General features: G+C 42.7%; 1 protein-coding gene across 4 annotated transcripts; it reads right to left on the bottom strand.

Moving 5' to 3' along the window:
• Positions 1 to 25004: 25004 nt before the first annotated feature.
• LOC115207211 (sodium- and chloride-dependent GABA transporter 1) lies at positions 25005 to 50762 on the bottom strand. 4 transcript variants are annotated; one of them, XR_003880939.1, is made up of 16 exons: positions 50345 to 50762; positions 48794 to 49178; positions 48370 to 48501; positions 47953 to 48053; positions 47456 to 47565; positions 47131 to 47263; positions 46511 to 46645; positions 45494 to 45597; positions 44445 to 44569; positions 41616 to 41728; positions 38866 to 38997; positions 35021 to 35123; positions 34576 to 34676; positions 31532 to 31699; positions 28149 to 28316; positions 25005 to 25212 (listed from the first exon to the last, which is right to left on the bottom strand). XR_003880939.1 is itself a non-coding variant. In XM_029774182.1 (15 exons), the coding sequence occupies exons 2-15, from the start codon at positions 49017 to 49019 to the stop codon at positions 28209 to 28211; spliced, it is 1791 nt and encodes a 596-aa protein (XP_029630042.1). In that variant the 5' UTR covers positions 49020 to 49178; positions 50345 to 50762; the 3' UTR covers positions 26436 to 28208. The 4 variants fall into 4 exon arrangements, 2 of the variants coding, with proteins under 2 accessions (XP_029630042.1, XP_029630044.1); XR_003880940.1 differs by having other exon boundaries at positions 25005 to 25197; XM_029774182.1 differs by lacking the exon at positions 25005 to 25212 and having other exon boundaries at positions 26436 to 28316.
• Positions 50763 to 72089: the final 21327 nt, after the last annotated feature.

The raw sequence follows: 72089 nt of genomic DNA, 5'->3' as shown, positions 1-72089 counted from the left end.
CACCCGTGATAAACCTGAGTGCACAATGGTAGATAGCATCCAGTGGTTTTAATGAGTTTGCCGAAGCATGCATATAGATAATATCACCATAATCTAAAACGGACATAAAAGTAGTCTGCACAATTTGTTTTCTATTTACAAAGGACAGACAAGCCCTGTTTCTATAAAGGAACCCTATCTTGAGTTTGAGCTTTTTTCCCAATTCAGTAACATGTTTTTTAAAAGAAAGCCTATCATCTAACCATACCCCTAAATATTTATATGCAGAGACCTGTTTGATTTGAGTACTATCCAAGCTAGTGATTACAAAAGTGTTTCTAACTGAGAGTTTAGACCTAGAAAAAAACATGACATTTGTTTTCTTAGCGTTTAAAACAAGTTTAAGCTGTAAAAGAGACCCCTGTAGTATCCTAAAATCAGACTCCAACTGCATTAAAGCTTGGTCCGCTGTTGGAGCAATAGAGTACATCACTGTGTCATCTGCATATAAATGGAATTTACAATATCTGACATCATCACCAATGTTGTTTATATAAAGTGAGAACAATAGTGGGCCAATTACTGAACCCTGAGGGACCCAAGTCTCAGACCCAAGTCTCAACTGCATGGGACTTCAAGTCTCAGAGCGAGTGACGTCACCGATTGAAATGCTATTAGCACGCACCACCGCTAACTAACTAGCCATTTCACATCGGTTACACTCACCCTCCCCCCTTTGACCTCCTCCTTTTTCCGCAGCAACCAATGATCCGGGTCAACAGCATCAATGTAACAGTGTAGGTTCCGTCCCTCTCTTCGCCCCAACCCGGACTCGAACCAGGGACCCTTGCACACATCAACAACTGACACCCCACGAAGCATCGTTACCCATCGCGCCACAAAAGCCGCGGCCCTTGCAGCACAAGGGGAAACCCTACTTCAAGTCTCAGAGCAAGTGACGTCACCGATTGAAATGCTATTAGCGCGCACCACCGCTAACTAACAAGCCATTTCACATCGGTTACACAAGCAATTATTATATTAGCAAACAATTATTGTGAATCATCCTACATTGTCCTTAACATCTTTTACTCCTTCCCAACAGTTGTGGGACACACACATACACCCACACACTCAACCCTTTCCCCCCACACAACCATAGGCTCACATTCTCAACAGTTGCACCATCCCAGAGCCCAACTGAAGAAAAGTCTTGATTTACAAATGCATATACAGTTGCAGCTGTATGAGAAGGCCTGCAAGACCGTGCAGAAAAAATGGGCAGAAATGGAAAGATTTTATTAACCATTACCACGTCATAGATGATGGAGGTCAAACCTTTTCCCTGAAACACCCACAACATGGTCCTCAGTATTGACCATATTCCCAAGCATCTCCATGCAGTCAGACTTTTGATTTTGTGCCACCAGGGCCACAATAATATACCCCCTCTCTGAATGTCCGAGTGTGACCCCCTCCCCATGGGTTACTGCAGCTAGTGTTGCCAGCATTCCCACTGCCTGGGTGGGGGCACCCCACCAGAATCCCCACCGGCTAGTTACAAGGTCGTCAAGGTTCTCATTAGCAGCTTTGAGAATTTCCTTGCATAGTATGCTCTCCCTTTAGGGGGCTTTGGCTTTGCAGGACCAACCCTGCCAAGCAGGCTCAGAATCCTGAGGGTGCTGCTCTAGGTCTCTGGCTGTATTTTAACTGCATACATACCGCTTACAGCAGACCCATAAAATAGTTAGGGACTTCTCTTTAGTATCTGGGTCATTCAGGTGGGTGTCTAGGGTATAGGGTTGTGGACCATTCGATCAATATAGGATCATAAATAAATAAATGACATACTGTATATCATTTATTTAAAAAAATGTACTTCCCCATGATAGGATAATAAATAAATAAATAAATAAGACCTAATTTATTATAAAGTATATCCATCATCTGAACAACATTGAAAGCTCTCTCATACCCCGGCTCTCAGCAATACATTGGTTCTGGGATATGCAACCATTTCATTACTCACTCAGTCAACTTTCCCAAACATAACAAATAAAATAAAAAGATAAACACACACCACACCATCCACACATACTGTGCCTTCTGTTTACTTAGTTTTTATCTTCACCATGTTGAATTAGTGCTTGTGTGTTCCAATTAGTTATATGTGAAGATATATACAAAGCTATTTTTTTTTATTGTATTGTTACAATCCATAACCGGGCTAGAATTGTGTTTCATTATTTTCCTCATCTATGAGAACTTTGTAATTTTTAAAATAACTTTGTAATTTTTAAAATAGTCTTTGTGTCTCTGAACTGGTTATCAATATATAGTTTATCAACGACGAGAGCTACTCGTTTCCCTTTTCATCTATTTTCCTTGAAAATTGGATACAGAACTTTACGCCGTTCTGCAATTTCCTTCGGGAACTGGTCATTCATGCCAATTTTGGTCCCAGTAAATCTTTTATCCAGGCTTTTAACCATTATTTTATCTTTAAATGAAGCAAATTTGGCAATGATTGGACGTTCATACCTCTGCCCTCTCTGTCCGAAGCGGTGTACATGTTTGAGTTGGATTTTGTCGATATCTTCGCATGGAATCTGAAGCGCTGTAAGGAGGAACTCTCTAACTACAGATTCAGGCACTTCTCCTTCTTTCTCTTGGATATCTGTAAGTACCAGATTCTCTCTCATGGATCTAGTCTGTATGTCAAGTAAGGCTTCTCTCAGAACGGTGTTCTCCTTTTTAAGTTCATTCACTTCGATTTCAATCTTATTGACTGTCATTTTTAGATTGTTTGTTTCCTTCTCCAATGTCGCAGCTTTTTTATCACTCGTCTCGAGGCTTGCCTTCATCTCTTTAATAACTTACTGACTAATTCAGTTTGTCATTTGTTGATTTTAACAGATCAGTTTTGACCTTTACCATTCCCGGTGGTGAAAATATGAAATTGTCTGTGTCTATAGAAGAGTCACGTTTTCGTTTTGAAATCGGTTGCCCTGTCTTACTCTCCGTCATGTTTGGGTGTTGCTTGTTTTCGTAATATTTGTTGATACATTTCTCTAGTCTTAATATTTATTTTGTGTTATTATCCAGATTAAAGGTTATCATCCACAAGATTGTGTAGTGCTAATATTTAGTCTAACTTGCCGATATTGAATATTACGTTTTTATCTTGAGGTGCTCTACATAACTACGTTCAGTCCGCCATTACCTGCCTCAGTCCCTTACTTCGGATGTCGGAGTGGGGGCTGTCCTGTCCCAGCGTTCAGCCCTGGACCTCGAGCTGCATCCCTGAGACTTATTCTCCCACCATGTTAATGCTACGTAGAGGAATTACAATGTGGGGAATCGTAAGCTTCTCGCTGTGAATATGGCATTGGAGGAGTGGAGGCAATCCCAATCCTCCAGTTTTACATGCCACAATGGCTCCCATCGGATCCTGGCCTTTGTGCGACAATGCCTTTGCTGTCCTAACATAGTCCCTGACCTCTCCACGTTTGGCACCACCTGCTCAAACTGTGTGCAAAATAAGAATCCTCGGCAAGCTCCGGCTGGTCTCCATCAACCACTTCCTATCCCTCACCATCCCTGGTCACATATATCCCTGGACTTCGTCACTGTTCTCCCCTGTCTGATGGCAACACCGTCATCCTTACAGTAGTGGACCAGTTTTCCAAGGCCAGCCATTTCATTCCTCTCCCCAAGCTACCCTCTGCCAAAGAGACAGCCCAGCTCATGATGCAGCACGTCTTCCGGATCCATGGACTCCCGGTGGAGTGGGGTCCTCAGTTCTCATCCCGGTTCTGGAAGGCGTTCTGCATGCTAGTTAGGTTGTTGGCCAGCCTGTCCTCCGGGTTCCACCCTCAGTCCAATGGCCAGTTGGAGCGAGCCAATCAGGACCTGTAGACAACTTCTCTGCCTCCACCAACCTCACCTACCTGGAGTCAGGAACTTGTGTGGATTGAGTGCGCCCACAACACCCTCCCCTGCACTGCCACTGGTCTCTCACCCTTTGAGTGTTCCCTGGGTTATCAGCCTCCGCTCTTCCAAGAGCAAGAGGAGAGGTCGGCATTCCCAGATGTTCATCCGCCGCTGTCGCCATACCTGGAAGAGAGCCCGGTCGGCTCCAGGTATCGACAACTGGCAGACCTCCATCAGACCCCGGCTCCCTGCTATCGTCTCTGGCAGAGAGTATGGCTGTCCACTCGGGATCTGCCCCTCCGGCGCAAACTTTCCCCCCGTTTTATCAGCCCTTCCCCATCTCCAAGACTCTTAGCCCCTCTTCTGTTCGTCTTCTGTTGCCCCGTACCCTCCGTATACATCCCACTTTTCATGTGTCTACTATTAAACCTACAGTTGAAGTCGGAAATTAACATACACTTAGGTTGGAGTCATTAAAACTCATTTTCAACCACTCCACACATTTCTTGTTAACAAACTATAGTTTTGGCAAGTCGGTTAGGATGTCTACTTTGTCCATGACACAAGTAATTTTTCCAACAATTGTTTACAGACAGATTATTTCACTTATAATTCACTGTATCACAATTCCAGTGGGTCAGACGTTGACATACACTAAGTTGACTGTGCCTTAAAACAGCTTGGAAAATTCCAGAAAATGATGTCATGGCTTTAGAAGCTTCTGATAGGCTAATAGACATTGTTTGAATCAATTGGAGGTGTACCTGTGGATGTATTTCAAGGCCTACCTTCAAACTCAGTGCCTCTTTGCTTGACATCATGGGAAAATCAAAAGAAATTAGCCAAAAATTGGTTCATCTGGTTCATCCTTGGGAGCAATTTCCAAACACCTGAAGGTACCACGTTCATCTGTACAAACAATAGTACACAAGTATAAACACCATGGGACCACACAGCCGTTATACCGCTCAGGAAGGAGACGCGTTCTGTCTCCTAGAGATGAATGTACTTTGGTGCAAAAAGTGCAAATCATTCCCAAAACAACAGCAAAGGACCTTGTGAAGATGCTGGAGGAAACAGGTACAAAAGTATCTATATCCACAGTAAAACGAGTCCTATATTGACATAACCTGAAAGGCCACTCAGCAAGGACGAAGCCACTGCTCCAAAACCGCCATAAAAAAGCCAGACAACAGTTTGCAACTGCACATGGGGACAAAGATCGTACTTTTTGGAGAAATGTCCTCTGGTCTGATGAAACCAAAATAGAAACGTTTGGCCATAATGACCATCATTATATTTGGAGGAAAAAGGGGAGGCTTGCAAGCCGAAGAACACCATCCCAACCGTGAAGCACGGGGGTGTTAGCATCATGTTGTGGGGGTGCTTTGCTGCAGGAGGGACTGGTGCACTTCACAAAAAGATGGCATCCTGAGGAATGAAAATTATGTGGATATATTGAAGCAACATCTCAAGACACCAGTCAGGAAGTTAAAGCTTGGTCGCAAATGGGTCTTCCAAATGGACAATGACCCCAAGCATACTTCCAAAGTTGTGGCAAAATGGCTTAAGGACAACAAAGTCAAGGTATTGGAGTGGTCGTCACAAAGCCCTGACCTCAATCCTATAGAAAATCTGTGGGCAGAACTGGAAAAGCGTGTGCGAGCAAGGAGGCCTACAAACCTGACTCAGTTACACCAGCTCTGTCAGGAGGAATGGGCCAAAATTCACCCAACTTATTGTGGGAAGCTTGTGGAAGGTTACCTGAAATGTTTGACCCAAGTTAAACAATTTAAAGGCAATGCTACCAAATGCTAATTGAGTGTATGTAAACTTCTGACCCACTGGGAATGTGATGAAAGAAATAAAAGCTGAAATACATAATTCTCTCTACTATTATTCTGACATTTCACATTATTAAAATAAAGTGGTGATCCTAACTGACATAAGACAGAAAAATTTTATTGGGATTAAATGTCAGGAATTGTGAAAAACGGAGTTATAATGTATTTGGCTAAGGTGTATGTAAACTTCCGACTTCAACTGTGTCTCAGAGCCCTTTGCCTCCTGTTGTTATTTTGAACTCTCTGCATCTGGGTCTTATCCTGAGCCGTGATAGTTCTCTCTTCTCCCTGTTCTCTGTGTTCTCTCTATTCTTTGTGTTCTCTCTGTTCTCTCTTCTCTCTGTGCTCTGTGTTCTGTGTTCTCTGTGTTCTCTCTGTTCTCTCTGTTCTCTGTGTTCTCTCTGTTCTCTCTGTTCTCTGTGTTCTCTCTGCTCTCTGTGTTCTCTGTGTTCTCTGTGTTCTCTCTGTTCTCTGTGTTCTCTCTGTTTTCTGTGTTCTCTCTGTTTTCTGTGTTCTCTGTGTTCTCTGTGTTCTCTCTGTTCTCTGTGTTCTCCCTGTTCTCTGTGTTCTCTCTGTTCTCTTTGTTCCGTGGCGGTGGAGATGAATAGGAGTCTTTAGCTCCTGATTGTAGAACATTAGTCAGTGCCACTAATCTTTCTTCTCCGCGTAATTGTCTAACGCGGCAGCCTGGACATTTCCCCTGTGGAAAAGGCTTACTGGGACGAGAGGGCTTTATGAATCTGGATATAGAAACTAGTCCTGTCCTGAAGGCTGGGAGCTTCAACCCTACTGTTTCTATGATTCATCAGTCATTGTTGTTGTTGCCTCTATTAATCATTTGTCAACTTGCCCACATTTTTGTTTCGCTTAGTTAAATTCTCTAGATTGTATACTTACTTCAATCTCACACAGGAAACAAAATCGCAGATGGACAATTTCTGGACCCATCATTGAATATCTTAATTAGTAGAACATCATTTAAAAAATGAAATGTAAATATTTTAAATGGTTTTCTTCCTCTCCTCTTCCTGTCTTTGTATGTACTGGTCATTCAAGTCCAGGACGTTCACATATGATCAGATGTTAATTATAATTTCCTCTCGAACTCCAACCCAGACAATTATTGGGCACAGCTTCATGTACATCATGTACTATAGGTTGGCCACTCAGGGCCCTTGTTAGTGGCATGGGGGGTCAAGTAATCTGGGAGCTTGTTAGCTTCACCAGGAAATGACATGACTTCCTGCCAGGCTGGCTACCTGATGATTGGCTACCTGCTGATGTCTCTCACCTGCACGATCAGCTACGCTCAGCCTAGAGCTCATATAACTACAAAGAGGTAGTGGTAGGACAGGTGACTAGCCCTCTACTTTGTGTTCTCTCTGTTCTCTTTGTTCTTTCTGTTCTCTGTGTTCCCTCTGTTCTCCCTGTTCCCCCTGTTCTCTCTGTTCTGTGTTCTCTGAATTTTGGTTTGCAATGTTTTTTAATATATTTTTAGTGATATTCTGATTATTATTTGTTTAATTAGATTTAGTTTCACGGCTAGTCTACAACCCAATAGTGTGGGTTACCTGTGTTACTTTTATTATTTTATAGAAAATGTATAGAAGATTCACAGATTTTGCACCAACCTATAGTCAGACCAGGACATGGAGGACAGCTGTCTGTATCTGTAGTGAGACCAGGACATGGAGGACAGCTGTCTGTATCTATAGTCAGACCAGGACATGGAGGACAGCTGTCTGTATCTATAGTCAGACCAGGACATGGAGGACAGCTGTCTGTATCTATAGTCAGACCAGGACATGAAGGACAGCTGTCTGTATCTATAGTCAGACCAGGACATGGAGGAGAGCTGTCTGTATCTATAGTGAGACCAGGACATGGAGGAGAGCTGTCTGTATCTATAGTGAGACCAGGACATGGAGGGGAGCTGTCTGTATCTGTAGTCAGACCAGAACATGGAGGACAGCTGTCTGTATCTATAGTCAGACCAGGACATGGAGGAGAGCTGTCTGTATCTATAGTAAGACCAGGACATGGAGGACAGCTGTCTGTATCTATAGTGAGACCAGGACATGGCCATGTAGTCAGACCAGGACATGGAGGAGAGCTGTCTGTATCTGTATTGAGGACACAACATCCAAGTGGGGGAGGTGAATATAGACTCATGTGAATGACTGTTCTGTGTTTAAGGCATTTATTACACTGAGTGAGTCATGGCTATTTCTGTTAAGCCTCTGTCACTAAGGGTCATTCTCTAACGTTCATGTCAGACCAAAGACATCACAGCATTATTCCTTTTATTAAGCTTAATTTACTCATATGATATTTAGATTAAAAAAAAAATTGAACAAGTAATATTCTGTCCTCACAATACTTAACTGCCATGAAATTGAATCATGCTGAAACAGGCACAGTAGGGGAAACTTGGTAGAGAAATTCATTGTTTGACACATTAACCTATTCAGATATGTAGCCTACAGTACAAATAAGCACTGCAGCAATTTCACAATGTAAGACCTTGGTGAAGCAAGGATTTATCCTGCAACAGGTCTTAAAACTGCAGCCAGGCTAGTGAGGGCACTCTGTCTTTAGGAACTAGCTTTTAAAACACATTCACTGGCTTCCAAGTCCTTCAAATAGTAAATAAACCCCAGCCAGCCAGAGAAAAAGAGATTGAGAGCCAGAGAAAGAGAGAGAGAGAGAGAGATAAAGAGAGCAAGGTAACGCGAGAGAGGGAGAGAGATATACCACTTCTACAATCTTTTTGGCTCTATTACAAAAAACAAACAGCATAAACATATACATGATCAAATACAAAACTTAGAATAAACTATTAAAGACTACCAGAACCCACTGGATTCTTCAATTACATTGAATGAACAACAGGACAAAATACAAACCCTCCAACCCAAAAAGGCCTGTGGTGTTGATGGTAGTATCCTCAATGAAATTATAAAATATACAGACAACAAATTCCAATTGGCTATACTTAAACTCTTTAACATCATCCTTAGCTCTGGCATCTTCCCCAATATTTGGAACCAAGTACTGATCACCACAATCCACAAAAGTTTGACCCCAAAAACTACCGTGGGATATGCGTCAACAGCAATCTTGGGGAAATCCTCTACATTATCACTAACAACAGACTTGTACATTTTCTCAGTGAAAACAATGTACTGAGCAAATATCAAATTGGCTTTTTACCAAATTACCATACGACAGACCACGTATTCACCCTGCACACCCTAATTGACAAACAAACAAACCAAAACAAAGCCAGTCTTCTCAAGCTTTGTTGATTTCTAAAAGCTTTTGAGTTAATTTGGCATGCGGGTCTGCTATACGAATTGATGGAAAGTGGTGTTGGGGGAAAAAGATACAACATTATCAAATCCATGTACACAAACAGCAAGTGTGCGGTTAAATTTGTCAAAAAACACACATTTCTTTCCACAGGGCCGGGGGGTGAGACAGGGATGCAGCTTAAGCCCCACGCTCTTCATCATATATATCAACGAATTGGCGAGGGCACTAGAAAAGTCTGCAGCACCCGGCCTCACCCTACTAGAATCTGAAGTCAAATGTCTTCTGTTTACTGATGATCTGGTGCTTTTGTCATCAACCAAGGAGGGCCTGCAGCAACACCTAGATATTTTGTACAGTAAATCTCAGTGAGACAAAAATAATGTTGCTCCAAAAAAAGGTCCAGTTGCCTGGACCACAAATACAAATTCCATCTAGACACCATTGCCCTAGAGCACACAAAAAAACTATACATACCTCGGCCTAAATATCAGCACCACAGGTAACTTCCACGAAGCTGTGTCTGAGAGACAAGGCAAGAAAGGACAAGAAAGGACTTGAAAGGACTTGACGCCATCAAAAGAAACATAACATTTGACATACCATTTAGGATCTGTCTAAAAATACTTGAATCAGTTATAGAACCCATTGCCCTCAATCCTAGTAGAATCTGAAACCTTCCATAACAAAGCCATCACCTACAGAGATGAACCTGGAGAAGAGTCCCCTAAACAATCTGGTTCTGGGGATATGTTCACAAACACAAACACACCCCACAGAGAACCCAGGACAGCAACACAATTAGACCCAAACAAATTATGAGGAAACAAAAAAAAAAATCTTGACACATTGGATAGAATCATCGAAAAAACAAAGCCAACTAGAATGCTATTTGGCCCTAAACAGAGAGTACACAGTGGCAGAACACCTGACCACTGTGACTGACCCAAACTTAAGGGGAGCTATACTGACTATGTACAGACTCAGTGAGCATAGCCTTGTTATTAAGAAAGGCCGCCGTAGGCAGACCTGGCTCTCAAGAGAAGACAGGCTATGTGCACACTGCCCACAAAATGAGGTGGAAACTGAGCTGCACTTCCTAACCTCCTGCCAAATGTATGACCATATAAGAGACACATATTTCCCTCAGATTACACAGATCCACAAAGAATTTGAAAACAAACCCAATTTTAATAAAGTCACTTATCTACTGGGTGAAATACCACCGTGTGCCATCACAGCATTAATATTTGTGACCTGTTGCCACAAGAAAAGGGCAACTAGTGAAGAACAAACACCATTGTAAATAAACCTATATTTATGTTTATTTATTTTCCCTTTTGTACTTTAACTATTTGCATATCGTTACAACTCTGTATAAAGAAATAATATGACATTTGAAATGTCTTTCTTCTTTTGGAATTTTTGTGAGTGTAATGTTTACTGTTAAAAACTTCTTAAGGCTAGGTGTGACAACTTCCGGTGAAACTGGAGGGCACGCAATTCAAATAAATAATCATACAAATTATGGATATTATTCATTTAGGTACATACAAGTGTCTTATATCGGATAAAAGCTTAAATTATTGTTAATCTAACTACACTGTTTGATTTACAGTAGGCTTTACAGCGAAATCGTGCCATGCGATTGTTTGAGGACGGCGCCCCACATCAAAATATTTTTCCACCGGCACAGGTTTCATAAATTCACCTTTAGTGATTAAATATTCACTTACTTTTTGAAAATTGTCCTCTGATTTGTCATCCAAAGGGTCACAGCTACAACATCTAGTGTCGTTTTGTTAGATAAAATCCTTCTTTATATCCCAAAAAGTAATTTTAGTTGACGCCATCGATTTGAGTAATCCACTCGTTCAACATGCAGAGAAAGGAATCCAAAAAGCTACCGCTAATCTTTGTGAAAACAAGTCAAAATAAGTTTCTATTGTCTCCTCAGATACCCTAAAATGTAATTAATTTCTCTACGCTTGGGGGCGCTATTTTCACGTCCGGATGAAAAATGTGCCCAAAGTAAACTACCTGCTACTCAGGCCCAGATGCTAGGATATGCATATATGGATTATTTTGAACCAAACCAACATTTGTTATTGAAGTAGAAGTCCTGGGAGTGCATTCTGACGAAGAACAACAAAGGTAATAACATTTTTCTTATAGTAAATCTGACTTTGGTGAGTGCTAAACTTGGTGGGTGTCTAAATAGCTAGCCGTGATGGCTGGGCTATCTACTGAGAATATTGCAAAATGTGCTTTCACCGAAAAGCTATTTTAAAATCGGACATGGCGAGTGCATAGAGGAGTTCTGTATCTATAATTCTTAAAATAATTGTTATGTTTTTTGTGAACGTTTATCGTGAGTAATTTAGTAAATTCACCGGAAGTTTGCGGGGGGTATGCTAGTTCTGAACGTCACATGCTAATGTAAAAAGCTGGTTTTTGATATAAATATGAACTTGATTGAACAAAACATGCATGTATTGTATAACATAATGTCCTAGGCGTGTCATCTGATGAAGATCATCAAAGGTTAGTGCTGCATTTAGCTGTGGTTTTGGTTTTTGTGACATATATGCTTGCTTTGAAAATGGCTGTGTAATTATTTTTGGCAGGGTACTCTCCTGACATAATCGAATGTTTTGCTTTCGCTGTAAAGCCTTTTTGAAATCGGACAGTGTGGTTAGATTAACGAGAGTCTTGTCTTTAAAATGGTTTAAAATAGTCATATGTTTGAGAAATTGAAGTAATAGCATTTCTAAGGTATTTGAATAACACGCCACAGGATTCCACTGGCTGGTACATAGTTGGGACGATTTCGTCCCACTTACCCTAGAGAGGTTAAAATCTATTTTTATGCGATTTTTCTCGTAAAAAAGCGATAATATTCTGACCGGGAAACCCTGTTTTCGTTCAAAGACGAAAAAATAAAAACATGGAGTCTTCTCGTGCACGCCCCCGCAGTCTCATTGTTCTCAGGTCGACCACTATCCAAATGCGCTATTGTTTTTCAGCCATGGCCTGCAAAGTCATCATTCAACGGTCTGGCGCCTTTTGAGAGCCTATGGGAGCGTTAGAAAATGTCACGTTACAGCAGAGATCCCCTGTTTTGGATAGAGATGATCAAGAAGGCCAAGAAATAGTCAGAGAGGGCGCTTCCTGTTTGGAATCTTCTCAGGTTTTGGCCTGCCAAATGAGTTCTGTTATACTCACAGACACCATTCAAACAGTTTTAGAAACTTTGGAGTGTTTTCTATCCAAAGCTAATAATTATATGCATATTCTAGTTTCTGGGCAGGAGTAATAATCAGATTAAATCGGGGACGTTTTTTATCCGGCCGTGAAAATACTGCCCCCTATCCATAACAAGTTAACATTTCTACAAACTTCAGAGTGTTTTCTTTCTAATGGTACCAATTATATGCATATCCTGGCTTCAGGGCTTGAGCAACAGGCATTTTACTTTGGGCACGTCAGTCAGGCGGAAATATAGAAAATGTGTATTGTATTGCCACTTTTGTTTAGTATGTGCTTCACTTGCTTTGGCAATGTTAACATGTGTTTCCCATGCTAATAAAGCCCTTACAATTAATTGCATTTATTTGAGAGAGAGAGAGAGAGAAAGAGAAAGATACATATATTTTTTTATTGTTTATTTCACTTTTGTTAATTATCTATTTCACTTGCTTTAGCAATGCAAATATGTTTTTCCAATGCCAATATAGCCCTTGAAATAAATTGAATTGAATTGAATTGAGAGAGAGAAAGAGAGAGAGAGAGACAGAGAAAGTAAGAGGGAGAAAGAGCCAGAGAGAGAGAGAGATAGAGAAAGAGAGAGGGAGAGACAGAGAAAGAGAGATGGAGAGAGAGACAAAGAGAGAGAGAGAGAGAGAGAGAGAGAGAGAGAGAGAGAGAAAGAAAGTAAGAGGGAGACAGAGACAGAGAGACAGAGAAAGTAAGAGGGGGAGAGGAAGAGCGTTGTGCGAGAGAGAGAGGGAGAGAGAGAGCCAGAGAGAGAGATAGAGAGAAAGTAAGTGGGAGAGAGAGAGAAAGTAAGTGGGAGAGAGAGCCAGAGAGAGAGAGCCAGAGAGAGAGCCAGAGAGAGTGTTCTGAGAGAGAGTGTTGTGAGAGAGAGAGAGAGAGAGGGAGAGAGAGCCAGAGAGAGTGTTGTGAGAGAGAGAGAGGGAGAGAGAGCCAGAGAGAGAGAGTGTTGTGAGAGAGAGAGAGGGAGAGAGAGCCAGGGAGAGAGAGTGTTGTGAGAGAGGGAGAGAGAGCCAGAGAGAGAGAGTGTTGTGAGAGAGGGAGAGAGAGCCAGAGAGAGAGAGTGTTGTGAGAGAGGGAGAGAGAGCCAGAGAGAGAGAGTGTTGTGAGAGAGAGAGAGGGAGAGAGAGCCAGAGAGAGTGTTGTGAGAGAGAGAGAGGGAGAGAGGGAGAGAGTGTTGTGAGAGAGAGAGAGGGAGAGAGGGAGAGAGAGCCAGAGAGAGTGTTGTGAGAGAGAGAGAGGGAGAGAGGGAGAGGGAGAGAGGGAGAGAGAGCCAGAGAGAGAGGGAGAGGGAGAGAGGGAGAGAGAGCCAGAGAGAGAGAGTGTTGTGAGAGTAAGTAGAGCCAGCAAGGAAAGTTTGTGTTTAATTCATCCTGTGTAATTAACATTCTAAGCAGCTCTATCCCAACACTCAGCCATGAGTCACTGTTTTCTCTTATTTTCTGGAAACACTGAGGGTTTACCATGAGAAAGGGAACAGGGGAACGTGCAGAGGGTTTACCATGAGAAAGGGGACAGGGGGACGTACAGAGGCATCAGACGGCTGAATACGGCACACTTCTTAAACTCGCCGAAAAAAGGTATATCTAGACCCTAAAATGGTTATTCAGCTGTCCCTGTGGGAGAATTCTTTGAAGAACACCTTTTGGGTTCCAGGTAGATCCATTTTGGTTCCAAGTAGAACCTTTTTTGGTTCCATGCAGAACCCCTTTCACAGAGGGGGAGTTCTCTCTCTCTCGCTCTCGCTCTCTCAATGTAATTCAATTTGCTTTATTGGCATGACGTAACAATGTACATATTACCAAATCTTACTTTGGAGATTAACATGAATAACATAATTAAAATAATAATAATCAATATTGTCAAAGGGACAATCACTAAACAACAATAATCAATGGTCAAAATAACCATACATTGAACAACAACAATAACCATAGAGGACATGTGCAGGTTGATTGGTCTGTCAGACACTGTCCCTCATCTTATGGCAGGCAGCAATGTAGTGCGCAGCCAACACACAGCTCTCTGCATCCTCCCCCAACAGGATGGGTAGTCTATCCTCATCAGAGAGGTCTTTGACATGTTTTACATTTTGTCAGGAAATGCAGCTCCGTCTCAGGTTCTGCTGTTGTGCAGTGGTTGCACATCCTTTCCTCTACAGGGAGCCAGGTTTTCCTGTATCTACCCTTCTCAATCTCAAGGCTGTGCTCACTGAGCCTGTACTTTGTCAAGGTTTTTCTAAGGTTTTGATCAGTAACCATGGTCAAATAGTTTGCCATGGTGTACTGTCGATATAGGGCCAGATAGCACTGCATTTTGCTTTGTGTTTGTGCTCAATGAGTTTCTCATTGAGTGCACACTGTCCCCCCCTACACATTTATATTACATATGTGGTGTTCGGGTCCAAGGGTAATAAAAGTGTGGAAAAGTTTGTGTGTAGGTGAAACAATAAAAAATGAAACAAAAATGTTTACTGCTTGACTTCACTCTGTCTTCCTCCTCCCTGGTCCTGCTGTTTCAACATAGCACCAGTAACCTGTCTGTCTTCCTGCCTGTCAGCCTGTCTCACGCTTTTCTCGCACTATTTACACTTTGTAATGTGTGAAACTACACAATGTCTTGCGGGAACCTGCACAATGTTATTACAATACATTATTTAGATACATTGTAAAAACAAATCTGTATTTTCCCCACACTCTACCCCAGCCAGGTAGAAAGGGACACAACAAATAAATATCTTTGAATGTGTGGCTCCTTACCACAATCAGTCAGTACGGCAAAAATAATCTCTGCTCAGAGGGCCATATAAAAAATAAAAAAATGGCGGAAAGAGAAGCTAGTGTGGAAGGACCGTCTTCCACTTCGGAATATGAAAAATGTTCAGAATATGAGGATCATGTCTTTGTTAATTTGGAGCCTGACAGTGACTTGGAAGAAGAGGATGAGATTGACCCTCAGCTCATCAGCAGCCTGAGATATGATGTCAAAAAATTGTGAAATTGAATGATCTTCTTGCCCAACAATTGAGCCTGGTGGGTTGAAATCCACGAGTGGCTGTCAAGGTGATAAGGATGCAACCAGGACTGCACTTATTTGGAGGGAAGGCACGTTTTTGGAGAGAGATGGAAGTAGATGGCCCAAACTCATTTACATGCATACTTTGGGGTTGTTTTCCCACCACGAACTGACGGGAAGGGTCAGGATGAACCAGGATAGGAGCATTGGTGAAGCGGTGTTTAAGGTCCCGGAACACCTAGTCACGTGAACGGGACCTTGGTAGAGGTGAGTGCAGACGGGGAGCCAGGGTGTTGTAAGACTGGGTAAAGTGCCGATTAACCTGTTGGGGATAGGGGGCAGTATTTGCACGGCCGGATAAAAAACGTACCCGATTTAATCTGGTTACTACTCCTGCCCAGTAACTAGAATATGCATATAATTATTGGCTTTGGATAGAAAACACCCTAAAGTTTCTAAAACTGTTTGAATGGTGTCTGTGAGTATAACAGAACTCATATGGCAGGCAAAAACCTGAGAAGATTCCAAACAGCAAGTACCCTCTCTGACCATTCCTTGGGCTTCTTGGCTCTGTTTATTGAACATTTAGGATCTTTGCTGTAACGTGACACTTCCTACGGCTCCCATAGGCTCTCAGAACCCGGGAAAAAGCTGAATGATGTAATTCCAGCCGCTGGCTGAAAAACTTTAGCGCGTTTGGATGGTGGTCGATCAGAGGGCCATCAGACTGAGGCTCGTGCACGAGGGGATCCCATGCTTTTACTTTCTCTCTCTCTGAACGTAAACACGCTTTGCCGGTCGGAATATTATCGCTTTTTTACGAGAAAAATGGCATAAAAATTTATTTTAAACAGCGGTTGACATGCTTCGAAGTACGGTAATGGAATATTTAGAATTCTTTTGTCAAAAACGCGTCGGGCGCGTAACCCTTATTTACCCTTTCGGATAGTGTCTTGAACGCAAGAACAAAACGCCGCTATTTGGATATAACAATGGATTATTTGGGACCAAACCAACATTTGTTATTGAAGTAGAAGTCCTGGGAGTGCATTCTGACGAAGAACAGCAAAGGTAATAACATTTTTCTTATAGTAAAACTGACTTTGGTGAGTGCTAAACTTGCTGGGTGTCTAAATAGCTAGCCCTGTGATGCCGGGCTATCTACTTAGAATATTGCAAAATGTGCTTTCACCGAAAAGCTATTTTAAAATCGGACATAGTGAGTGCATATAGCGAGCGCATATAGCGAGTGCATTCTGTATCTATAATTCTTAAAATAATTGTTATGTTTTTTGTGAACGTTTATCGAGTCAAGATCCGTGGGTAACTCCCAAGCAGCATGCTCATCCTTATTAACCTCCTCCGAAACGTTGTGCAGGGACATGTCGAACAGTGCTTCCTGGTTCCACGCACTCTCCGCTGCCAAAGTGCAGAAATCCACTGCATTGTTGGCCACTCTGCGGGCGGCCTTCTGGAGCTGGATTAGCTTCCGGGCAGTATCTCTACCGGAGAACGGGGCATCAAAAACCTTTCTCACCTCTACCACAAACCCCTCCAGACTCACGCACATGGCTGGCTGTTGTTCCCATATGACGGTAGCCCCGGTGAGAGCCCTCCCAGACATCAGCGTGATGAGGTTAGGTTACCTTGGAGTGATCCGAAGGGAAGGAGGGGGGCTGAGGCTCGAAAATGTGGGCACACTGAGCTAAAAACACCCGACAGGTGCTTGGCTCTCCATTGCGTCGTTCCGGGGGAGGTAAACGGGGCTCCCGGGAAGGTGGAGTGGCCAGTGTGGTGGTGCTGCTATCCTCCGAGAGTTTGAGGGGCGGTGGGGTTAACACCATGGAAGGCTGCCCCCCCATACAACCCACGGAATTGCTCCAGCAGCATGTCCAACGCCCCGTCATGGCGCTCAGAGAGCGTGTTGTACCCGGCAGCCATGGCCAATAGGAGAGCAGAGGAAAGATAGCAGTGTGCTCACTAGCTAGCCCCGTAGCCTGGAGCAGACTACCTCTGTTAGACTGAATCTGTCACTATGCTGGCGGATCCTGAGAGAATTTCTCTCTGCCTCCTGAAGGATCCTGAGAGGATCTCTCTCTGCCTCCTGAAGGATCCTGAGAGGATCTCTCTCTGCCTCCTGAAGGATCCTGAGATGATCTCTCTCTCTGCCTCCTGAAGGATCCTGAGAGGAGTGGATCTCTCTCTGCCTCCTGAAGGATCCTGAGTGGATCTCTCTCTGCCTCCTGATGGATCCTGAGAGGATCTCTCTCTGCCTCCTGATGGATCCTGAGAGGATCTCTCTCTGCCCCCTGAAGGATCCTGAGAGAATCTCGCTCTGCCTCCTGAAGGATCCTGAGAGGATCTCTCTCTGCCTCCTGAAGGATCCTGAGTGGAGAGGACCTCTCTCTGCTTGTGTCACCCACCACCACTGCTCTGCATGTCTTGGACCCAATCACAGCCTCATTTCAATGCTCTATATCCCTTCACAGCACCGAGAGATTTCAGACTGGTAGAGCGTTAATAAGTGCCATGAAGTAATTGGCATTAGAGATATGTGCGTTCTAGTGACCGAGAGTCATGCAATAGTGCAAACAAGGTTTCCTGTAACGTGACTTTTCCACGTAGCAGATCATTTTGCAACATTTTTTTTGTTGCTTTGACAAATTGTCATCTGATCTACAGATATTGATTACACAGTGATATTGATCACACTATTCTAGCTATAGCAAGATATTTACCATAGACCACAGCGTGAGGAGAGCCAATGCAAGCAGGTCGAAGTGAGGACACAATGCTGTGATGACAGAGACCATACTGGAAGGAGATTACACCCACAGGCTAGCACAGCACCACTAGGAAGGAATCACTGATTCTTTCTACATTATAATAACTAGGCCATGGCCACAAGAGTTCACATGCATATTTATCAGCTCTTACCCATTTACATAATCTACCTCCTGCCTTAACCTGTTACAGTACATAATCTACCTCCGGCACTAACCTGTTACAGTACATAATCTACCTCCTTCCACTAACCTGTTACAGTACATAATCTACCTCCGGCACTAACCTGTTACAGTACATTTTTTTACATTTACATTTTAGTCATTTAGCAGACGCTCTTATCCAGAGGGACTTACAGTAGTGAATGCATACATTTCATACAATTTCATACATTATTATTTTTTATTTATATATATTTTTTTCTGTGCTGGCCCCCCGTGGGAATCGAACCCACAACCCTGTTGTTGCAAACACCATGCTCTACCAACTGAGCTACAGGGAAGGCTGTACGTAATCTACCTCCTGCACTAACCTGTTACAGTACATAATCTACCTCCTGCACTAACCTGTTACAGTACATAATCTACCTCCTGCCTTAACCTGTTACAGTACATAATCTACCCCCTGCACTAACCTGTTAAAGTACATAATCTACCTCCTGCACTAACCTGTTACAGTACATTATCTACCTCCTGCACTAACCTGTTACAGTACATAATCTACCCCCTGCACTAACCTGTTAAAGTACATAATCTACCTCCTGCACTAACCTGTTACAGTACATAATCTACCCCCTGCACTAACCTGTTACAGTACATTATCTACCTCCTGCCTTAACCTGTTACAGTACATAATCTACCTCCTGCACTAACCTGTTACAGTACATAATCTACCTCCTGCACTAACCTGTTACAGTACATAATCTACCTCCTGCACTAACCTGTTACAGTACATAATCTACCTTCTTCCACTAACCTGTTAAAGTACATAATCTACCTCCTGCACTAACCTGTTACAGTACATAATCTACCCCCTGCACTAACCTGTTAAAGTACATAATCTACCTCCTGCCTTAACCTGTTACAGTACATAATCTACCCCCTGCACTAACCTGTTAAAGTACATAATCTACCTCCTGCCTTAACCTGTTACAGTACATAATCTACCTCCTGCACTAACCTGTTACAGCACATAATCTACCTCCTGCACTAACCTGTTACAGTACATAATCTACCTCCTGCACTAACCTGTTACAGTACATAACAGAGGAAATATTCAGGAATATAATTGGAGAAGGATCTGGGAACAAATGAATGTAAAATTCTAGCATTTAATTACATTTTCATGTCAAAATGGTTTGCGTTATTTTCCAATTCCACCCCTGGTGCACTAGAATGACTGACTAACTGACTGACTGGTGGAAGGAAGGAAAGCCACCGTTCACAACTCTCATCACGGTAGTTTCAGTAGATCATTTGGTCACTTTTCACGGCTGTTCCTGAAGAGTGGGACATAACGTTTAAGTGTATTAACCTTTGTGTGGTATTCGGATCTGTGGGACCTATTTTCAATGTTTACTAAAAGAACAATTATACAATGAATTATATTTTCAAACTGAGACTCATTGGCCTTGACTCATTTTCTGTGAAGAACATGAAGAATAACACATTTTCATTCAGTGCACATTGTGCACCCCCCTACACATTAATATTACATATGTGGTGTTCTGGTCCACTGGGCCCCCCTACACATTAATATTACATATGTGGTGTTCTGGTCCACTGGGCCCCCCTACACATTAATATTACATATGTGGTGTTCTGGTCCACTGGGCCCCCTACACATTAATATTACATATGTGGTGTTCTGGTCCACTGGGCCCCCCCTACACATTTATATTACATATGTGGTGTTCTGGTCCACTGGACCCCCCTACACATTTATAGGGGTAATAAAAGTGTGGAAAAGTGTGTGTAGGTTAAAAAAAGTAAAAAATAAAACAAAGATTTGCTGTGTGCGTTCACTCTGTCCTCCTCCTCCCTGGTCCTGCTGTTTCAACATAGCACCAACAACCTGTCTGTCTCCCTACCTGTCAGCCTGTCTTCCTGCCTGTCAGCCTGTCTCCCTGCCTGTCTGTCTTCCTGCCTGTCAGTCTGTCTCCCTGCCTGTCTGTCTTCCTGCCTGTCAGTCTGTCTTCCTGCCTGTCTGTCTGTCTTCCTGCCTGTCAGTCTGTCTCCCTGCCTATCTGTCGCCCTGCCTGTCTGTCTCCCTGCCTGTCAGTCTGTCTCCCTGCCTGTCTGTCTTCCTATCTGTCAGCCTGTCTCCCTGCCTGTCTGTCTCCCTGCCTGTCAGTCTGTCTCCCTGCCTGTCTGTCTTCCTGCCTGTCAGTCTGTCTCCCTGTCTGTCTGTCTCCCTGCCTGTCAGTCTGTCTCCCTGCCTGTCTGTCTTCCTGCCTGTCAGTCTGTCTCCCTGTCTGTCTGTCTTCCTGCCTGTCAGCCTGTCTCATGCTTTTCTCGCACTATTTGCCCTTTGTAGTGTGTGAAACTACACAATGTCTTGCGGGAACCTGCACAATGTTATTGAAATAGAATATATTTTTTTACAATGTATCGAAATAATGTATTGTACTCTACCCCAGCCTGGTGCAAATTGGGGGAGGGACACAACAAATAAATAGCTTGCATGTGTGGCTCCTTACCACAATCAGTCAGTATGGCAAAAATAATCTCTTCTCAGAGGGCCATAGAAATAATATTTGCTGAGAGAGAAGCTGGTGTGGAAGGAGCGTCTTCCACTTCAGAAGATGAAAACGGATGGCACTGTGATAGACTGCATCCAATTTGTTGAGTAGAGTGTTGGAGGCTATTTTGTAAATGACATCGCCGAAGTCGAGGTAGGCTGGTCAGTTTTACGATGGTATGTTTGGCAGCATGAGTGAAGGATGCTTTGTTGCGAAATAGGAAGCCGATTCTAGATTTAATTTGGGATTGGAGATGTTTAATGTGAGTCTGGAAGGAGAGTTTACAGTCTAACCAGACACCTAGGTATTTGTAGTTGTCCACATATTCTAAGTCAGAGCCGTCCAGAGTAGTAATGATGGACGGGCGGGCAGGTGAGGGCAGCGATCGGTTGAAGAGCATGCATTTAGTTTTACTTGCATTTAAGAGCAGTTGTAGGCCTCGGAAGGAGAGTTGTATGGGATTGAAGCTCGTCTGGAGGTTAGTTAACACAGTGTCCAAAGAAGGGCCAGAGGTATACAGAATGGTGTCGTCTGCGTAGAAGTGGATCAAAGAATCACCAGCAGCAAGAACGACATCATTTATGTATCCAGAGAAGAAAGTCGGCCAAAGATTTGAACCCTGTGGCACCCCCATAGAGACTGCCAGAGGTCCGGAAAACAGGCCCTCCGATTTGACACACTGAACTCTATCAGAGAAGTAGTTGGTGAACCAGGCGAGGCAATCATTTGAGAAACCAAGGCTGTTGAATCTGCCAATAAGAATGTTGTGATTGACAGAGTCGAAAGCCTTGGCCAGGTCGATGAATACGGCTGCACAGTAATGTCTCTTATCGATGGCGGTTATGATATCGTTTAGGACCTTGTGTTGATGAGGGTTGATGAGCAGCTTATGCCATTTAGGGGCCGCTGACCCTTCAGGCAGTACATACCGTCTAAACCCACAAAATATGGAATCAAGATCTGGGCTGTCTGTGATGCTGCTTCATCATATGCGTGGAACTTGCAAGTGTATATTGGGAAGCCAGATGGAGGAGTCCCTGAGAAGAACCAAGGGATGAGGGTTGTCCTGGACGTGACACAGGGACTCCATGGCCACAACATCACTTGCGATAACTTTTTTGCTTCGTAAAAGGTGGGACAGGAGCTCCTAAAGAGGAAGCGGACGATGGTAGGAACAGTATGAAAAAACAAGAGCTCCACACTCAGCTGTTGAATACACAGAACAGGCCTATCAATTCCTATAAGTTTGTGTTCATGGCCGACACATCCCTAGTGTCGTACGTACCAAAGAAAGGCAAAGATGTGATACTCATGAGTACGCTTGCATAGAGATGGGAGAATCTGTGGCCAGGAACATCAAATACCAGAAATCATAATGGATTACAATGCAACAAAAGGAGTGGTGGACAATTTAGACAAGCTGGTGACTGGCTACAGCTGCAAAAGAAGAACCCTACGCTGGCCACTTGTGATATTCTTCAACATCTTGGACATCTCGGTGTACAACGCGTTTATCATCTGGATGGTGTTGAACCCAGATTGGAACAGAGGGAAGCTCCAGAGGAGACTGCTCTTTCTCGAGGAGCTGGGCAAGGCGTTGGTAAGACCTCAAATCCAGAGGAGGAAACATATCCCAAGGACCCCAGCTTCTGCAGCCATCATGAGGAGGATTCAGGAGGAGGATGCTGTTTCCCCATCCGCCCCGACCCACAGAACCAACAACTCCAATACAGGAAGGAAGTGTGAGTGAGGGAGATGTTAATAAAATTCCTGAACTAAAGTATTTTTATCGTTCTAGATTGTGGAAGCGCTGCAATGTGTGCAGACCCAAGAAGAACAGGAAGACACGGTACCCATGCATCAAGTGCAAGAAATATTTGCAACACACACATGGTAAAACTCTGTCCCTCATGTGGTGTGCCTTAATTTGTGTTCAATGGTGCTGATTTGTCATTTCCATGAAATACTGTATGTAAAATGTGTCCTTCCAATATGTTCAGTTCAAAGCAATAAACATCAATAGTGATGAAAACCTTGTTTCATTTATATTTGTTGAAGATTAACATGATTTATTCCACCCATGTCCTGATTATCATGGATTTTTGTTTACAAAAATCTCTTTTTTTTTCTTTTTTTTTTTAATAATAGCGCTTTTATTGATAAATGTGATCTAGTAGGTAAATGGAAAATATTTAAAAAAGGTATGCTGTCTCTATTGCTTGTAATTGATATAAGTCAACATCTAAGTATTAAGTATTTTTTATGTAAATTGTTATGGCTGTATTGTTTTAAAAACCTAATAATGTTGTGGGTCCATCAGACCCGTGAACATTGGCTGAATAACAAAGACATGAACACCACATAGGGATTAAATAATCAGACATGAAAACAAGTCTTTACAATATGTGTCCATGTCCCCTGTTTTTTTTTTCTTTTTCTGTTTTTTTTCGCCTTTATTTAACCAGGTAGGCAAGTTGAGAACAAGTTAAATGTTAAATGTAGCGATCCTTTATAATGATTTAATGATTTAAGAACGATTTCATTATTCAAAGTAAAAGGTACTACAATGTGAAACACCCAATCACACCACAATAAATCAGAAGTATAATCTTTATTCAAAGATTCACACTGTAGAGGAATGCCATTGTCCATCCACCGTAAATCAGTGTTTTATTCTGCAACGGATTTACTACACTGTCCTCGAGTCTCAGAGTCATGTTATAATCATTTTACTGATATATATATATATATATATATATATATATATATATATATATATATACTCAATCTCTGTAATACAATATATAATGCTATTTTAATTAGATACATTTACTAAAATCGCTAATCTAAAAACCAAAAGATAATATTCGTCCCCCCCAAACTATAGATATGATGAGAAACAGACGCTATAATCTATAGTTCTTTATTTACTTCTGCAGATAACATATATGGCAATCATGCTTTTTCATATAACACCATCTAAAGACATTTATTATATATATATTTTTTTTTTACATAGACTATTTTACATTAGGCCCATGAAACTGTTAGAAATATACAAAACAAGATTCTTTTGACTAGACAAGTGTGTATATATATTATTTAATTATTATACTATTATCATTATTGCAATTTATTATTTTACATATCAGAAATATACTGTATGTGCTTTAGTTTCTGAGATAATCATAATCAAAACAGATTTTTTTTTGTTCAACATGTAGACATACAGATCAGGTCATACGGACAATTCACAGAGGCCACAGTTACACGTTTAACACCGTAGAGTTTTACAACATCATTTAAGACAGAAAACTGCAGTATGGTAACTTTATACAAAATGAATGGGAACCCTCATTCATTGCACATTTTAGTTATAATAATCTTTGCGGAGACTAAAATGACTCATTTAAACCAGATCCTTGTCATTTGTAGCTGCCATGGAAACAAACAAGTTTTATCCTTATAGAAATACAACTTTGATCATTTTGTGGAATTAATATATAATCAAACTAAATATATTTAGACATATACTGTATATATTCATCTATTTCTATATATATATATATATATATATTGCCAAACAACTTGATAATTCATATGTTTCGTCTTTCAATTTAAAAAAAAACAAGGTATATTTTCAGTAATAATATTGGCCTGTTGTTGGTTTCTGGTCAAGTTAGGCTGTAGTCCATCTTTAAGGTTTCTCTCTCAGATCATGACATTGGAAACCTGTACAGTCATAACAACAGACTATAGCCATTAACAGAGCCATATATTTAAACAGTTCCCATTTTCAATAATTGTTCTAATTCTACACATTCATTTAGATAGCATTATTTAAATATTACCCATGTAATGTTAATGGGGTTCTAAAATGGCTGTTGTAGAATGTTGTAGTGTTAATGGGGTTCTAACATGGCTGTTATAGAATGTTGTAGTGTTAATGGGGTTCTAACATGGCTGTTATAGAATGTTGTAGTGTCATGTTAATGGTGTTCTAACATGGCTGTTATAGAATGTTGTAGTGTTAATGGGGTTCTAACATGGCTGTTATAGAATGTTGTAGTGTTAATGGGGTTCTAACATGGCTGCTATAGAATGTTGTAGTGTTAATGGGGTTCTAACATGGCTGTTATAGAATGTTGTAGTGTCATGTTAATGCATCATAATGCAGAAACCTCATCTCTCTAAATACATGGCTCTGGCTAGAATGAATGACTAACTGACTGACTGGTGGAAGGAAGGAAAGTCTTCGTTCACAACTCTCATCACGGTAGTTTCAGTAGATCATTTGGTCACTTTTCACGGCTGTTCCTGAGGAGTTGGACACTAAATGTGGTAAACATGATTGCAGTAAAACAATATATCTGGGTTATTAAGAGTTGTTAGACAATCACTGCTCAAATGCTGCTTCTGTGATAATAATGCTTATTGTACCCTGTTCTCTGCAGCGACGGGATGTGAGGGATGTTCTCAGTTTCGGTTTGTAAATCTAGGCCGTGTCACATGTCATTTGTGTTTGTGCTAATCCCCTTTTCACATGCGTATGATTTTGGTCCGTCTCGCTCTTACATACAAAACATCCTACAGAGGATTCTAAAAACAAGTTATTGACACATACAAAGTTATTGTTCTTTAGAAAACAAAGATACAATTATAACAGTCTCTCGTATACGTAACGGTAATCCGTGTTTTTTTTTTGTAACAGGTACTTCAGTCATGTCATGCCAGATGGTTTGAGATCCATACTGGCCTTGTGCTTTTCAAAGGTTAATATACATGTATGTGATAATATTATACAAAGATATGAGCATTTGCCTTTCCAGTTGCACTTTCCCATAATGGTCATTGTTTATAATTGGTCAATATTCAATTCCACTATTGCAATTTTCATATTGAATTAATTTGCCGACTTAATACATTGTTTTTTTTTCTGTATTTCTTTCGTACGGATTATAATGTATATCTCTCCTTTTTATAAATAAGGTGCCATAGGAACATATGAGGACACTGAGGTCCGAACCTCAATAATTATTTCAAATTAGATTTTTATTAGTTTAATTTAGTTAATTTTTTAAACTTTTGTTTTGGGGTCTCAAATTACGGTTGAGAATTAGAATAGTTGAATACACAAAAGTGACATTTTTTTTAACTTGGTTGTGTATGAGCAGTTTCTCTCTTGTTATGTGTCACTAACCATACTTCCATCCAAGTAAAGCCTTACCATGTAAAAAAATTATAAAAAATCATGACAGGTGTGATGGAAACAGGAAGTTTCAGTACAATTTCTATACATGCCGATAGATAATTTCTTCGTTCGACACGGTGGGATGTTTTTTGTGTCTGTAAAAAAAATGTGTTTTTGTGAGAAATGGTGGTGGTGGTAATTACTTTGATGCACAAATATTTATATAATAACCATCATATTGAAGTAAATTTGGAGTCACACGATGATATGGTGTCTGGTCCTCCCACTACGACTCGGGGGGAAAGCATGCAGTTCATTAGGCTGAATATTAAATAAATGATGATGAACTTCACAGGGGGGTGGGGGGGGGGGGGGGGTAAAAGAGCACGGTGATGGTCTTGGTGCTCTTTTCCAATAAATATGGAAGGTCTTATTCCGTTGACATGATGATCGATGCTGGACTGTTGTTTGACAAATAAAAATATTCTCGCTCTTATCCATAATAATCTCATTATGTAGACTAGCCTAGCTGCATCTGTGAGCTGTTGGTATATGTATTTAACACAGCCATTTCTTTTTTTTTTGTGACAAAACTATTGGTAGAGTTGAAAATGCAACAGAAACATTAGTTTTTTTTTGTTTATTCGTTACATGAAAACTTGAGTGAAAAAAAGTACATTTTAAGTACACTATTCTATCACGTGCTGATTTTTCATCCGTAACAAGTCCATTTGGTGGAAACACCACTGGTGTGATAATGTGCATATTTTCTTTATGTGGATTCTAGAGTATTCGCATGAAAATCTGTCACCAATTGGATGGAAACCTAGCTAGTGACAGTCAATCAATTAGCCCAATTCAGTTAAACATTTTTAGATTGGTTAATTTGTCTAGTTAGTCTAACCAGTTATCTAAACTTGTAGTAATCATGATTGAATTACCGACAGGGCATGCAGGGCACATTCCCAGGGGCCCTGACCTCCAGGGGCCTTGACCTCCAGGGGCCTGACCTCCAGGTGCCCTGACCTCCAGTGGCCTTGACCTCCAGGGGGCCTGACCTCCAGGGGCCTTGACCTCCAGGGGGCCTGACCTCCAGGGGCCCTGACCTCCAGGGGCCTTGACCTCCAGGGGGCCCCAATTTATTTTATTTGCTCACTCGCTCAGATATCATATTAACATGGCAAAATGTGTAGAATTGCAGGAAATTAGCTTTAAAACCGTAAAAATGTCTCTCCACCGCATGGCAAAATGTGTAGAATTGCAGGTTATTAATTAGCTGTAAAAACTGCAAAAAATATATATTATGTAAAACGAACTTATTTGTTGACCTTTGTTAATATAATCATTTTTTTTTGCTGTCAGATACCTCTGTACGTATTCAATTATATATTTTTTTAATCCTGGTGCTGAGTTAATGTGAGTTAATGTGTCGCGGCTAATTGTATAGCTAACAGGCTATGTGTTTGTAGATCCACTGAGGTGAATGAAGATACAATAGCCAATGTGATAACAGCTGAAGTCATTCCTTATAGCCCCCCCCCCCCCCCTTCCTGACAGACTAAAACTCAGACCCTGCCTACGGCTCTCTTTACAATAACTTCATTTTTTTATAGATTAATTAAGTCAATATCTTGAATTAGCACGTTAGTGTTGAATCACATTGGGCCTCCAAATTTAAATTATAATTCAATTTATAGTAACTTCCTAGGTAACAATCTTAGAAAGACTAACATGTTTGCATATGAAATACAAAACTATCACAATAACAGCTGTTTGACTTTCTTATTTCTGTTGACAAACAAATTAAAATAAAAAAATAAAATAAAAAAATAAATGAAAAATAAATGAAAAGTAAATTGTAATCAGGTTGGTCACGTTTCCCCTGGAGGTAGGTAATTAGATATCAGACATGGAAGTTCTTAACTATGTCCCAAATGGCACCCTATTCCCTATGTAGTGCACTACTTTTAACCAGGGCCTATATTGGGTAGTAGTCCATATGGGCCCTGGTCAAAAGTAGTGCACTATATATAGAATAGGGTTCCATTTGGGATGCAAACCCTTGGTTGTGCTTCACCTTGATTACGTTGTTTTCTGCAAAGAGTTGGCCTCGGAGACAGGCTGAATAGAACAGGGTTTAGATGTAAGCCTCTTCAGTGGTCACTGCTACTGGTGTCTGCTCAGGGCCGTTCTCCTGGCGTTCTCCTTTCACCATCACCGGGGGTTGGATCATTATCCGCAGACGCTGCAATGTGGAGAGAAGAACGATACATTCAAAATATGTCACACCACTGTGCTGACATCTTCAGGCTGTAAAGTTACAACATTACCATGCTATATGCAGATGCTGTAAGGAAAATTATATGTCATACGCATCTTTATGCTTTCACATTGCTGGTAATACATTGTATCATGCACTAGAGAGCTAGCTGGCTCAGTGTCTGTAAGATCAAGTCTTTCCGCCTGGTGCTTGGCACACACTAACCAAGGAACTGATTGCTACAATTTAAGCAATCAAGACCGCACTGACTGACACAAAGGGGCAGACAGCTGCTCATCTCGTTGCCAGTGACGACCGCAGTGCTCCATCCTTGACAACACCAGAACTAGCAATTACTGTTCCTTTCACTGCAAGCTGCAGCTCAACAGACGTAGCGGCATGGGACCGACCAGCCTCACACTCCTTTCTGTGACCTTCTCAACAGACGTAGCGGCATGGGACCGACCAGCCTCACACTCCTTTCTGTGACCTTCTCAACAGACGTAGCGGCATGGGACCGACCAGCCTCACACTCCTTTCTGTGACCTTCTCAACAGACGTAGCGGCATGGGGCCGACCAGCCTCACACTCCTTTCTGTGACCTTCTCAACAGACGTAGCGGCATGGGACCGACCAGCCTCACACTCCTTTCTGTGACCTTCTCAACAGACGTAGCGGCATGGGACCGACCAGCCTCACATTCCTTTCTGTGACCTTCTCAACAGACGTAGCGGCATGGGACCGACCAGCCTCACACTCCTTTCTCTGATCTTCTCAACAGACGTAGCGGCATGGGACCGACCAGCCTCACACTCCTTTCTGTGACCTTCTCAACAGACGTAGCGGCATGGGACCGACCAGCCTCACACTCCTTTCTGTGACCTTCTCAACAGACGTAGCGGCATGGGACCGACCAGCCTCACACTCCTTTCTGTGACCTTCTCAACAGACGTAGCGGCATGGGACCGACCAGCCTCACACTCCTTTCTGTGACCTTCTCAACAGACGTAGCGGCATGGGACCGACCAGCCTCACACTCCTGTCTGTGAACTTCTCAACTGAACGTCTTACATAAATTGACTGAAAACCTGCAGTTCTCTTTCTCTCATTAGATCACATACCTAAACTACAGCCTACTGTAGCCTATTAAAACTAATTTACGTTAGCAATGATCAATTTCAACTTATTATTCTCTCTCTCTCTCTCTCTGTCTCTGTCCATGTCCAAGTCTATGTAGGTCCATGACTAATGTCTTACAACAAAATACATTATCGACGACATTTGCTGTCCTCTAACTTTTCTATCAGAATTTCTGAGACCACCAACGATTATTTATGCGGATTAATATAAAAACAGTAAATCGCCAAGAGCAATATTCCAAACTAATTTTTGGATTAGGTGCCATCCCATCTATTTAAAAAATTGTAGAAAACCCCAGCAGCCTGTGACAAACTCTCTGCTGCAGGCAGATCTCTTTCTGAGACACACACTATGGTTATCTTGGGAATGAAATGGGAGTTGTTCGACATAAAATGGTCGGCTTTAAGGTCGACTCTGTATACACAGTATGTGAGGAGAGCCCTTGAAATGCCAGGATAGTCGATTTGATTCCCGGGACCACCCATAAGTAAAACATTTAGGCACGCATGACTGTAAGTCACGTTGGATAAAATTGTCTGCTAAATAGGATAGACATATACAGTCCTTCAGGAAGAATTCACAACCCTTAAAATTTTAACACATTTTGTTGTGTTACAGGCTGAATTTAAAATTGATTAAATTTAGATTTTGTTTCACTGGCTTACACACAATACCCCATAATGTCAAAGCGAAATTGTTTTTAGACATATTTACAAAATTTATAAAATATGAAAAGCTGGAATGTCTTGAGTCAATATGTATTCAGTCACATAATAAGTTACATGGACTCACTCTGTGTGCAATAATAGTGTTTAACATAGTTTATGATTTCTGAATGACTACCTCATCTCTGTACCCCACACATACAATTATCTGTAAGGTCCTTCAGTCGACCAGTGAATTTCAAACACAGATTCAACCACAAAAACCATGGAGGTTTACAAATGTTTCGCAAAGAAAGCCACCTATTGGTAGATGGGTACAAATAAAAAAAGCAGACATTGAATTTCCCTTTGAGCATGGTGAAGTTGTTCATTACACTTTGGATGGTGTATCAATACACCCAGTCAATACAAAGATACAGTCATCCTTCCTAACTCAGTTGCCGGAGAGGACGGAAACCGCTCAGGGATTTCACTATGAGGCCAATGGTGACTTTCAAACAGTTACAGAGTTTAATGGCTGTGATAGGAGAAAACAGAGGATGGATCAACAACATTGTAGTTAATGCACAATACTAACCTAAATGACAGAGTGAAAAGAAGGAAGCCTGTACAGAATACAAATACTACAAAACATGCATCCTGTTTGCAACAAGGCACTAAATACTGCTGCAAAACATGTGGCAAAGAAATTAACTTTATGTCCTGAATACAAAGTGTTATGTTTGGAGCAGTACATTACTGGCTGCATCACGTTATGGGTATGCTTGTCATCGAAAAAGAAACGGAGCTAACCACAGGCAAAATCCTAGTGAAAAACCTAGTTCAGTCCGCTTTCGGACAGACACTGGGAGACAAATTCACCTTTCAGCTGGACAATAATCTAAAACACAAGGCCAAATACACACTTGAGTTGCTTAATAAGAAGACAAAATTGAATGTTCCTGAGTGGCCTAGTTACAGTTTTGACTTAAACCGGCTTGAAAATCTATGGCAAGACTTGAAAATGGCTGTCTAGCAATGATCAATAACCAACTTGACAGAGCTTGAAGAATTTCTAAAAGAATAATGTGCATATACTGTACAATCCAGGTGTGCAAAGCTCTTAGAGACTTACCCAGAAAGACTCACAGCTGTAATCGCTTCCAAAGGTGTTTCTAACAGTGTTGACTCAGGGGTGTGAGTACTTACGTAATCAAGATATATTAGTGTTTTATTTTTCAGAAATGTTTCTTCCACTTTGACATTACAGAGTATTTTGTGTAGATCGTTGACCAAAAAAAAAAGACAATTTAATCAATTTTAATCCAACCTTGAAACACAACAAAATGTGTAAAAAGTCAAACGGTACTTGTACTTTCTGAAGGCAGCTGAGGAAAACAGAAGGTGATGAGTTACCTCTTTGTAATCCCCCTTGAGGTTGAGGAACATGTAGACCATGTATCCTGGTATCAGGAGCATAGAGGATAGGGCCATGCACCAGCCCACTCCCTGGCCCCAGGCGGGGAACACATAGTTGTTCATAGTGAGAGGAACCATCTGGACAGCACTGAACAGGAACACACCCTGGAACACAGAAGAACAATCTGGTCACAACACAATCAACCACAATTTAGAAAATAAGCCTTAGGGCTCAATTGTGTAAATTTGTAAATTAACTTTATGTCCTGAATACAAAGTGTTATGTTTGGGGCAAATCCAAAACAACACATTACTAGCTGCATCATGTTATGGGTATGCTTGTCATTAGCAAGGAATAGGGAGTTCCTGGACTCATTGTTCACCCATAACTGCGTGGCCACGCACGCTTCTAACTCAAATCATCAAGTTTGTAGATGACCCAACAGTCGTAGGCTTGATTACCAACAATGACGAGATAGCCTACAAGGAGGAGGTGAGGGCTCTGGAGGTGTGGTGCCAGGAAGATAACCTCCCACTCAACGTCAACAAACCAAAGGAGCTGATCGTGGACTTCAGGAAACAGCGGAGGGAGCACCCCCATATCCACATCGACGGGACCACAGTAGAGAAGTGGAGAAGGTGGAAAGCTTCAAGTTCCTCAGCATATACATTACTGACAAACTGAAATGGTCCACCCACACAGACAGCCTCAGAAAGCTGAAGAATTTGGCTTGGCACCTAAAACCCTCACAAACTTTTACAGATGCACAATTGAGAGCATCCTGTCAGGCTGTATCCTAACCTGGTACAGCAACTGCACCACCCGCAACCGCAGGGCTCTCCAGAGGGTGGTGCGGTTTGCCCAACGCATCACTGGGGGCAAACTACCTGCCTTCCAGTACACCGATAGCACCCGATGTCACAGGAAGGCCAAAGAGATCATCAAGGACAACAACCACACAAGCCACTGCCTGTTCACCCCACTTTCATCCAGAAGGCGAGGTCAGTACAGGTGCATTAAAGCTGGGACCGAGAGACTGAAAAACAGCTTCTATCTCAAGGCCATCAGACTGTTAAACAGCCATCACTAGCACATTAAAGGCTGCTGTCCTATATACATAGACTTGAAATCATTGGCCACTTTAATAAGGTTTACATATTTTGCATTACTCATCTCATATGTATATACTGTATTCTATTCTACTGTATATCAGTCTATGTCGCTCTGACTTTGTTCGTCCATATATTTATATATTCTTAATTCCATTCCTGTCACGACTTCTGCCGAAGTTGAAATTGTAAGATATTACTTGTTAGATATTACTGCACTGTTGGAGCTATAAACACAAGCATTTAGCTACACTCGCAATAACATCTGCTAAACACGTGTATGTGACCTATAACATTTGATTTTATTTGATGTTGAATGCTCTGCTTGAGAATGTTGAAAGACAGAGAAAGGGGAGATATATATATATACACTGCTCAAAAAAATAAAGGGAACACTTAAACAACACAATGTAACTCCAAGTCAGTCACACTTCTGTGAAATCAAACTGTCCACTTAGGAAGCAACACTGATTGACAATAAATTTCACATGCTGTTGTGCAAATGGAATAGACAACAGGTGGAAATTAGAGGCAATTAGCAAGACACCCCCAATAAAGGAGTGGTTTTGCAGGCGCGGACCACAGACCACTTCTCAGTTCCTATGCTTCCTGGCTGATGTTTTGGTCACTTTTGAATGCTGGCGTAGTGTCCAGAGCATGGAGGCGCTACCAGGAGACAGGCCAGTACATCAGGAGATGTGGAGGAGGTCGTAGGAGGGCAACAACCCAGCAGCAGGACCGCTACCTCCGCCTTTGTGCAAGGAGGAGCAGGAGAAGCACTGCCAGAGCCCTGCAAAATGACCTCCAGCAGGCCACAAATGTGCATGTGTCTGAAACAGACTCCATGAGGGTGGTATGAGGGCCCGACGTCCACAGGTGGGGGTTGTGCTTACAGCCCAACACCGTGCAGGACGTTTGGCATTTGCCAGAGAACACCAAGATTGGCAAATTCGCCACTGGCACCCTGTGCTCTTCACAGATGAAAGCAGGTTCACACTGAGCACGTGACAGACGTGACAGAGTCTGGAGACGCCGTGGAGAACGTTCTGCTGCCTGCAACTTCCTCCAGCATGACCGGTTTGGCGGTGGGTCAGTCATGGTGTGGGGTGGCATTTCTTTGGGGGGCTGCACAGCTCTCCATGTGCTCGCCAGAGGTAGCCTGAGTGCCATTAGGTACCGAGATGAGATCCTCAGACCCCTTGTGAGACCATATGCTTGTGCGGTTGGCCCTGGGTTCCTCCTAATGCAAGACAATGCTAGACCTCATGTGGCTGGAGTGTGTCAGCAGTTCCTGCAAGAGGAAGGCCTTGATGCTATGGACTGGCCCGCCCGTTCCCCAGACCTGAATCCAGTTGAGCACATCTGGGACATCATGTCTCGCTCCATCCACCAACGCCACGTTGCACCACAGACTGTCCAGGAGTTGGCGGATGCTTTAGTCCAGGTCTGGGAGGAGATCCCTTAGGAGACCATCCGCCACCTCATCAGGAGCATGCCCAGGCGTTGTAGGGAGGTCATACAGGCACGTGGAGGCCACACACACTACTGAGCCTCATTTTGACTTGTTTTAAGGACATTACATCAAAGTTGGATCAGCCTGTAGTGTGGTTTTCCACTTTAATTTTGAGTGACTCCAAATCCAGACCTCCATGGGTTGATAAATTGGATTTCCATTGATTATTTTTGTGTGATTTTGTTGTCAGCACATTCAACTATGTAAAGAAAAAAGTATTTAATAAGATTATTTCTTTCATTCAGATCTAGGATGTGTTGTTTAAGTGTTCCCTTTATTTTTTTGAGCAGTATATATATATATATATAGAGAGAGAGAGAGAGAGAGAGAGAGAGAGAGAGAGAGAGAGAGAGAGAGAGAGAGAGAGAGAGAGAGAGAGAGAAGACGAGAGAGAGAGAGAAGACGAGAGAGTACTTACAGCCACGATGAGAGGAGTGAACACGACCCAACACAGCTTCCACCACAGGCAGGGCCTAAAGCCAATCATCTCCTCAATGTTGGCAAGGAACTTATCAGCACCTGCAACATATACAAGACAGGACATTGTAGGTCAAAGGTCCTGTGATGGAAGACAAGTACCTGCACTCATTGGAAGCAGATATGGAATTTGGTATGAGCTGCCCAACACCCAAACCTTTTACATAGACATTTTTTTACATTTTTACATTTTAGTCATTTAGCCGACGCTCTTATCCAGAGCGACTTACAGAGCGACTTACAGTAGTGAATGCATACATTTGTACTGCCCCCCGTGGGAATCGAACCATTACATTGAGCAAGCCCCAACATCTTTGTACATCAGTCAGGTTAGCGATGTCACCGTAGCTCTAACAGGAAGTGAGGTAACTGACTCCCTGACTCACCGTAGAACCAGGATATGGAGACGCACTCGAAGAAGACCAGGAAGAGCAGGCACATGCCGCTGGCAGAGTAGTAGTCAAACAGCTTGAACACATACAGCCCACCCTGTTAGGCGAGAAGAGAACAGAGAAAGAGTGTTGGATACAGGTTCCCAAGTGTAGAGAGAGGCCGAACGAGACCAGCAAGACGGGGAGTCATGGGGGATATAGAGGACAGGAGATAGAACGACTGAGATGTGATGTAGCCTATTAAACTGGTGACGTGGAATAATGTGAGGGTTGAGAGCACCAGTGGTGGTAGCTGGTGGAGGGTTACTGATCCTAGCTGCCTGCCTGTCTCCCTGGGAATTTGCAGGGCTCTGGAGCCCAGCGCTAGTGAAGGGTGGAGGGAGATGCAACGCTAGACTGGTACTGCAGAGCTGAGGTGAACAACTGATTAGGCCGATTATTTCAATCCAAGAGGGATGCAGACATGAATCTCCAGTGACAGATGTGATAATGGCACTGCATCTCAGTGCCTTAGACTCTCACGCATGGGGCATGAGACACACACATTGAACCCTCATCACACACACTGGACCCTCTTCACACACACTGGACCCTCTTCACACACACTGGACCCTCTTCACACACACTGGACCCTCTTCACACACACTGGAACCTCTTCACACACACTGGACCCTCTTCACACACACTGGACCCTCTTCACACACACTAGACCCTCTTCACACGGATTGGAACCCTCTTCACACGGATTGGAACCTCTTCACACGGATTGGAACCTCTTCACACGGATTGGAACCCCTTCACACGGATTGGAACCCCTTCACACGGATTGGAACCGCTTCACACGGATTGGAACCGCTTCACACGGATTGGAACCTCTTCACACGGATTGGAACCGCTTCACACGGATTGGACCCCCTTCACACGGATTGGACCCCCTTCACACGGATTGGACCCCCTTCACACGGATTGGACCCCCTTCACACGGATTGGACCCCCTTCACACGGATTGGACCCCCTTCACACGGATTGGACCCTCTTCACACGGATTGGACCCTCTTCACACGGATTGGACCCTCTTCACACGGATTGAACCCTCTTCACACGGATTATACCCTCTTCACACGGCACACCTCTAATTTCTCATTGAAAAATACTGCTTTTATTTCCTAATTAATCTGGCCAATAGTCAGAGAGTTCACTTTTCAACTGTGCCTCCAAATCTTTCGAAAATCTGCTGTTCTACATCACGAGCAGTGTAACAGCGCCAGCTTCACCTGGGAGATCTGCCACCGCACTGCCACCTTTCTGCCACCGGACTGCCACCGGACTGTCACCTTTCTGCCACCGCACTGCCACCGCACTGCCACCGCACTGCCACCGGACTGCCACCGCACTGCCACTGCACTGCCACCTTTCTGCCACCTTTCTGCCACTGGACTGGCACCTTTCTGCCACCTTTCTGCCACCGGACTGCCACCTTTCTGCCACCGGACTGCCAGCTTTCTGCCACCGCACTGCCACCGCACTGCCACCGCACTGCCACCGCACTGCTACTGGACTGCCACCTTTCTGCCAACTTTCTGCCACTGGACTTTCACCTTTCTGCCACCGGACTGTCACCTTTCTGCCACCGGACTGCCACCGCACTGTCGCTGAATGCTTCCTTATGGCAGCATATGATAATAGGCTATACTATTGATTTAACCAGAGGCATTAACCCTGTAGCATAAACCCTGTAGCATTAACCCTGTAGCATAAACCCTGTAGCATTAACCCTGTAGCATTAACCCTGTAGCATTAACCCTGGAGCATTAACCCTGTAGCATTAACCCTGTAGCATTAACCCTGTAGCATTAACATTAACCCTGTAGCATTAACCCTGTAGCATTAACCCTATAGCATTAACCCTGTAGCATTAGCATTAACCCTGTAGCATTAACCCTGTAGCATTAACCCTGTAGCATTAACCCTGTAGCATTAGCATTAACCCTGTAGCATTAACCCTGTAGCATTAACCCTATAGCATTAACCCTGTAGCATTAGCATTAACCCTGTAGCATTAACCCTGTAGCATTAACCCTGTAGCATTAACCCTATAGCATTAACCCTGTAGCATTAACCCTGTAGCATTAACCCTATAGCATTAACCCTGTAGCATTAGCATAAACCCTGATCCACAGGCCATTATTCACCTCCTTTGGTCACTAGCTCAGCAGGGATTCTGGTGACCTGATTTATCTCACTGCAATAATGAACATTATTTTTGCCCAAACAGATTGTGAACCCAAATGTGTAACTGATTCAGGTGGAGGGGCGACAACACATTGAAATATCATTTGGGTTGGATGTAAGGGGGAGCAGATTTAGGCTATGTCATCTTGTCTTCGGGAGATTTTATCTGTTTAATTTATTTGGTCTAACACAACAGCTGATAGCCATTAGAACAATTCCCATCCCCTACAGTGGGCTAAAATAGAGGCTAATTAACGTGTTTATCTCAGCAAGAACACTACTGTTATTACACATTCTTTTATTATTTCACTTTTTACACATTTTTTCCTGGTGTAATTAGGCTATTTGAATTATGATATGACAACTTATCTTTGAAAATACTGGACTGGACTGGATGTGACTGGACTGGATGTGACTGGACTGGACTAGATGTGACTGGATGTGACTGGATGTGACTGGATGTGACTGGACTAGATGTGACTGGACTGGACTAGATGTGACTGGACTGGACTAGATGTGACTGGACTGGACTGGATGTGACTGGACTGGACTGGTTGTGACTGGACTGGACTGGATGTGACTGGACTGGACTAGATGTGACTGGACTGGACTAGATGTGACCGGACTGGACTAGATGTGACTGGACTGGACTGGACTAGATGTGACTGGACTGGACTGGAATAGATGTGACCGGACTGGACTGGACTAGATGTGACTGGACTGGACTAGATGTGACCGGACCGGACTGGACTAGATGTGACTGGACTGGACTGGACTAGATGTGACTGGACTGGACTGGACTGGACTAGATGTGACTGGACTGGACTGGACTAGATGTGACAGGACTGGACTAGATGTGACCGGACTGGACTGGACTAGATGTGACTGGACTGGACTGGACTAGATGTGACCGGACTGGACTGGACTAGATGTGACTGGACTGGACTGGACTAGATGTGACTGGACTGGACTGGACTAGATGTGACTGGACTGGACTGGACTAGATGTGACTGGACTGGACTGGACTAGATGTGACTGGACTGGACTGGACTAGATGTGACCGGACTGGACTAGATGTGACCGGACTGGACTGGACTAGATGTGACTGGACTGGACTGGACTAGATGTGACTGGACTGGACTGGACTAGATGTGACTGGACTGGACTGGACTAGATGTGACCGGACTGGACTAGATGTGACTGGACTGGACTGGACTAGATGTGACCGGACTGGACTAGATGTGACTGGACTGGACTAGATGTGACTGGACTGGACTGGATGTGACTGGACTGGACTGGACTAGATGTGACTGGACTGGACTAGATGTGACTGGACTGGACTGGACTAGATGTGACTGGACTGGACTGGACTAGATGTGACCGGACTGGACTAGATGTGACTGGACTGGACTGGACTAGATGTGACCGGACTGGACTAGATGTGACTGGACTGGACTGGACTAGATGTGACCGGACTGGACTGGATGTGACTGGACTGGACTAGATGTGAGTGAACTGGACTGTGTGTGTGTGTGTGTGTGTGTGTGTGTGTGTGTGTGTGTGTGTGTGTGTGTGTGTGTGTGTGTGTGTGTGTGTGTGTACTATACCTGTGTGATGTTGGACAGGCCAATGATATAAGAGACCAGGCAGACGGCAGCGATGAAGAGTTCTCTTCTTCCTCTCAGAGCCCTGGGGAACTCATCCACCAACGCAGTAATGAAGCCCTCCACCGTACAGAACTACACATAAACATAAAACACATTAGATCAGGTCCCCCCTTTCAAAGGCTTTTCGGATCAATTTCCCGCAGGAAATCAGTTGGGGTCTCAACTTACTGTTGCTAGGTAGAATAGTAGAATAAACAGGGCTGTGGTTCAGTAGTGTTTCTCTTGTTATGTCAGTCACTGACATTCACACAATAGACCCACGTCAGCTAAACCTTTTTGGGATTGGGTTAATTAGTCTACCGGCCAGCTATCTAAACTTAGTAGTCATGGTGGAATTACCTCCCGGGTATTGAAAACTCATATTCCTGTTATGAGGTATACAATTGAAAAAATCTTCTCTCTACGCGATTTGTGTAGAATTGCAGAAAACATGTTTTACATTTTCTCTACACTCAATAACAAAATGTGAAGAATTACACAAAATTTTAACTAAAACTTTTAAAAATGTCTCTCCGCTGTCTAGATGGGGTACACTAAGATGTTTTGCTACCAGTGTGTGAGGCGGGGCGTTCACTACCACACATTATATAATACTACACCACACATTATATAATACTATACCACACATTATATAATACTATACTACACATTATATAATACTATACCACACATTATATAATACTATACTATACCACACATTATATAATACTATACAACACATTATATAATACTACACCACACATTATATAATACTACACCACACATTATATAATACTATACCACACATTATATAATACTATACTACACATTATATAATACTATACCACACATTATATAATACTATACTATACCACACATTATATAATACTACACCACATATTATATAATACTATACCACACATTATATAATACTATACAACACATTATATAATACTATACCACACATTATATAATACTACACAACACATTATATAATACTACACAACACATTATATAATACTACACCACACATTATATAATACTATACAACACATTATATAATACTATACAACACATTATATAATACTATACCACACATTATATAATACTATACAACACATTATATAATACTATACCACACATTATATAATACTATACAACACATTATATAATACTATACCACACATTATATAATACTATACCACACATTATATAATACTATACTATACAACACATTATATAATACTATACTATACAACACATTATATAATACTACACCACACATTATATAATACTACACCACACATTATATAATACTATACCACACATTATATAATACTATACTATACAATACATTATATAATACTATACCACACATTATATAATACTATACTATACAACACATTATATAATACTATACCACACATTATATAATACTATACCACACATTATATAATACTATACAACACATTATATAATACTATACCACACATTATATAATACTATACAACACATTATATAATACTATACCACACATTATATAATACTATACCACACATTATATAATACTATACAACACATTATATAATACTATACAACACATTATATAATACTATACTATACAACCCATTATATAATACTATACAACACATTATATAATACTATACAACACATTATATAATACTATACAACACATTATATAATACTATACAACCCATTATATAATACTATACTATACAACCCATTATATAATACTATACAACACATTATATAATGCTGTACAACACCTTAATATAATACTATACTATACCACACCACACATTATATAATACTATACCACACATTATATAATACTATACCACACATTATATAATACTATACCACACATTATATAATACTATACAACACATTATATAATACTATACAACACATTATATAATACTGTACAACACATTAACACAATATCACTACTAGGTTAGATATAGTAGTTTACTGTGGAGCTATAGTATTATATAATATCACTACTAGGTTAGATGGAGTAGATCAGTGTTGGATGGAATTGACTTCTTGCCCCTCTTATAGAATATTAGGCCAACAGTATTGCAATCATGCAACTCATTCAAGTCAAGCACTGCATTAGATGGATAATACTACATTCATTGTCCAACACAACACAACAATGCAATAACACAAAAAAACAACATCACAACAACAAGACAACATACACACAACACAACAACGCAACAACATACACACAACACAACAACAACAACGCAACAAAACAACATACACACAACACAACAAACACAAGACATCAACAACACAATAACACAACAACACAACAACACCACAACACAACAGAACAACACCACAACACAACAACACAAGCACAACAACACAAAACACCACAACAAAACAACACAACAACACAAAACAACAACACAAAACAACACATATGTTGTGTTGTTGTGTTGTTGTTTTGTGTTATGTGGTTGTGTTGTTGTGATGTTGTGTTGTTGTTTTGTTGTTATTTGTGTTGTTGTTGTGTTGTTGTTTGTTGTTCCATGGGTGTTACACAAAACACAAAACAACACAACACAAAACAACAACACATAACACCCATTCAAGAACACAACAGAAAACACAACGACAACACATCAACACAAAACAACAACAGAAACAAGAAAATCAAATAGCTTTTGTTTCCTCACCTGACTGTCGATTCCCAGCATAAGCAGCATGGAGAAGAAGAGGATCGCCCAGAGAGGAGAGATAGGCAGCTGGGTTACTGCCTCGGGGTAGGCCAAGAATGCCAAGCCAGGACCTGCAACACAACACAGACAGGCAGTTAGAGACGGGATCTGACAACACAACACAGGCAGACAGTTAGAGACGGGATCTGACAACAACACAGACAGTTAGAGACGAGATCTGACAACACAACACAGACAGACAGTTAGAGACGGGATCAGACAACACAGGCAGACAGCTAGAGACGGGGTCTGACAACACAACACAGGCAGACAGAGACGGGATCTGACAACACAACACAGACAGTTAGAGACGGGGTCTGACAACACAACACAGGCAGACAGTTAGAGATGGGATCTGACAACAACACAGACAGTTAGAGACGAGATCTGACAACACAACACTGACAGAGACGGGATCAGACAACACAGGCAGACAGTTAGAGACGGGGTCTGACAACACAACACAGGCAGACAGAGACGGGATCTGACAACACAACACAGACAGTTAGAGACGTGATCTGACAACACAACACAGACAGTTAGAGACGGGATCTGACAACACAACACAGATAGACAGTTAGAGACGGGATCTGACAACACAACACAGACAGTTAGAGACAGGATCAGACAACACAACACAGACAGACAGTTAGAGACAGGATCAGACAACACAACACAGACAGTTAGAGACGGGATCTGACAACACAACACAGACAGACAGTTAGAGATGGGATCTGACAACACAACACAGACAGTTAGAGACAGGATCAGACAACACAACACAGACAGACAGATAGAGACGGGATCTGACAACACAACACAGACAGTTAGAGACGGGATCTGACAACACAACACAGACAGTTAGAGACGGGATCTGACAACACAGACAGACAGTTAGAGACGGGATCTGACAACACAACACAGACAGACAGAGACGGGATCTGACAACACAACACAACACAGACAGTTAAGAGACGAGATCTGACAACACAACACAGACAGACAGTTAGAGATGAGATCTGACAACACAACACAGACAGACAGTTAGAGACGGGATCTGACAACACAACACAGACAGGCAGTTAGAGACGGGGTCTGACAACACAACACAGACAGACAGATAGAGATGGGATCTGACAACACAACACATACAGACAGTTAGAGACGGGATCTGACAACACAGACAGACAGTTTGAGATGAGATCTGACAACACAACACAGACAGTTTGAGATGAGATCTGACAACACAACACAGACAGTTAGAGACGAGATCTGACAACACAACACAACACAGACAGTTAGAGACGGGATCTGACAACACAACACAGACAGTTAGAGACGGGATCTGACAACACAACACAACACAGACAGTTTGAGACGAGATCTGACAATACAACATAGACAGACAGTTAGAGACGGGATCTGACAACACAACACAGACAGTTAGAGACGGGATCTGACAACACAACACAGACAGTTAGAGACGGGATCTGACAACACAACACAGACAGACAGTTAGAGACGGGATCAGACAACACAGACAGATAGTTAGAGACGGGATCTGACAACACAACACAGACAGACAGTTTGAGACGAGATCTGACAACACAACACAGACAGACAGTTAGAGACGGGATCTGATAACACAACACAGACAGTTAGAGACGGGATCTGACAACACAACACAGACAGACAGTTAGAGACGGGATCTGATAACACAACACAGACAGTTAGAGACGGGATCTGACAACACAACACAGACAGACAGAATCAGACAACACAACACAGACAGACAGAATCAGACAACACAACACAGACAGACAGTTAGAGACGGGATCTGACAACAGACAGATAGTTAGAGACGGGATCTGACAACACAACACAGACAGACAGTTTGAGACGAGATCTGACAACACAACACAGACAGTTATAGACGGGATCTGATAACACAACACAGACAGACAGTTAAAGACAGGATCTGACAGCACAGCCCATTCCTGTTCAAATACCCATTTAGAGAAGTGTTTCAATGTCCATGGTTTTACAGTGAGTCCTACTGTTCTTCCAAGATTTGCTCTTATTTCTTTGCTCAAATCAAAACGTCATTTGTCACATGCTCCTGAATACAAGTGTAGACCTTACCGTGAAATGCATACTTACCCAACAACGCAGTTCAAGAAATAGAGTTAAGAAAATATTTACTAAATAAACTAAAAGTAAAAAATTGTCAAATTAAAAATAAAAAGTTAAAATAACAACGCAGTTCAAGAAATAGAGTTAAGAAAATATTTACTAAATAAACTAAAAGTAAAAAATTGTCAAATTAAAAATAAAAAGTTAAAATAACAACGCAGTTCAAGAAATAGAGTTAAGAAAATATTTACTAAATAAACTAAAAGTAAAAAATTGTCAAATTAAAAATAAAAAGTTAAAATAACAACGCAGTTCAAGAAATAGAGTTAAGAAAATATTTACTAAATAAACTAAAAGTAAAAAATTGTCAAATTAAAAATAAAAAGTTAAAATAACAATAATGATGATATATGCAGAGGGTACCGGTACAGAGTTAATGTGCGAGGGTACAGGTTAGTTGAGTTATTTTGTACATGTAGGTCGGGGTAAAGTGACAATGCATAGATGATAAACAGTGAGCAGCAGCAGTGTAAAAAACAAAATGGAGGGAGGGGGGTGTCAATGTAAATAGTCCAGGTGGCCATTTGATTAATAATACGCTAAGTCCTGTATTGTTTCATTAAAGATCTTTATCAGTAGTGAAACGGTAATTACCTGAGGCTGCTACTTCTATTATAGGCCTCTTAGTCACGTTGGCCATGAAGCCCACAATGGAGAAGATGACTAGGCCAGCGAACATGCTGGTGAACGAGTTGATGCAGCACACAATGACAGAATCTCTGCAGGGAGATGGAGAGAAAGACAACAACAACAAAAAAGCATGGGTTTGGAACGTCTGTTGTCACACTGATATGGAAGCCTTATCAAACCACAGCACATTTAAAATTGGGAGGGGAGGGAGGGAGGGAGGGAGGGGGGGAGGGAGGGGGGGAGTGTTTTGCATTCTATAGCCGAGTGTTACTGCAATGTCAATGGACTGACCTATTCATTTCAGAGATGGGGTGTTTGTTCATTCGGTGCCAGAGTTGAACATAGGAGAGAGACAGAGATGATGTGACAGCTGAGAGATGTGTTTTCTCTTTGTCTCTCTCTCTCTCCCCCACCCCCTCTCTATCTCTTTCTCTCTCTCTCTCCAACCCCCCTCTCTCCCACCCCCTCTCTCTCTCACCACTCCTCTCTCTCTCACCACTCTCTCTCTCTCTCTCCCACCCCCTCTCTATCTCTTTCTCTCTCCAAACCCCTCTCTCTCTCCAACCCTCCTCTCTCTCCTACCCTCTCTCTCTCTCCTACCCTCTCTCGCTCTCACCACTCCTCTCTCTCTCTCTCCCACCCTCTCAATTCAATTAAATTCAAAAGGGCTTTATTGGCATGGGAAACATATGTTTACATTGCCAAAGCAAATGGAATAGACAATAAAGAAAAGGGAAATAAACAAGGGAAACATTAGTAAACACTACACTCTCAAAAGTCTCTCTCTCTCTCTCTCTCTCTCTCTCTCTCTCTCTCTCTCTCTCTCTCTCTCTCTCTCTCTCTCTCTCTCTCTCTCTCTCTCTCTCTCTCTCTCTCTCTCTCTCTCCTCTCTCTCTCTCTCTCTCTCTCTCTCGCTCTCTCGCTCTCTCTCGCTCTCTCTCTCTCTCTCTCATTAGCAGAGGCAGAATATAAACTGATCGCTGGATGGAACGGTGTTGTAGATTTTAACCTACCTGTAAACATTATTATTGAATGGGTTGTAGCTTCCCAGAGCAATCAGTGATCCCAGCCCCAGCCCATAGGAGAAGAAGATCTGAGTGGCAGCATCCAACCACACCTGATGAGAACAGAGAGACAGAGAGTCAAAACACACAGCAAGTCAAAACACACAGCAAGTCAAAACACACTGATATTCAAAACACACAGCAAGTTAAAACACACTGCAAGTCAAAACACACTGCAAGTCAAAACACACTGCAAGTCAAAACACACTGATAGTCAAAACACACTGATAGTCAAAACCCACTGCAAGTCAAAACACACTGCAAGTCAAAACACACTGCAAGTCAAAACACACTGCAAGTCAAAACACGCTGATATTCAAAACACACTGCAAGTCAAAACACACTGCAAGTCAAAACACACTGCAAGTCAAAACACACTGATATTCAAAACACACTGGTACTCACAGCATCACAAACAGCAATCAGCATCCATTCTCCCTCTGTATCTGCTCACTGATAAAGGCTAGCCAGCTCTGTATCTGTTCACTGATAAAGGCTAGCCAGCTCTGTATCTGTTCACTGATAAAGGCTAGCCAGCTCTGTATCTGTTCACTGATAAAGGCTAGCTACCTCTGTATCTGTTCACTGGTTAAGGCTAGCCAGCTCTGTATCTGCTCACTGATAAAGGCTAGCTACCTCTGTATCTGTTCACTGATAAAGGCTAGCCAGCTCTGTATCTGTTCACTGGTAAAGGCTAGCCAGCTCTGTATCTGCTCACTGATAAAGGCTAGCTACCTCTGTATCTGTTCACTGATAAAGGCTAGCTACCTCTGTATCTGTTCACTGATAAAGGCTAGCCACCTCTGTATCTGTTCACTGATAAAGGCTAGCCAGCTCTGTATCTGTTCACTGGTAAAGGCTAGCCAGCTCTGTATCTGCTCACTGATAAAGGCTAGCTACCTCTGTATCTGTTCACTGATAAAGGCTAGCTACCTCTGTATCTGTTCACTGATAAAGCCTAGCTACCTCTGATTCCTTGAGCTTTTCAAAGTTGGGCGTGATATAGAAGAGGATTCCATCGATGGCTCCGGGGAGAGTGATGCCGCGACAGAAGAGGATGAAGAGCATGAAGTAGGGGTACGTGGCTGAGAAGTACACCACCTGAAACAGGGAGGGAGGGAGGGAGGGAGGGAGGGAGGGAGGGAGGGAGGGAGGGAGGGAGGGAGGGAGGGAGGGAGAGAGAGAGAGAGAGAGGGGGAGGGAGGGAGGGAGGGAGGGAGGGAGGGAGAGAGAGAGAGGGGGAGGGAGGGAGGGACTTGTTAAAATACAAGACAACGGAGCTATGCCACCCCTCCTTACGTCATTACTATAGTTAGGACCCATGCATGGATTAACAGCCATTTTTCCAGTCAAATGTTTCTTAAATGGATTTTGAATCTAAAGCCATGCCTCTTGCTTTTGCAAATTACCAGGGGACATGCTGGATCCCCCCCCCCCAACATCCAATACGGCTGCCAAAATCCAACATGGCTGCCAAAATCCAACATGGCTGCCAAAATCCAATATGGCTGCCAAAATCCAATGTCAAGATTCCTCAGTGCGGTTTAGCCCCTACTCTCTGAATTTAGTCAGTGGCAGCCTCTTACCTTGCCGGTCCATGCGACACCTTTCCAGATGCAGAAATAAACCAGGACCCAAGCGATGGCCAGCGTGATGGCTAGAGGCGCTCTGATCTCCCCAGGCTTCTCCAGACCATCCGTCAATTGGTGCATGTTACGTCTATAGGACAAATCAACCAATCAACCAATCTATCAACCAACCAATCAATCAACCAATCAATACAATTGGTTTATACATCCGTTTTCATCAACTACAAACCCATTCATTATTTTCTACACTGTGTGTGGTCTAACCAGAGCCAAAAAAAAACAACCAAACTTTTTAAAAATATCATAAAATACTTGTTCTTACTCCCAGAATTCCTGAACGGCGCTGGTGAGGTTGACAGCGTTCGGGATGCTGTAGTTGGTGTAACAGCGCTCTGTATTCCAAGAATTTCCACATGATTGCCATGGTAGCTCCTGGAATAACAAAGACGGGGGGTTTTCTCTCACTTTTTGTCATTTTGCCCATCTCTTTCACCCAGGCGACATGACCACATTTTATTTTTTGAAAGGGTACTGATGGCCAAATTCGATATCTTTGAATTAACTATACATAAAAGAAACAGTATTTCTTTCTTTTCAGCATTCAAATGGATAACACTGAAGGAAGGGGCCTATGCCCCTGCTCTTTCAGTTCTCAGTCATGCTACTTAAAGACATTCATCAGGGAAATGTGCTTTTCCTTTTTTAAAACCTCCCAGTGAACGAAATGCAATAACCTCACATTAATTCGTGTTTTTTTTGTTTTTGTTTTGTACTTATAACTTTTTTTCATAGAAAATCAGTAATATCCATCATACTCACAGAAGTAAAGGAGGACCAGAGATAGTATATAGCCCAGGAAATGATGACAATGTAATAAATATTTAGCCAGAAAGAAAGGACAGCAGCGGCTAGGCCAACACCTAGAACAGCAGGGAAGAGTAGCGTTAGGAATGTATATACTGGCAGTTAATATAAAATTAAATTAAATGATGTGACACCTTGAGTAATTGGAGATTTTTTTTTAACATAAAATAGCTTTAGCAAGTTATATTAAATATGTGGTTTAATCTGTAATACAACAGGGAGAGGAGACACGCACTGAAATTGCAGATATTTGTGTGTGTTTATTGACAACCAGTAAAAAAAAAAGAGTATTGGATGAGGAGAGCTAATTGTTTTACGGAATATATTGAGATGTATTTCAGTTGAACCTCTAAACGTAGTGTTTTGATTTACCTTTAAACATGGGAGCCAGTTTCCACACTCCAAGTCCTCCAATCGATGTGTACTGACCGAGGGACGTTTCGAGCAGAAACAGGGGCATACCAGCAAATATGAGCGTCAAAAAGTAGGGAATCAAGAAGGCCCCTGAATGGAAGGTGAAAGGTAAGTAAACAAATAAATATAATGGTGAATTAAAGTGCATTGATATACCGGGAACATTTCAAATCATCCAAAGAGATAAAGAGATGAAGCCAACATATTTTTGCATCACACTGATGCGCCTAAAATTAATGATAATTACGCTCAATCTGGAGAGAAAAAGACCATTGGGATTATTTAAATGAGGGACCCAGAACACATTCCCTGTTTGAAGGGTCAAGTTTTAAACCTCCTTCTGTTTTTTGAAACCACGGAAAAGCGCCGACATCTTGATTACCTCCTCCGTTCTTCCCACATAGATAAGGAAATCTCCAGACATTTCCGAGTCCAATTGCGTACCCGACGCAAGACAGGAGAAAGTCAAATTTTCCAGTCCAGTTTTCTCTTTCGGGAAGTTCTTTTTTCTGGACTTTTACGACCAATGTTTTAGGTTTGTCATTAGGCTCCGCATTCACCTCCGTTAAAACGTGTCCATCCGAGGCTTTAGTTCCATTAGTCGCCATGTCTCTCTGGTTAATGTTAGATTTCCTGGCGAGGGTGGCAGGCGGTTGGAAGATTTTAACCCCACCGATCCACGTAGACAGCAGCTTCACGGGTCGTTACCCAGCCGGTGGACCGTTGGATGTGAAGGAGCGGGAACACCGAGGAAGTTAAAAGCGAACCTGGGAAAAAAAGAGCAAGAGAATGTTACCAAATAGGAAATTTAAATAACGATAGGACCCTTTAAATATTTACATAATATTGCATTAACACGGGAATTATCCAAATGAAAGTATAGCGTTGAAAATGGGCCGTTTTGAAGAGTTTTCATTGAGTCACTTTGTTGGCGCTGGGGACAAGAGATCACAAGAGGACCCTGTGGTGCTTTTTAACCAGCCAGGTTGATTTACAGCGTCGTTACTCTCAATGTCTCCTTTATACGGCTTTAAAACAGCACACATTCCGCCGACAGGTCATTTAACACTGTTAAGAGGAGGAGGCGATCACAGCTGTCCAATTATTCAGCATTTGGATGGTTAATTGCAGAGGAACTCAACCATCAATTTGACAAGAAAAAAAGATAAATTACATTCATTCACACGCTATGGCTTAGAATGTATGCACCCAAATAAGTGTAACGTTATAAATAAAAACTGAATGCAAAGCATTCATATTAATCTGTTAATTATCCGAGGTTAAATACTTTGAATATAGTTTTCTTTAATTATTCATAATAAATGTGAGACAAAAGTAAATTGGTTGATAAAAATAAATAAAAAATCGTTCCTGTTACAAGTCAAAACGCAATGTGCGGATTGTGGAAACATTGGCTAGGCAACGTCATGCTTTTGGTATTTTTAGGCATTTATTTGTTTGAATAATACCGTGCCTCTATATCTGTAGTATAATGGTGAAATATCCCCCGTTTTGCCCCTCAGCTCGTTGAAATTTATGGAAGGGGATGGAGATGGATAAGTGCCCGCAAACAAAAGCGACAAGCTTTACGCGTCAGTCACTCTCCTTACGCTTCCTTTCACATTTGCTGATGATATTCGATGAATTATGGAACTTCAAAAAACGAATCAAATGTAGAATGATGTGATTTATCACTCTCTTTGAAGTTGCATGGATTAAAATATATATATATATATATATATATATATATATCATTGATTTATCCACTGTAGGCGAATCACCTCGGCTACTCAGTGCGCAACATCTGAAACACCGTTTTTCCCCACCGAGACAGCAACTCCGCATCCCCAAATGGGTTCACACTGTTCTGTCCAATGTTCTGACCATCGCAATGAAGTTTTCCCACACTGTTAAACGTAAATTCTGTACTTACAATCAAACTGATGTGCCAGCCAGAATTGTGGGACATGGTATAGTATCCGTGCGTTCTTCTAAAAGTTGTGTTCGTGAAGCTTCTAACCGAATCAAATATATATATATTTTTTTAGAGATAGATAAGCAGAACTAAACTATGATCCTGATGGGAAAGGTGAGTTTGCAGGAAAGCAGAAACAAGGTGTGAGTGGTGCTGTCCGTTAGCTTGGTGATGCTGAAGGAGAGAGCCAAGCAGATGAGAGGAGAGCAGAGCGGGGAAACAACACCACGAAAAGGCAGCAGCTTCACCTCGTAACACCGTCTATCTTCAGCGGCCAGGGTTGTTACACGGAGCACAAATCCCCGTTCTCATCTACATAGCGTCAATGTCATCTGAAAGTCGACCCTCCCCGTGTCCAACATTTCCACCACTGAGATCGCTGTGGTTTTGAGAAAGGGGCATCTTATTGTCTCATGGTTTTATATGCATAGTGCTTTTCAACAACTTGGGGTTTTTTGTTTTCTACACGAATTGATTGGGTGATTCACAGACAGTTATATGACTTAACATTTTTGTTAGCTTTACGTGATTGCTCACATATAGGACAGTTATCATACCTTAACCGTGTTGATATTCCCAGAAACAAATTCATTGTTCCATTAATACACTTTATTTGGAATGGTATTTGGATTTTTCAATATTTTCAATATTAGTTTTATGGTGTTGAAAAGCTTTACTTTGTCATTTCTCCACCCAGCACAGCCAGAAGAGGCAACCCATCATAGCCTGGTTCCTCTCTAGGTTTCTTTCTAGGTTTTGGCCTTTCTAGGGAGTTTTTCCTAGCCACCGTGCTTCTACACCTGCATTACTTGCTGTTTGGGGTTTTTAGGCTTGTAACGCCCTGGCCATAGAGAGGGGCTTTTTGTTCTTTATTTTGGTTAGGCCAGGGTGTTACATTGGGTGGGCGTTCTATGTTCTTTTTTCTATGTTTTTGTATTTCTTTGTTTTGGGCCGAGTATGGTTCCTAATCAGAGGCAGCTGTCTATCGTTGTCTCTGATTAGGAATCATACTTAGGCAGCCTGTTTTCCTTTGGGGTTTTGTGGGTAGTTGTTTTCTGTCTTGTGTGTGTTCACCTGGCAGAACTGTTGGCTTTCGTTTTCCCTGTTTGTTTTTGAAGTGTCTCATTAAAAATCATTATGACCACTTACAACGCTGCATCTTGGTCCCCTCTTCCAGACGATCGTTACAAGGCTGGGTTTCTGTACAGCACTTTGAGATATCAGCTGATGTAAGAAGGGCTATATAAATACATTTGATTTGATTTGAGAGATGGGAGGGATATTTACACATTGGGGACTTATTCCAGGTTGGGCAAATGCGTCTCCCTATAACATATATATATTTTCCTTCAATGAACTCAGTCGGTGTCTCAATTCACTGTTGAGAGTTAGAATAGTAGAATACACAAGGTGACATTTCGAAACCTGGTTGTGAATCCTTCATTTTTCTCTTTTTTATGTCAGAGAAAAACAACCGTTGCAGATATGGAGGCAGATGTCAATCATGCTGTGGTTGCTGGCAAACTGTGATAAGAGGAACCAGTCAATAAAAGCTAGTCTGAGGGTGGGAGATAAATTGAAAACTGCGTCTATAATCTTTTTTAATCCGCTGTCTCATGAAATATAAGACCCCGGTGACAGAGGAAAAACAGACTTTAAAAGCAGAATTGAACCCCAAATGTTGAGACAAATGAATATATTGATAGTAGACACTATAGTGTCTCACAGGGAGATTGGGCCTCGGGGAGTTTGAGACTTGGAAAAGTGCAAGAGACATAAACAGCTAAAACAGAAAGATGGCGTCTGTTGTGTTCCGTTCTGATTGGCTCACTCAGCTAGAATAGGGATTAGGTGTTTTATCCACTCTTCTTATTCTTCAAAAGCTTGAAGTCCATGCATACCAAATGGTGAAAAGATGATTTCATCATGACCCGATCGTCCAAATCACCTGGTGCCAGCAATGTTTCTAATATCCTACCCACAGTCACCCAGTTCCACTCTCCCCGCCGCATCACAGCTAATATCCTACCCACAGTCACCCAGTACCACTCTCCCTGCCGTATCACAGCTAATATCCTACCCACAGTCACCCAGTAACACTCTCCCCGCCGCATCACAGCTAATATCCTACCCACAGTCACCCAGTACCACTCTCCCTGCCGCATCACAGCTAATATCCTACCCACAGTCACCCAGTACCACAGCTAATATCCTACCCACAGTCACCCAGTACCACTCTCCCTGCCGCATCACAGCTAATATCCTACCCACAGTCACCCAGTACCACTCTCCCTGCCGTATCACAGCTAATATCCTACCCACAGTCACCCAGTACCACTCTCCCTGCCGTATCACAGCTAATATCCTACCCACAGTCACCCAGTAACACTCTCCCCGCCGCATCACAGCTAATATCCTACCCACAGTCACCCAGTACCACTCTCCCTGCCGTATCTCAGCTAATATCCTACCCACAGTCACCCAGTACCACAGCTAATATCCTACCCACAGTCACCCAGTACCACTCTCCCTGCCGTATCACAGCTAATATCCTACCCACAGTCACCCAGTACCACTCTCCCTGCCGTATCACAGCTAATATCCTACCCACAGTCACCCAGTACCACTCTCCCTGCCGTATCACAGCTAATATCCTACCCACAGTCACCCAGTACCACTCTCCCTGCCGCATCACAGCTAATATACTACCCACAGTCACCCAGTACCACTCTCCCTGCCGCATCACAGCTAATATCCTACCCACAGTCACCCAGTACCACTCTCCCTGCCGCATCACAGCTAATATCCTACCCACAGTCACCCAGTACCACTCTCCCTGCCGTATCACAGCTAATATCCTACCCACAGTCACCCAGTACCACTCTCCCTGCCGTATCACAGCTAATATCCTACCCACAGTCACCCAGTACCACTCTCCCTGCCGCATCACAGCTAATATCCTACCCACAGTCACCCAGTACCACAGCTAATATCCTACCCACAGTCACCCAGTACCACTCTCCCTGCCGCATCACAGCTAATATCCTACCCACAGTCACCCAGTACCACTCTCCCTGCCGTACCACAGCTAATATCCTACCCACAGTCACCCAGTACCACTCTCCCTGCCGCATCACAGCTAATATCCTACCCACAGTCACCCAGTCATTTGGGTTGTGAGGCCTTATTCAGGTATTTACCACTCTCTCTCTCATTTGGATTGTGAGGCCGTATTCAGGTATGTACCACTCTCTCTCTCATTTGGATTGTGAGGCCGTATTCAGGTATGTACCACTCTCTCTCTCATTTGGATTGTGAGGCCGTATTCAGGTATGTACCACTCTCTCTCTCATTTGGATTGTGAGTCCGTATTCAGGTATGTACCACTCTCTCTCTCATTTGGATTGTGAGGCCGTATTCAGGTATGTACCACTCTCCCTGCCGTATCTCAGCTTCTGGACCTTGATCTTCTGATAGGAACTCATTTCGTTGGACTACAAAGCACAGATTTAAAACCAATGTGGAAAGACCTACAATAACAGTGTTATTAACACGATAGCTGTTATAACATACCACGACAGCTGTTATAACCTACCACAACAGCTGTTATAACATACCACGACAGCTGTTATAACCTACCACAACAGCTGTTATAACATACCATGACAGCTGTCATAACCTTCCACGACAGCTGTTATGACATACCATGACAGCTGTTATAACATACAAGGAAAGCTGTTATCACCTACCTCGACAGCTGTTATAGTGGTGCCCACTAATGTAGTTATAAGTTAGGGAGGAAGGAGACAGAGATGTAGTTTCCTGGGGGTTGAACGGTGTGATGTAGCATGATGGCTTCACAGCCTAGCACGGAGGAAACGCTGTCATTACGGCTCTCTCCTTCTCTCTCTCTAAGCTTCTCTCTCTCTGCTTCTCTCTCTCTATCTGCTTCTCTCTATCTGCTTCTCTCTCTCTAAGCTTCTCTCTCTCTGCTTCTCTTTCTCTAAGCTTCTCTCTCTCTCTAAGCTTCTCTCTCTCTCTAAGCTTCTCTCTCTCTAAGCTTCTCTCTCTCTGCTTCTCTCTCTCTCTCTGCTTCTCTCTATCTCTCTGCTTCTCTTTCTCTCTCTCTAAGCTTCTCTCTCTGCTTCTCTCTCTCTCTCTCTGCTTCTCTCTCTCTCTAAGCTTCTCTCTCTCTCTCTAAGCTTCTCTCTCTCTCTCTCTCTCTAAGCTTCTCTCTCCCTCTCTCTAAGCTTCTCTCTCTCTCTCTCTAAGCTTCTCTCTCTCTCTCTCTCTAAGCTTCTCTCTCTCTCTCTCTAAGCGTCTCTCTCTAAGCCTGCCTGCCTGCCTGCCTGCTTGCCTGCCTGCCTGCCTGCCTGCCTGCCTGCCTGATGAGAAAGGGGTCTAGGTTGGAGATAATGCTGTCAGTACCTGTGGTGTCTGTTGTTGTAGTGTAAGAAGCCAATAGCTGTGGTTTCTGATCTGCTGCACTATAAAGGCATAAAGGTGTAGGCTAAATCCCAAATGACCACCCTAGTCCCTATATAGTGCACTACTTTACACCAGGGCTGGCACCCTATTCCCTATACAGTGCACTATTTTACACCAAGGCTCCAACCCTATTCCCTATACAGTGCACTACTTTACACCAGGGCTGGCACCCTATTCCCTATATAGTGCACTACTTTCGACCAGAGCCCTACGCAAGAAATAGGGTGCCATTTGGGACGGCACCAGATGGGAAGCCAATGAGGGGTGAGCTAACCTACTAAATGATACAAAATTAAATGTAGCATTTCTAAACCCCACCTGGTAGTTTCTCCCTCTGGGGACGGGGTTAGCAGAGCACAGACAGAGACACCACCGTCACATGCCGGCCCACCTGGCGCAAACCTGCAGCCAGTCAGAGGACGTGTCCCAAACGGCAACCTATTCACATTAGGTATTGCGCTGCTTTTGACCGGAGCCCATAGGAACTATGTATGGAATAGGTTGTCATTTGGGATTCGTATTTGGCAAGCGTTGATGGTGGGGGCACCTGATAGTGCCACTGTGCATTGAACCATATAATTGCAGTAGGTTTTGTGATAATCTCATCTCTCTGAGGTCTTTTTTTTTTGGTATTCAGCTATAAGCACCATTTTTGTGCAAAACGATCCCACGTCGACGGCAGTAGAATCACCAATGAGGTCGTCTGAACAAGCAGATGGAAATGGCAGAGAGAATTTACTCTAATGATAATTCACATTTAAAATGTCTAAAAAGATAGCAGTTTGGAACAAAATCAACTGTGTTTAATAAAAAAACAGATGATAATATGGAAATGTAACTCAGAAGGACGGCCTATGATCTAGCCACACTAATTTGGAGAGATGTTTTTGGACAAATATCCACATTTAGCCCTTTGATACTCCATAGTGATGTTTTATATTTGAATACGACTGTCTGGATGCAAACGCATTTTAGCAAAGTATTGTGTCATTCGTCATGCAGGACATGATGAGACTTGATGACAGCACTGACATGACATAACAGGTTGTGATTAAGAACAGGCTAGGACTGTGTTGAAGTGACATAACAGGCTGTGATTACGACCAGGCTAGGACTGTGTTGAAGTGACATAACAGGCTATGACCAGGCTTGGACTGTGTTAAAGTGACATAACAGGCTATGACCAGGCTATGACTGTGTTGAAGTGACATAACAGGCTATGACCAGGCTTGGACTGTGTTAAAGTGACTTAACAGGCTATGACCAGGCTATGACTGTGTTGAAGTGACATAACAGGCTATGACCAGGCTTGGACTGTGTTAAAGTGACATAACAGGCTATGACCAGGCTATGACTGTGTTGAAGTGACATAACAGGCTATGACCAGGCTAGGACTGTGTTGAAGTGACATAACAGGCTATGACCATGCTAGGACTGTGTTCAAGTGACATAACAGGCTGTGATTAAGAACAGGCTAGAGCTGTGTTGAAGTGACATAACAGGTTGTGATTAAGAACAGGCTAGAGCTGTGTTGAAGTGACATAACAGGCTGTGATTATGACCAGGCTAGGGCTGTGTTGACGTGACATAACAGGCTGTGATTAAGAACAGGCTAGGACTGTGTTGAAGTGACATAACAGGCTATGACCAGGTTAGGACTGTGTTGAAGTGACATAACAGGCTATGACCAGGCTAGAACTGTGTTGACGTGACATAACAGGCTGTGATTAAGACCAGGCTAGGACTGTGTTGACGTGACATAACAGGCTATGACCAGGCTAGGACTGTGTTGACGTGACATAACAGGCTATGTCCTAAACGTAATCCTGTAGTTGCACTCGGCACAGATAACAGTTCAACGTCTAGCTTTGATTTACCTTAGGTTGAGTTGTCAACTAACGTGAATTCAACGTGAAATCAACAAAAGATTTCACCAAGTAATTGGATTTAGGTTAAAAGCTGGGTGAAAAGAAGACGAAATGCCTGTCATTTGATAACTTTTGTAAATCCAATTTGTTTTCCAGGTTGATTCGACATCACAACGTTGAGTCAACATCATCACGTTGAACCAACGTTGATTCAACAGGTTTTAGTTCAGTGGGATCCATTAGGGACACACACACTAGGTCTGGAGCAGCAGAGTGGAGGAAGTGTTCTCATTACTTCACTGCAGTAGGACCATGGCTTTAACCTCACTAGGGTAGGGGGCACTATTTTCCCCTACGGATGAAAAGCGTGCCCAAAGTAAACTGCCTGCTACTCAGGCCCAGAAGCTAGGATATGCATATAATTAGTAGATTTGGATAGAAAACACTCCAGTTTCTAAAACTGTTTATATAATGTCTGTGAGTATAACAGAACTGAAATGGCAGGCAAAGACCTGAGGAAAATCCATCCAGAAAGTGCCATTATTTTGAAATGGCTGTTTTTCCATTGAAAGCCTATCCACCATTTAAAGGGATAGGACCCAGATTCCGTTCCCTATGGCTTCCACTAGTTGTGAACAGTCTATAGACATTGTTTCAGGCTTTCTTTCTGAAAAATGAGGGAGAATGACCAGTTTCAATGAGTGGATAATGGGATGTCCCCAGAGCTGGTTACTGCGCATGACCGAGAGCGCAACTTTATTGTTTATCTTTTATATTGACGACGCTATTATCTGGTTGAAATATTATCGATTATTTAGGCTAAAAACAACCTGAGGATTGATTATAAACATCGTTTGACATGTTTCTACGAACTTTACGGATACTATTTGGAATTTTCGTCTGCCTTTTGTGACCGCATTTGAGCCATTGGATTACTGAACAAAACGCGACAACAAAATTGAGATTTTTGGATATAAAGAGGGACTTTATCAAAACAAAACAAACATTTATTGTGTAACTGGGAGTCTTGTGAGTGCAACCATACGAAGATCATCAAAGGTAAGTGATTCATTTTATTGCTATTTCTGACTTTCGTGACTAATCTACTTGGCTGGTAACTGTACATAATGTTTTGTGTGCTGGGCGCTGTCCTCAGATAGTCGCATGGTTTGCTTTTGCCGTAAAGCCTTTTTGAAATCTGACACGGCGGCTGGATTAACAACAAGTTAAGCTTTATTTTGATGTATTACACTTGTGATTTCATGAAAGTGAAATATTTATAGTAATTTCATTTGAATTTACTACAGTCATACTGTTTTCAATAAAGAGAGTGTAGAAGGCCAAGAAATGGTCAGAGAGGGCACTTCCTGTACAGAATCTTCTCAGGTTTTTGCCTGCCATATGAGTTCTGTTATACTCACAGACACCATTCAAACAGTTTTAGAAACTTTAGGGTGTTTTCTATCCGAATCAAACAATTATATGCATATTCTAGTTACTGGGCAGGAGTAGTAACCAGATTAAATTGGGTACGTTTTTTATCCGGCTGTGCAAATACTGCCCCCTATCCCCAACAGGTTAACGAGAGTCTTATCTTTTAAATGGTGTAAAATAGTCATATGTTTGAGAAATTGAAGTTATAGCATTTTTGAGTTATTTGTATTTCGCGCCACGCGATTCCACTGGCTGTTGACTAGGGTGGGACGCAAACGTCAACAGAACAGCAAAGTCTACAGTGTCTACAGTGCTTGTCAACAGTGTGTGTCTACAGTTTGTGACTACAGTGTGTGTGTATGGTATATGTCTACAGTGTGTCTCTACTGTGTGTGTCCCTAGTCAAATAAATGTATCTTTGAAATACGTAGCCTGTAGTAATGTGAACCTAAGGTTAGAAGGATTACTTTATCCTATCCCAGGTATTCCTTAACTGCAGGAACATCAGCACAGGTGTACAGAAATGGTGGCTTTGACAGAAGCATGCAAACATGCTGAAGGAAAAATAACTAATATCTACACAGACTCAAGGTACGCTTCTGATTTTGGAAAAATATGGAAAAACAGAGGATTCATGACATCACTGGGAGCTCCTGGACCAGCTCTACTGAATGCTATCCAGTTACTTGGACAAGTTGCAATTTTGAAAATGGAAAAACATTTTACAGAAGAGAGTAAAGGTAATGATATGGCTGACAGAGCTGCCAAGGAGGCTGCTAAGAGAACACCTCTGTCACGTAAACTGATTAGGAGTTGCACCTTGGATACATTGCAACACATTAGAGACATGCCATAGCAGTGCACCAAAATATGAAGTGTGGGAATGGATGGCTACAGGATGCAAACTCAATCAAGAAGGTGTGTGGAAATACAACCTGAGATGTGTAGCACCAAATGCACTCATACCCTACTTGGTGACACAGACCCACTCTTTGGGACACGTCAGTGTGGACAAGATAGTTTATCGTTTTGTGGGCAAATGGTGGAATCCTGGTGTACGGAAAGTGGCTGAGGCTGTTGTGGCGAATTACAGCGTTTGTATGGAAAACAACACCAAGGGACGAGTGAAAATACAGACACGATGAGTGCTTGCCCCACCAGGAGCCTTCAGAACATCTACAGCTTGATTATATCACGCTGCCCAAATGTAAAGGACAAGATGATGTGCTGGTCGTTGTTGATCGTTTCTCACGATGGGTTGAAGCCTACCCTGCTAAGTAAGGAACTGCACAACACACAGCTAAAATTCTGATTCGAGAAATCATTCCTCAGATGGGATTTCCAGAACAATTAGATTCCAACCAAGGCACTCATTACACAGGAAAAGTGTGGCAGGAGGTAGCTCGTGTTCTGAACATAGACTGGTAACTACACTGCCCTTACCATCCTCAATCGAGTGGACAGGCAGAATGCACAAATCAAGTTTTCAAAGAGAGACTTTCAAAAGATGCATCAAGAAAGGATAGCATGGCCAGATGCATTGCCTATGGAAATTATGTAGTATACGGGCAACACATAACAAAACCACAGGGTTGAGTCCATTTGGGGTCGTCACAGGTCAACCATGTCACTACCAGGCACGTTAGATTTGAGAAAAGCAGACGTTCACTTTATGAGTGACACAATGCTTAACTATTGCATACAACTCTCTAATGCAGTAGGGGAAGCAGACAGACAAGTAAAAGAGGCATGGGGAATAACTCCCGAGGGTGGACATGACGTGGACAGTGGGTGATAGTAAAAAAAAATATGTAACAGAGACATTAGGGCCAAAATGGGAAGGTCCTTATCAAGTTTTGCTCGTAACAAGGTCAGTAGTAAAAGTCCAGGGAAAATCACATTTTGATGACAAAGCGGAGCCTGGAGAATAAAGAACTGATTGATTAGCAGTTGGGGGTCAATCTCCGGGTGAAGAAGCACAGAACTGGTCATAGCTCAGTTTCCGGTCACAACTTGCAGACTTGTTTACGCTGCTGTGTGTTTTTGTTGCCGTTTTTACTTTGCTACCTGACGGTTTTTACTTTTTCATTACCGTATATTTTTACTTTTTCCCTCACTCAACTTTTTTTTTTTCATTCAACTTTCCTACCCCGGAGGTTTTATCTGGACATGGTTCGTCAGGACTTCAAACAGCCGAAGCTAAGTAACATTAACATGATGCCTTCTAATTGCAGTCGTTGTACTCATAATATACAGGAGAACGATCGCCTTACGGCAAGGATAGCTGTGCTGCAAGCCCAGCTTCAGACGCAATCGTTAGGCAAGGGTAATTTCAGTGTAGGAAAGGATGAAACAGCGTCTGTGCCACCAGCAAACAGATAGTAACGTTAGTATAAACCCCCTCGCACGGTCCCCGCAGCCGGACATCTTTCTCATGGCGTCTGGAGGGAAACGCTGTAGGAATGCTCAACCGGTGTCGCTTATTCAGCCGACAGAAACTTTCAACCGGTTCTCCCCGTTAAGCGAGTCGGAGTCGGAGGCCGAGACTTCTCTGGTCTCTGCTCCTCCCGCTGTGGGGTCTGAGACACCGACGGCTCCCACCATTAGCTCTGACAAATTGAAAACCCTAGTCATTGGCGACTCCATTACTCGCAGTATTAGACTTAAAACTAATCATCCAGCGATCATACACTGTTTACCAGGGGGCAGGGCTACCGACGTTAAGGCTAATCTAAAGACGGTGCTGGCTAAAGCTAAAACTGGCGAGTGTAGAGAGTATAGAGATATTGTTATCCACGTCGGCACCAACGATGTTAGGATGAAACAGTCAGAGGTCACCAAGCGCAACATAGCTTCAGCGTGTAAATCAGCTAGAAAGATGTGTCAGCATCGATTAATTGTCTCTGGCCCCCTCCCAGTTAGGGGGAGTGATGAGCTCTACAGCAGAGTCTCACAACTCAATCGCTGGATGAAAACTGTTTTCTGCCCCTCCCAAAAGATAGAATTTGTAGATAACTGGCCCTCTTTCTGGGATTCACCCACAAACAGGACCAAGCCTGGCCTGCTGAAGAGTGACGGACTCCATCCTAGCTGGAGGGGTGCTCTCATCTTATCTACGAACATAGACAGGGCTCTAACTCCTCTAGCTCCACAATGAAATAGGGTGCAGGCCAGGCAACAGGCTGTTAGCCAGCCTGCCAGCTTAGTGGAGTCTGCCACTAGCACAGTTAGCGTAGTCAGCTCAGCTTTCCCCATTGAGACCGTGTCTGTGCCTCGATCTAGGTTGGGCAAAATTAAAAATGGCGGTGTTCGCTTCAGTAATCTTACTAGTATAAAGACCTCCTCCATTCCTGCCATTATTGAAAGAGATTGTGATACTTCACATCTCAAAATTGGGTTACTTAATGTTAGATCCCTCACTTCCAAGGCAGTTATAGTCAATGAACTAATCACTGATCATAATCTTGATGTGATTGGCCTGACTGAAACATGGCTTAAGCCTGATGAATTTACTGTGTTAAATGAGGCCTCACCCCCTGGTTACACTAGTGACCATACCCCCCATGCATCCGGCAAAGGCGGAGGTGTTGCTAACATTTACGATAGCAAATTTCAATTTACAAAAAAAAAACAATGACGTTTTCGTCTTTTGAGCTTCTAGTCATGAAATCTATGCAGCCTACTCAATCACTTTTTATAGCTACTGTTTACAGGCCTCCTGGGCCATATGCAGTGTTCCTTACTGAGTTCCCTGAATTCCTATCGGATCTTGTAGTCATAGCAGATAATATTCTAATTTTTGGTGACTTTAACATTCACATGGAAAAGTCCACAGACCCACTCCAAAAGGCTGTCGGAGCCATCATCGACTCAGTGGGTTTTGTCCAACATGTCTCTGGACCTACTCACTGCCACAGTCATACTCTGGACCTAGTTTTGTCCCATGGAATAAATGTTGTGGATCTTAATGTTTTTCCTCATAATCCTGGATTATCGGACCACCATTTTATTGCGTTTACAATTGCAACAAATAATCTGCTCAGACCCCAACCAAGGAAGATTAAAAGTCGTGCTATAAATTCTCAGCCAACCCAAAGATTCCTTGATGCCCTTCCAGACTCCCTCTGCCTACCCAAGGACGTCAGAGGACAAGAATCAGTTAACCACCTAACCGAGGAACTCAATTTAACCTTGCGCAATACCCTAGATGCAGTTGCACCCCTAAAAATTAAAAACATCTGTCATAAGAAACTAGCTCCCTGGTATACAGAAAATACACGAGCTCTGAAGCAAGCTTCCAGAAAATTGGAACGGAAATGGCGCCACACTAAACTGGAAGTCTTCCGACTAGCTTGGAAAGACAGTACCGTGCAGTATCGAAGAGCCCTCACTGCTGCACGATCATCCTATTTTTCCAACTTAATTGAGGAAAATAAGAACAATCCGAAATTTCTTTTTGACACTGTCGCAAAGCTAACTAAAAAGCAGCATTCGCAAATGGAGGATGGCTTTCACTTCAGCAGTAATAAATTTATGAACTTCTTTGAGGAAAAGATCATGATCATTAGAAAGCAAATTACGGACTCCTCTTTAAATCTGGGTATTCCTCCAGGGCTCCATTGTCCTGAGTCTGCACAACTCTGCCAGGACCTAGGATCAAGGGAGATACTAAAGTGTTTTAGTACTATATCTCTTGACATAATGATGAAAATAATCATGGCCTCCAAACCCTCAAGCTGCATACTGGACCCTATTCCAACTAAACTACTGAAAGAGCTGCTTCCTGTGCTTGGCCCTCCTATGTTGAACATAATAAACGGCTCTCTATCCACCGGATGTGTACCAAGCTCACTAAAAGTGGCAGTAATAAAGCCTCTCTTGAAAAAGCCGAATCTTGACCCAGAAATTATAAAAAACTATCGGCCTATATCGAATCTTCCATTCCTCTCAAAAATTTTAGAAAAAGTTGTTGCGCAGCAACTCACTGCCTTCCTGAAGACAAACAATGTATACGAAACGCTTCAGTCTGGTTTTAGACCCCATCATAGCACTGAGACTGCACTTGTGAAGGTGGTAAATGACCTTTTAATGACGTCAGACCGAGGCTCTGCATCTGTCCTCATGCTCCTAGATCTTAGTGCCGCTTTTGATACCATCGATCACCACATTCTTTTGGAGAGATTGGAAACCCAAATTGGTCTACATGGACAAGTTCTGGCCTGGTTTAGATCTTATCTGTCGGAAAGATATCAGTTTGTCTCTGTGAATGGTTCGTCCTCTGACAAATCAATTGTAAATTTCAGACATAAGGAAGTGGATGGCTGCAAATTTTCTACTTTTAAACTCGGACAAAACAGAGATGCTTGTCCTAGGTCCCAAGAAACAAAGAGATCTTCTGTTGAATCTGACAATTAATCTGGATGGTTGTACAGTCGTCTCAAATAAAACTGTGAAGGACCTCGGCGTTACTCTGGACCCTGATCTCTCTTTTGAAGAACATATCAAGACTGCTTCAAGGACAGCTTTTTTCCATCTACGTAACATTGCAAAAATCAGAAACTTTCTGTCCAAAAATGACGCAGAAAAATTAATCCATGCTTTTGTTACTTCTAGGCTCGACTACTGCAATGCTCTACTTTCCGGCTACCCGGATAAAGCACTAAACAAACTTCAGTTAGTGCTAAATACGGCTGCTAGAATCCTGACTAGAACCAAAAAATTTTATCATATTACTCCAGTGCTAGCCTCCCTACACTGGCTTCCTGTTAAGGCAAGGGCTGATTTCAAGGTTTTACTGCTAACCTACAAAGCATTACATGGGCTTGCTCCTACCTATCTTTCCGATTTGGTCCTGCCGTACATACCTAAACGTACGCTACGGTCACAAGACGCAGGCCTCCTAATTGTCCCTAGAATTTCTAAGCAAACGGCTGGAGGTAGGGCTTTCTCCTATAGAGCTCCATTTTTATGGAATGGTCTGCCTACCCATGTGAGAGACGCAGACTCAGTCTCAACCTTTAAGTCTTTACTGAAGACTTATCTCTTCAGTAGGTCCTATGATTAAGTATAGTCTGGCCCAGGAGTGTGAAGGTGAATGGAAAGGCTGGAGCAACGAACCGCCCTTGCTGTCTCTGCCTTGTCGGTTCCCCTCTTCCCACTGGGATTCTCTGCCTCTAACCCTTTTACAGGGGCTGAGTCACTGACTTACTGGTGTTCTTCCATGCCGTCCATGGGAGGGGTGCGTCACTTGAGTAGGTTGAGCCACTGACGTGGTCTTCCTGTCTGGGTTGGCGCCCCCCCCTTGGGTTGTGCCGTGGCGGAGATCTTTGTGGGCTATACTCGGCCTTGTCTTCCGACGGTAAGTTGATGGTTGTAGATATCCCTCTAGTGGTGTGGGGGCTGTGCTTTGGCAAAGTGGGTGGGGTTATATCCTGCCTGTTTGGCCCTGTCCGGGGGTATCATCGGATGGGGCCACAGTGTCTTCTGATCCCTCCTGTCTCAGCCTCCAGTATTTATGCTGCAGTAGTTTATGTGTCGGGGGGCTAGGGTCAGTCTGTTACATCTGGAGTACTCTCTTGTCTTATTCGGTGTCCTGTGTGAATGTAAATATACTCTCTCTAATTCTCTTTCTTTCTTTCTCTCGGAGGACCTGAGCCCTAGGACCATGCCTCAGGACTACCTGGCATGATGACTCCTTGCTGTCCCCAGTCCACCTGGCCATGCTGCTGCTCCAGTTTCAACTGTTCTGCCTGCGGCTACGGAACCCTGACCTGTTCACCGGACGTGCTTGTTGCACCCTCGACAACTACTATGATTATTATTATTTGACCATGCTGGTCATTTACGAACATTTTAACATCTTGACCATGTTCTGTTATAATATCCACCCGGCACAGCCAGAAGAGGACTGGCCACCCCTCATAGCCTGGTTCCTCTCTAGGTTTCTTCCTAGGTTTTTGGCCTTTCTCAGGAGTTTTTCCTAGGGAGTTTTTCCCAGCCACCGTGCTTCTTTCACATGCATTGCTTGCTGTTTGGGGTTTTAGGCTGGGTTTCTGTACAGCACTTTGAGATTTCAGCTGATGTACGAAGGGCTATATAAATAAATTTGATTTGATTTGATTTGAAAGATGATCAGAATCTAACAAGCTTCTATGTTGTTCACCGCAGTCATCATGTTAGGGATATCTAGGTGAAATGTCCAACTTTTTCCTGAAAATTGAGACATGCTTACTTAGGAAAATCTATGTGAAATAATCAATTTCTCTTGAAACCAGGACATGTTGTTTTACTTTTTTTTTTTCCTTCGTTACAGGTTATGAGAAGCTACCGTCTGAAGCTGCAGCAATATCCCTTGCACCAAGGACTGTACCTGAAAGGATATGAGATCACCGGTGAAGTGTTCATTAGAGAAGCTCTTATCAACCAGTGGAACGGAAGAAGAAATCCTCACTACCGGCAGACTGTCAGAATATATGTTCTAATAGTTATCTATGTGGGACTGATACCAGTGTGGAGTACCTGGTCACTTTTAAAGGACTCTGTGAATGATTACCTTTCCAATAGGACGATTTGAATATAATTGTCTTGTAGACAATTCTTTTTGGGGTGAGTTTCTTTCTAATACAGGATGTAGTAGGAATCGTGAGGGACATCATCATTACACCTGTTAATACTTGTTTGAAATCTATTTCTTATTGCAACAGCAATTAGAATATGCCCTTGGTGTTTCATAAAAAAAAATATTATTATAATGTAAATTATTTGATACTTACTGCTAATGTCTTATATCCTGCATATTTTTCATGTTTTTATTGTTTTCTAAAAATACATTTTAAGATGTTTTTTTTTTAAATGGCCTAGGGAGTATTTTTGAAGATAAATATACAACGCAGAGGACTAAAGGTCAAGAGGGAATTAACTTAAATGGAAATAGTGTTTTTCTGTAATAGGGAATTAATGATCAATGTGTCAGAGACATGGGAGGAATTTCTCTAGGCATTGAGCCTGAAACAGGATACTTGTTATTAGGCTTTTGGACAAGTTTTATTGCAAGGAATTCTAATTGGTCAACTACAGGCTAGGGTTGGGTTATAAAACTACATCCTGTCTCTTTGTTCTGCAGAGAGAATCACTGAGGACAGAGGAGAATTAACATCTACCTCTCAGCACAACATCTATGATTTGTCCACTTTGAGTAAACCTATTTTTTATCCACCTGATTTGCTATAGGGTCTGTGTTATTAAAGAGTAACGCCAACTGTCTAAAACACAGAAGCGCTGTATCGCCAGTCAAACTTTGTTTCCACCTTCCTGGATATGCAGTACGATTCTCACAACATACAGTTGCTGCCACTTCCACAATGTTGTTCAACAACACTAAAAATGTCTCTCTCTCTCTCTCTTCCCCACAAAGCACGGTGATTACAGCTGATCACATTTTATGTATTTTTCAGGGATGTGTCAGTGAGGTTGGAAATATTTCACAATGGTCAACACAGCACGTTCTACCCAATGTGGAACGCTTGCCACATTTTGATGCGTGAATGCAGCTCTACAATTGTCATCGTTATGTTTTTTCTGCAATCATTACTGTAAAGAATGAAATCTCATTTATATTTCAATTGTGTGTGGATGATTACATGTCATTTGTGTGTGTGAATGTTAATGTTGTTTGGTGCTGAGTGTTAGTCCATTAGGAGAGGAACACTGTGAATGTTTGGTGCTGAGTGTTAGTCCATTAGGAGAGGAACACTGTGAATGTTTGGTTCTGAGTGTTAGTCCATTAGGAGAGGAACACTGTGAATGTTTGGTTCTGAGTGTTAGTCCATTAGGAGAGGAACACTGTGAATGTTTGGTTCTGAGTGTTAGTCCATTAGGAGAGGAACACTGTGAATGTTTGGTTCTGAGTGTTAGTCCATTAGGAGAGGAACACTGGTTAGGCATGCTAACAGGAGGAAATGTACCAATCAGCCACTTCAGAACCCCATCCAGTCCGTTACCATAGTGATTTAGAGGGTGAATAGGGGATAAGTGGAGGAGCATGGCAGGATGAGATTGCAGACACCTGCAGTCCTCTTACATGCACGCTGGTGAACACACACGTACGCTTGCATTGCACGCACGTGCACACACACACACGCACACGCACACACACACTCACTTGCAGGCACACATGCACGCACACACACACACACACACACACACACACACACACACACACACACACACACACACACACACACACACACACACACACACACACACACACACACACAGTTTGCTCATATTCACACACATTCATACACATTCATACACTCTCCCTCCCCTTCTTTCTAATGAGTTATTCTGTGGAGGAGCATAATTGGTTCATTGCATGGTCAATTAGCCGGAGCAACAGTACAGAAGGAGAAAACATCAAACACCTGTCCAGGTAGCAGTAACGAGTAATGATGGATGGAATCACAATCACGTGATACACAAGCATTCCAGAGAAGTCTCCAGTCTCACACGCTATATCCAGGCCAGATAGAGAATAGAGAAAACATTTGAAGTCATTCTATTGTACCACAGTAATCCCGTGTGGCTCAGTTGGTAGAGCATGGTGTTTGCAATGCCAGGGTTGTGGGTTTGCTTCCCATGGGGGACCAGTACGGAAGAAAAAAAAATGTATGAAATGTATGCATTTACTACTGTAAGTCGCTCTGCATAAGAGAGTCTGCTGAAAATGTGAATTATACCAGTGTGTCCACTCCTTTCACTCTCTACTACAGTTAGTTCTCTGTTAGGAGTCGGTGTCCAATTAGAGGAGGAGATGATTACAGTGAGACCAATCAGTGTCAAAAGTATAAATAATTTCAAATTCCTAACATTAAACAAACCAGACAGCCCCATTATCTTGTTTTTAAATGTATTGACAGCCAGGGGTACACTCCAGACATAATTTACAAAATGAAGCATGTGTGTTTAGTGAGTCCTCCAGATCAGAGGCAGTAGAGATGACCAGGGATGTTATTTTGATAAGAGCTTGAATTGGACACATTTCCTGTCCTGCCTAAGCATAAAACATGTAATGAGTGTTTTTGGGTGTCAGAGAAAACGTACAGAGTAAAATGTGCACTATTTTCTTTAGGAAAAGTACAATTTGTCAAAAATATAAACAATAAAGTACCCCCCCCCCAAAAAACGACTTAAAGTAGTACTTTAAAGTACTTGTACTTAAGTACTTTACACAACTGGTAATATACTGGCCATGATCTCACCTGAGACAGAGAAGGTAGATTAATATTCTAACTAAATGTTATTGTATATTAATGTCTTAAGTATACTCAAAATAATGTCTGCCATTCTGTATGAACAAAAGTTTCCAACCAAGCCAATATCACTGATGTTCGTGGAGATACTCTTGCTCGGTTGGTAATGGGACTGGAAGGATGAGTCTGAGTCTGTGGTGGGGGGGGGGGGGGGGCACTGTATGTAAACAGAAAACAAATTATTACTTCAATAGTACACGATTACAATGCATTGTCGTACTCCTGTATACACCCCACTGTATCCTGTGTATATACCAAATAAACATGTATTTTTTTTTAAAAACATACTATGGATGGAATGTCCTGCCTGTTTGGCCCTGTCCGGGGGTATCATCAGATGGGGCCACAGTGTCTTCTGATCCCTCCTGTCTCAGCCTCCAGTATTTATGCTGCAGTAGTTTATGTGTCGGGGGGCTAGGGTCAGTCTGTTACATCTGGAGTATTCTCTTGTCTTATCCGGTGTCCTGTGTGAATGTAAATATGCTCTCTCTAATTCTCTCTTTCTCTGTTTCTTTCTTTCTCTCGGAGGACCTGAGCCCTAGGACCATGCCTCAGGACTACCTGGCATGATGACTCCTTGCTGTCCCCAGTCCACCTGGCCATGCTGCTGCTCCAGTTTCAACTGTTCTGCCTGCGGCTACGGAACCCTGACCTGTTCACCGGACGTGCTTGTTGCACCCTCGCCAATTACTATGATTATTATTATTTGACCATGCTGGTCATTTACGAACATTTTAACATCTTGACCATGTTCTGTTATAATATCCACCCGGCACAGCCAGAAGAGGACTGGCCACCCCTCATAGCCTGGTTCCTCTCTAGGTTTCTTCCTAGGTTTTTGGCCTTTCTCAGGAGTTTTTCCTAGGGAGTTTTTCCCAGCCACCGTGCTTCTTTCACATGCATTGCTTGCTGTTTGGGGTTTTAGGCTGGGTTTCTGTACAGCACTTTGAGATTTCAGCTGATGTACGAAGGGCTATATAAATAAATTTGATTTGATTTGATTTGAATGTTGTTCATGTAACCAGGGTAACATGCTAATGTAAACCATCCTATGACATCATGGCCCATAGTCCACCAATATGCTGATAAGCCATTGGTCACGCTGGATATTCCTTCAGTGGATCTGGTGGGCAGTTCACACTAAGTAGGAATCAATGCTGTATGTAGGCAGGCAATGTGCTAAACAGGCAATCATAGCTAACTATTTTGGTCGATTTACCAGCAAAATAATGATTGAATCACAAAAAAAAAAAAACATAACAAAGCTTACTCTCTTTCAATGTCGGGGTTTGTACAACCATAACTGGTACAGCATCAGGTTCCTTCTAAAGCAAACGTTCTCCACCAGTATCTCTCGGATATATACATGTTAGTGTGATGTTACTGAATTTTTATAGCTAGAGGCATTTTTTGGGGTGGTCCTAGGGAGGGGTGTGGGGGGCGAAAATGCTTTCGACCACCTAGCTAGCATTATCATCTACAAAACTAAACACACTATCATGTCAACAATATACATATCTAGCTTTAGTAAAGTAGCTAGCAGACTAAATACGCAACCCAACACGTACCTAACTTTACCAGTCCACGAGAACGGTGGCCATTTCATCGTCACTCTTCCACCTTTCAAAATTAATATTTATGGATTTCTTATTATCTTCTGGGTGGAGATGATTCAGATCCAAGACCAGAGAATGATGCTCGTTGGCTTTGTCTGCTCTGTTTGTTTGTTCTGACAGCTGTAACATTAGGTTGCATGTGACTTTCACTTCCTCTCCAGCTCTGGGTCAGCAGTGTCATTAGAGTAGGCGGGATTAGAGCAAAGACACACCTAGCCCAGAAGCCCAGCCCAAGGCAGCTCAGTGCTCAACGAAAGACACACCTAACCCAGGAGGCCAGCCCAAGGCAGCTCAGTGCTCAACGAAAGACACACCTAACCCAGGAGGCCAGCCCAAGGCAGCTCAGTGCTCATCGAAAGACACACCTAACCCAGGAGGCCAGCCCAAGGCAGCTCAGTGCTCAACCAGACACACCTAACCCAGGAGGCCAGCCCAAGGCAGCTCAGTGCTCAACGAAAGATACACCTAACCCAGGAGGCCAGCCCAAGGCAGCTCAGTGCTCAACGAAAGACACACCTAACCCAGGAGGCCAGCCCAAGGCCGGCTCAAGGCTCAACCTCCTTGTTTTAGTTCGAAGTGAAAACACTACACGTGAAGTGGGGCGGCATAGGCTCGACCGCTACCTGCAGATTCCTGCTTTAATGGAGATTCTGTAAAGTGAATGAACCGGCTGTGATATTGCCAGCAGAGACCCATGAGGTAATAGCCCAATACATCCGGGAGTTACATACACACGTAGGTTATCAACAGCAGAGTCCATAGAGGGGCTGTAGATGCAGGAAGGGAGCATGGACCATGACCAACGGACCTATCAACTGACCAAACTTCCTACCTACCAGTGGAGGCTCCTCAGAATAGGAAGGGAAGGACCATCCTCCTCAGTGAATCCTGAAATATAAAAATAGTGAAACATTAAAAAAAGTTATCCTTCATAGACAAAATGATACTAAATATATTCACGTCACCAAACAATGGATTAAAACACTGTTTTGCATCGAAGGTCTACAGTAGCCTCAGCCTCACTCTGTAGGGTAACACCATGGTGTAGCCGGAGGACAGCTAGCTTCCGTCCTCCTCTGGGTACTGTGACGACCCTCCCGCTCTGTCTGCTGTATTTTCTCTTTGCTCTTGTTCCTTATTAGGATGCCAGTGGGCGGAGTTGGAAGGGTCGTCAGCTTGATGGGAAACACCTGGGCTCGGGTGTGTCCCAGGATAAAGACACCTCTTCCACAGTCATTGAGGAGACTCTCTCCACGCAGACACTTTGTTTTTGGTTGTGCTAGTTATGGTATCGAATAAATATATATTTTTGATACTCCTTGTCTCCACGTTGTCTCCCTTTTGTTGCGAACTCTGAGCCAGTTCGTAACAAGTGGGAGCTCATCCGGGATCTTGAACTTGTGTTTGGGAGAAAACGTGGAGGTATGTTAAATTGAGGTGCTTGGTTTGTTAGAGTTTGGTGCTCAGTACTGGTTGCCTTTGTTGGTTTGGTTTGTGTGCTGTGTTGGAGAGAGTACATTGGTTAGTTTCCAGGCCTCTGCCCAGCCTGGAAACGCTTGTTCTGCTCGCTGTTGGGATGTTGGTCTGAGGAGGTGAGTACAATCAGCTGTGTACCTTGGTGGGAGATTTGGATAGGGTAGTGAAACTTACTACCCGGAGCTATAGCCTTTTTCCCCTGATAGGCTTAGTGACGTGTTTCATTTTTGGAATATGTTGGGCATTGTTAATGTTTGTTATTTTTGTGTGGTGTCTGTGGACTGAGCAGTTGTCTCGGGAGCACATCCGTGGCTTGGTGGAATCTACCAGCGTGCTGGGGGGTTACTTCCTCGCCAGCGGGCTACAGTGCATAATTACCCACCGCAAATCTGCATGAAGACTAGGGTTGAGTTATTGTAGGTTTTGGGGAAGCTCCATTTCTCATCTCTTTTCTGTGGTGCCCGGTGTGATTGTATTCTCTTGTTGTGGTCTGGTGTGCTCAGCTGAATCG

The sequence above is a fragment of the Salmo trutta genome, chromosome 14 (assembly GCF_901001165.1).
Source record: "Salmo trutta chromosome 14, fSalTru1.1, whole genome shotgun sequence".
Classification (NCBI taxonomy): Eukaryota; Metazoa; Chordata; class Actinopteri; order Salmoniformes; family Salmonidae; genus Salmo; species Salmo trutta.
This window is presented reverse-complemented; position numbering and strand designations above follow the sequence as displayed.

What these genes read in the sequence shown, in the direction of transcription:
- LOC115207211 (XM_029774182.1), bottom strand. Translation starts at nt 49,019, where the DNA reads ATGGCGACTAATGGAACTAAAGCCTCGGATGGACACGTTTTAACGGAG. An exon ending in ATGTGGGAAGAACGGAGGAG is followed by an intron (nt 48,502 to 48,793) that starts GTAATCAAGATG and finishes CCTTCCATTCAG; the next exon opens with GGGCCTTCTTGATTCCCTAC. An exon ending in GTGTCGCATGGACCGGCAAG is followed by an intron (nt 46,646 to 47,130) that starts GTAAGAGGCTGC and finishes TCCCTGTTTCAG; the next exon opens with GTGGTGTACTTCTCAGCCAC.